The sequence below is a fragment of the Sycon ciliatum genome, chromosome 10 (assembly GCF_964019385.1).
Source record: "Sycon ciliatum chromosome 10, ocSycCili1.1, whole genome shotgun sequence".
Lineage (NCBI taxonomy): Eukaryota > Metazoa > Porifera > Calcarea > Leucosolenida > Sycettidae > Sycon > Sycon ciliatum.
In genome coordinates this window covers 2,570,152-2,639,731 of record NC_088652.1, presented here as the reverse complement: position 1 = coordinate 2,639,731, position 69,580 = coordinate 2,570,152, and the positions used below count along the sequence as shown (strand labels likewise).

At 48.5% G+C, this 69,580-nt stretch overlaps 5 protein-coding genes and 1 long non-coding RNA gene across 9 annotated transcripts in view; 3 read left to right on the top strand and 3 right to left on the bottom strand.

Annotated features, from left to right (window-relative positions):
- Positions 1-4,593, bottom strand: part of LOC135826425 (uncharacterized) — a 22,973-nt gene extending 18,380 nt beyond the window's left edge. Inside the window, exons 1-3 of one of the 2 annotated variants that reach the window (XM_065339036.1) lie at positions 4,413-4,593; positions 4,011-4,325; positions 1-304 (exon numbers count right to left, since the gene is read on the bottom strand). The exon at positions 1-304 is cut by the window's left edge and continues 336 nt beyond it. In XM_065339036.1, coding sequence (XP_065195108.1) covers positions 1-263 — 263 coding nt within the window. In that variant the 5' untranslated portion in view covers positions 264-304; positions 4,011-4,325; positions 4,413-4,593. Of the gene's footprint in view, positions 305-4,010 lie in introns of both variants that reach the window. The other variant, XM_065339035.1, reaches the window with a different exon arrangement.
- Positions 4,594-5,195: 602 nt separating this feature from the next.
- LOC135826429 (chitobiosyldiphosphodolichol beta-mannosyltransferase-like) lies at positions 5,196-13,011 on the top strand. Its single transcript, XM_065339040.1, has 7 exons — positions 5,196-5,538; positions 6,993-7,216; positions 7,810-7,948; positions 8,795-8,908; positions 9,244-9,365; positions 10,446-10,650; positions 12,056-13,011. The coding sequence occupies exons 1-7, from the start codon at positions 5,245-5,247 to the stop codon at positions 12,305-12,307; spliced, it is 1,350 nt and encodes a 449-aa protein (XP_065195112.1). The 5' UTR covers positions 5,196-5,244; the 3' UTR covers positions 12,308-13,011.
- Positions 13,012-14,517: 1,506 nt separating this feature from the next.
- LOC135826426 (uncharacterized) lies at positions 14,518-23,716 on the bottom strand. Its single transcript, XM_065339037.1, has 6 exons — positions 23,322-23,716; positions 21,061-21,775; positions 19,642-19,931; positions 19,116-19,163; positions 16,753-16,937; positions 14,518-16,207 (listed from the first exon to the last, which is right to left on the bottom strand). The coding sequence occupies exons 1-6, from the start codon at positions 23,548-23,550 to the stop codon at positions 16,097-16,099; spliced, it is 1,578 nt and encodes a 525-aa protein (XP_065195109.1). The 5' UTR covers positions 23,551-23,716; the 3' UTR covers positions 14,518-16,096.
- A 164-nt stretch (positions 23,717-23,880) lies between these two features.
- On the top strand, positions 23,881-33,729 carry LOC135826430 (uncharacterized). 3 transcript variants are annotated; one of them, XR_010555293.1, is made up of 8 exons: positions 23,881-24,034; positions 25,367-25,578; positions 26,568-26,655; positions 27,033-27,253; positions 28,224-28,368; positions 30,690-30,853; positions 30,938-30,991; positions 31,073-33,729. XR_010555293.1 is itself a non-coding variant. In XM_065339043.1 (7 exons), the coding sequence occupies exons 1-6, from the start codon at positions 23,920-23,922 to the stop codon at positions 30,818-30,820; spliced, it is 912 nt and encodes a 303-aa protein (XP_065195115.1). In that variant the 5' UTR covers positions 23,881-23,919; the 3' UTR covers positions 30,821-30,853; positions 31,101-33,729. The 3 variants fall into 3 exon arrangements, 2 of the variants coding, with proteins under 2 accessions (XP_065195115.1, XP_065195113.1); XM_065339043.1 differs by lacking the exon at positions 30,938-30,991 and having other exon boundaries at positions 31,101-33,729; XM_065339041.1 differs by lacking the exon at positions 31,073-33,729 and having other exon boundaries at positions 30,938-31,069.
- A 2,509-nt stretch (positions 33,730-36,238) lies between these two features.
- On the bottom strand, positions 36,239-39,912 carry LOC135826431 (immediate early response 3-interacting protein 1-like). The gene is made up of 3 exons (XM_065339044.1): positions 39,754-39,912; positions 37,638-37,733; positions 36,239-36,853 (listed from the first exon to the last, which is right to left on the bottom strand). Exons 1-3 carry the CDS (start codon positions 39,842-39,844, stop codon positions 36,798-36,800), a joined length of 243 nt encoding a protein of 80 aa, XP_065195116.1. The 5' UTR covers positions 39,845-39,912; the 3' UTR covers positions 36,239-36,797.
- Positions 39,913-58,009: 18,097 nt separating this feature from the next.
- Positions 58,010-61,497, top strand: LOC135825801 (uncharacterized). Its single transcript, XR_010555143.1, has 2 exons — positions 58,010-58,567; positions 60,877-61,497. It is a non-coding gene; the product is annotated as an uncharacterized LOC135825801 (long non-coding RNA).
- Positions 61,498-69,580: the final 8,083 nt, after the last annotated feature.

The following is a 69,580-nucleotide window of genomic DNA, read 5'->3' as shown; positions in this document are numbered from 1 at the left end:
TTGCCAAGCTGCTGCATGGTGCTCTGCGTTAGCCTTCTCGCCGGTTTCTCCGCCGCCGTCGCCGTTGCCGCCGACGACTCGCGAATGGAGCCGAGTTCGTCGCCGCTGTTTGCTGCAAAGCTGTCGAACACGCTGTCGCGCTGCATGGACGTCGCCATGCCAACGTCGAAGCTGACGTTGTTTGAACCGCTCGGTGCGTCGTCATGGCTCTGGCCAAGGGGGCTAACTCGGTAACGGGATGACAGCTTGGGATGTCGAGACATGGCCGTCGATGAGCTGAGTCTGGTCGTCTTCAGTTAGTACTCTGATGAAAGAGATATTTGAGAATAGTCATGCAGACACCAAGACGTAAGATAAAACAAGGAACGTTCGCAGTCTCTCTCTCTCTCTCTCTCTCTCTCTCTCACTCTCTCTGTGCCTGTCTGTCTGTCTGTGTGTGTGTGTGTGGGGGGGGGGGGGGGTGGAGGATATATTATGTGTGTGTGTGTGTATGTGTGTGTGTATGTGTGTGTGTGTATGTGTATGTGTGTGTGTGTATGTGTGTGTGTGTATGTGTGTGTGTGTACGTGTGTGTGTGTCTGTGTGTACGTCTGTGTGTGTGTGTGTCTGTCTGTCTGTCTATCTCTCTCGCTCTCTCTCTGGCTTGATCTGGACAAAGCTTGTCAAATCAAACTTTTTGCTAAAACACGGGACTAACATTACGAGGAAGTTCCATATAATCATGTACATGTCTATGCTAGTAATAAGAATGGCGTAACACCTCTGTCGCCTTGTAATGATTTTCATTTCTACTGCCCACAGCCGCACAAAGTCCTTGGCTAAACAAAAATGAAAATCTCTCCAAATTTCTCCAAAACAAACTTCAAATTATTTTCCAAATTTTTGCCCAAGAAAGCATCTTCAGGGATATGGAAATTTGGAAAAGAATTTGAAGTGTGTTTTGGAGAGATTTGGAGAGATTTTTCATGTTTGTGTAGCCAAGGACTTTGTGCGGCTGTGGGCAGTAGAAATTAAAACATAAAATAGTACTGCAGAATAATCCAACCATGGCGGAATTCTGCCTCAGTAGCGCTGCATGTCTCTCATTAGAGATAGAGCATATTGATTTCACGGCTCACAATCTATGCCCCGCATATAAGCTGTACACTGATGTAGAACAAGATGTGGGGCACTCTCGAAAACACTCCCAACTACACTGACAGTGAATGCAGTGCTTGTACAGTCGACTCATGGCCAAAGAAATCCGACCTGTGGGTGAAAAGCAGCACCGCGTTTACATTTAAATCACATCATGCACGATCCCTAGATACACTCGCGTGTGGCAGAGGCCGAGTACGCCTTGGTGTTGCTTCGGTCTTACGAAGTGGATTTCTTTGTACATGCACTTGTAACGCGTGGCTTATGTTCTCTTGGTTGTACAGTAAAACCTGTCAAGGCGACCACTCGGATGAGGCGACCACCTGTCCTAGAAGACCACTGCAACCAGCACCAAGGGATGCTATTTCCAGTCAATTGACCCTGGATAAGGAGACCACCTGGTGACAGAGACCACATTTTGAAGGTCCCTTGAGCGGTCGTCTTAGACAAGTTTCACTGTACATTAATTGGTGCTCATTGCTCAATAAAATCCGACCGGGTGAGCCGAGCTTGCACACTGCACCCGTGCAAAAGCCCAGTCACAAGTCTGGCGCAGTACAGCACCCAGCGTTGTATTGACTCCCGCAGGATTGGATTTCATTGAGAAGCACTGACTCTGTACATGATATGAATACCAGGCGCGTAGCTCATGATAGTCACTGTATACCAGGGAGTGGTATAAATATACTACTCCCTGGTATAAATACACTACTCCCTGGTATACACTGTCTGTAGTGCGGTCACCACACCAGCAAACTGCCCACATAGGTACTACTGTCACGGACATGGACATCCAGTCGAATGACCGGGGCCGGCGCCCTCAGCGCCTACAGAACAGTGCACATGATGCGACCAGCGCGCTGCAGAGCGTAATAATGTCATGCATGTGTGTACTGCTTACCCATGGCTGCATGACCAGCGCCCTGCGGCCGCTAGACGTGCGACCGGATTTCCATGTCCACGACAGTACATACTGCAGTAGTCAAAATAGGCAAAATGTCGACTATGAGGTAATGATTGCCGGTGGTGCATGGCCACCACACCACGCACATCATACGGTTCTGTTGTAGACATAGAAATCCGGTCGCACGTCTAGTGGCCCCTGGGTGCTGGCCATGCAGCCATGGATAAGCAGTACACACATGCATTTAATAATTGTACTATCTTTATTAGGATGACCGAGAGGCTTGTCGCCTATCCAGGGGTTCACCCCTTTGAAGGATCTACATGTACGTGTACATCAGGGAGTCGTACTCAAACTAGGGAGGTGACACGGCACAGAAATTCGTGTCACAGGGGTTGACTCGCACCCGTGACCCCTCGTTGTTATTTTTGGAATAGTTCAGTCCAGTTCAGTCCGAAAGGTCATACTTGGATCGACTCGCCTTCTGTACTTCACCTCCAAGCGTGCAACGCGAGACCCGCAAAGTATGATTTTTCTGTGGGGAACGATTTTGCCATTGATCAAGTTTTTATTGGAGTGCTCAGGCATACTACGATTGCTGAGACGTCCCGAGCACGCTTGTTCAGGTTCTCTATCTTTGACGAGCCGGTCCTACAGCCCCCTACATTGTATCTAACGACGTAGGAGCTGACAATGTAAGAGGATTTCCCTGGAAATAATGATGATGGTGGTGTGACTGCTGCAGGAAAAATGCTGGCTGTTTATGACAGTATGACTAGATGTACAATGTAGCTCTCTTGTATGGTACTTAACCCCTGCTATAAATGTGTTGTTTAGGAAGACTGGTGTATTGTGCAAGTCATAAAGAAGAAATGGGGCAGATACACGACTTACAATTTTCAAAAACCAGCTTCGTGTTATGTCTAATTTGTGTCAAAATTGTAGTATTTAGACATGACAATATCATTGGCTGTACTTCTCTAATATGGTACATAACCCCTGCTATAAATGTGTTATTTAGGCAGACTGGACCATTGTGCAAGTCATAAAGAAGAAATGGGGCAGATACACGACTTACATTTTTCAAAACCTGGCTTCGTGTTATGTGTAATTTGTGTCAAAATTGTAGTATTTCAACATGACAATATCACTGGCTGTACTTCTCTTATATGGTACTTAACCCCTGCTAGAAATGTGTTGTTTAGGAAGACTGGTGTATTGTGCATGTCATAAAGAAGAAATGGGGCAGATACACGACTTACAATTTTCAAAAACCAGCTTCGTGCTATGTGCAATTTGAGTCAATTTTTAGTATTCGGATTAACCTAGGATACGACTCAGAACAGTTCTGAACGGTTACCGTAACACTACACGCCGTCTCATAACTGCTGCTGTTGCCATCACTGCTATCAATTAGTTCGGACATGGCAGGAGGTAAACAAATTGCTGGTAGTCTTTCAAAGAATACTGGCGAGTGATGGGCTGTAAACGAAATGTGCTGCCTCAATAATTTCAAAAACTAGACACCCATGCGGCACGCTTGGAGGTGAAGTACAGAAGGCGAGTCGATCCGAGTATGACCTTTCGGACTGGACTGGACTGAACTATTCCAAAAATAACAACGAGGGGTCACGGGTGCGAGTCAACCCCTGTGACACGAATTTCTGTGCCGTGTCACCTCCCTAGTTTGAGTACGACTCCCTGGTGTACATGTATGAGCTAAAGTGAAAGTAGTGTGCTATATGCGCTGCAGCGCGCTGGTCGCATCGGATCAACATGACATTGCACTGCACGCAGCGTTCTGTACGCGCTGAGGGTGCCGGCCCCGGTCAATTGACTGGATTTCCATGTCCACGACAATAGGTACTCAAGTACATGGCCATGACCATCGATGTGCTAGGTATGCCCCTGAATGCTGTGCTTGCAGGTACGTTTTTGCTGCAAATGTGTAGCAGCTGTAGATACTTACAAATACAAGTATGTGAAGTAGTTAGTTCACTGGCAGAGCAGGACCTGATCTGCTCTCATCCCGACCACGCTGAGTCCATCCCAGTGCCTGGACAAGTCGACTACTAGGGCCAGTCCTGCCCGTCGCTTGGCCCGCAGACACCACAGGGATGAGCCACTTCAGACTGGTTCAGGCTAGCGTGCTCGAAAGTCCTGCAATCAATCAGCAGCAACGGTCGATAGCCTAGCTACGATTCTCCAACACGACGGCGGTATGGTGAGATTGGTGGCTCGAGACTGAGCTGGAAGCCTAGCGAAACATGCACTGCAGGTCAAGCTGCAAGACGACCAAAGTTTAGGAGGTTACATTGTCTATCACCTTCTGTCCAGGTTTCTGAATAGCAATCGAATGGTTCTTCCTGACCTGTATTTGGTCACCTCGCTGCGCAGCGTGGACGATAGTGCGTATCGTCGGACGCAGGTGGAGAGAACGCTGCGCTTTCTCAGCCTAGTGCGGTGTATTGTACGTCCTTCTTCACTTCCAAACACGGCCCCAGCTGCTCATAGAGTCCAAATAACAGACTAGTCGACAGCCGATATCAACTGAAGCTCCTCGATAACTTGCCTGGTCAGTGGTTTCCTATTTCAAGAAAATTTAATGAAATTCTCCGACAGCATGCACTTCGACCCGACTCCTACTGACAGTACTGTCCTAGTGACTCGGGCCCGAGTCAGGGCCTAGTACAGCTAGTCTCTACATTACCGTGACTACAGTACAGACTCTGTACAGACTCAGTGCAGGCGATCGCGAGACTATCAAAAATAATTCAAAAGATGGGTAGGTCAGAATACTCAGATGTCTGGTCTTGCCTCTTGCCGGCCTGGGAGGGCAACGTTTCCATGGAGTGGTTGCGAGTCTTGCGACGCAACCATGGTTACATCACGGGATTGTTATGTAGAAAAAATGGCGATCCAAAATCGCCGAAACGAAAAATGCGACTCTTTCCAAAAAAAATGTTTTTGACTTCTCTTTTTCTCGTTGCCCACGTGCACGCCAACGGTACCATATACTAGTACCAGCACAATCTTGACTTGACTGCATGCTGTGACATGGGCCACGTCCGGACGTGGGCGTCACGTAGTAGGCAGATCTAGAGTTTTGAATTCAATAATAATTGGTCAACTGGAATTCAAGTCTTTTCCAAATAATTGCCTGTGATGTAGACTGCCAGTGCAGTGAGGGTTGGAGAGGGAAAATGCTTTTTGAAGCTTGCATCTTGCTGCCTGTGCTGGCTTTGCTGTGGAAGCGCTTTCGTCCTAGATCTAAGCGGGCATGCGTCCTGGTGCTGGGCGATTTTGGACGAAGTCCGCGAATGCAGTATCACTGTTGGTCGTTGAGTCGCGCTGGTTTTGACGTAGACGTCGTGGCCTATGGTGGCTCAGAGCCTCACGGTAGTGTTCGTGATGACCCGAAGATCAAGGTGGCGCTCCTGCGTTCGCTGCCCGCGGCCATCAATAACCTCCCACGTGTGGCAGTGTACTTCGTGAAGGTGAGACTCTGACCTACTTCTCGTTTTGTAGTCCTCAACCTTTCTGCTTTTAAAACCATGCAAACTTTACATACTTCTATTTTCATTATTTATAGAAAAGAAAAAAGAACCAAGGAACTACAAGTTACCCTATAATGTCCACTAGCACCACCAGTTGGTCCTTTTTTTTTCTTTTCTATAAATTTATCCTGGGCTCTCCATCCGAGTCCATTTCCATTATTCTATTTCTTTGGAGAGATTCCCATGATAGGTATCCATTTACACAGACAAAGGAGTGAAGTGTTGATTTCTAACACACATGCAATGTCACAGGCCTATAAATTTATTTGTGGGAGGCTGTCGATATTCACAAAGAAAACCAAACCTAGTACCTATGCAAGCAGTAACAGAACACATCCATGCTCAAACCCCTACACAGGATAGTCATCCACACATGTTTTACCATGTTTTCCGTAGTATTAGCCGCACTGCAGGATATGCCACATCCCCATTTTTTTGCCATGAAATAATCACCTATCCTATTTCTCACCAATAATTTGTTCATCGGAATATGAGCCGCATCCTCCTTTGGGGGGGGGGATTTTGAGTGTTCAAAGTGCGGCTTATACTCCGGAAAATACGGTATTTCAGTTCATTTGTTGCCTGTGTACATGCCACGGTGATCGCACAGCTTCATGCGACCACCGCTAGTACATCACTTAAGGATTTAGTATTTCCTATGTGTTTCACAATTAGCACTTTACTACAGTCAGACCTCTCATAACCACACACATCCGTTTTCCACAAACATATCCGGATAGGCGAGGGAACCGGATAATCGAACACACATGCTGTATGTATACATGGCATATGCTGTAAATCGGTAACCGACGATTTTCTTCCGGATGGCGAGTGACCCGGATAAGCGAGGTCTGACTGTATTTACACATGGAATACCTCACTGAAGAGCTACGATGCTCTCTTGTCAGTGTTTTCTTTCTCGCTAATCCATCTACTGCTGCTTTCTCCTCAGGTGGATACGTTAATCAAAAGTTATTGTACTGGCTAGTTTCTTCTTCTACCCGTATCCACCTGAAGAGAAAGCAAGGAAAATTCTAGTCGAAACTTCAGAATGGTGTTTGTAAAGAGCCTGGAGCTGGGGGGGGGGGGGGGGGGGGTTTCCTGAGGATGTTACCTCAGAAGTGTTAAACTGTCCGTTAGTGGTACTGTGCCGTGGGTGCTGACACGAATCTGATGGTTTTGTATTCATCAAGTGTGTGATGTGTCTTTTTTGTTGTACTGGTTGTGTATGTGTGTGGTGTGGTGTGTGTGTGTGTCTCTCTCTCTCTCTCTCTCTCTCTCTCTCTCTCTCTCTCTCTCTCTCTCTCTCTCTCTCTCTCTCTCTCTCTCTCTCCCTCTCTCTCTCTCTCTCTCTTCGTGCGCACGTGTGTCGGTGGGTATATGTCTGTGCACAGGTGTTGCTGCAGTCTCTTCAGCTCTTCTGCACGCTGTACCTGTGGCTGCCGCGCGCCTCGCACCTGCTGCTGCAGAACCCGCCGGCCATCCCTACCATGGCGGTGGCGTGGCTGGTGTGTCGGCTGCGCGGAACGGAGTTTGTCGTCGACTGGCACAACTACGGCCACACCATCCTGAGCATGGCGTTGCCCAGGAAGCACCCACTCGTGCGCTTTGCAGTCTGGTAAGTGTGCACGCATAACATGCGCTCACACGCGTACGGGGCACGTTAACCCCTTTCCAGCCGTCGAATTTACACGATTTCGATTCCTGGGCAGCCACCGTGTCCATTCTGTCCATAACTTTTTCCCTGGCTGAATTTTCGTAATCGGGGCCTTCTTAGACTCATTGCTTGTGTAAATGCGCCTGAACAGACCTTAAAGTTGTGTTTGTGTAAGGGAAAGTAGATCGATATGAACTTTCAACGCACAGAGCCGCACCAAGTCCTTGGCTACACAAAAGAAAGAAAGAAAATCTCTCCTAATCCTTCAAATGCTTTCCAAATCTTCGTTTTCGTATCATGACGAAGCTACAGAGGAGTTCTGCCCTTCTCATTGAAAGTAGATCTGTTCTCTATTTCTGTTATCAACTTGTGCACCGTTTTGCATGCCCGGCATTGGGCCGGCAATCATTTTTGCTCTCGGTTTCAGACAAACATGACGACTCCGCTTTGTCTCCTAATCGTAACCATCCATTCTCAGGGTATTTGCATATACATGTACGCTCGTTTCATCCTTCATTCTTGTGTGCCCACGGCTTGTTCTGCATTGCGTGCAGGTACGAGCGGTTCTTCGGTCGCATGGCCGACAATGCGGTGTGTGTGACCAATGCTATGCGTGAGGACCTGGCGCGTAACTGGGACGTAACCGCGGTGACCATGCATGATCGGCCGCCGGCGCTGTTCCGTCCATTGCCAGTAAGTACTGGGAGGTAACTGTGTACGTGTAGCAAGAAGGAGCCACGGGTGTCTGTCTCTGAGTGGGTGCGTGTGTGGGTGCGTGTGTGTGCGTGTGTGTGTGGGGGGGGGGGGGGGTATGTGTGTGGGTGCGTGTGTGTGTGTGTGTGAGTGGGTGTGTGGGTGAGCGTGTGGGTGTGTGTGAGTGTGTGTGTGAGTGTGCGTGCGTGTGTGTGTGGTGGGGGGTGTGATCACTGGTAGCCTAATCGGTAGGGCGCAGTGTCCCGGAAAGACGGGGGTGCTTGGTTTGAATCCCGTTCGCGAATCCTTCTTTTGCAACATACGTTGTGTGTCACATGCCTGTTGCCCGAGTCAATCGGGTGCGGTGAAGGCTTTGCGCAAGCCCACGAGTACAGTTGCGCTTGGTGAAATCCGACCCAAAGTGCAAAGCTGGCACCCTGGACCAGTTCCGATTACATCACTGTATGTGTACATGTGTGGGTGCAGTCGCATTCGTGCCACTGCCAGGGTGTCAAGGGTCGTGCAAATTCAGGGCGCCAACTGTGCACTCTGGGTCGGATTTCACCGAGGGCAGCTAGAGATCGAAAGTGCATAAGCCCCAAGAGTGTGCTGCGTAACCTTTTGAACCGCGCCACGTGATGTGAAACTCTGCCGTCGCAACACTGGATAGAGGTTGCACCGACAGTTGCATACTTTGTGGATAATGTGTTTCTTGGTGCAGGTCACAGGAATGTATGTACTGTACTGGGGAGAGTCCCGCTTACACCCAGGTGACCCTGGACCTGTCTATGTCGACTGATAGTTGATTTCTCGTTCCTGGTGCACTGTTCTCCTGTGTCCCTGTAGCTTGATGAGCGACATCATCTGTTCATGCAGCTCAAACAGCAGTATTCCGTGTTTGCCGACCCGGATGGTGATGCGAATCGGACGGTTTTCACCCAGCTGGACACATCCGGCATGGTAAGTAACTCACACAAGAGTAGAACTCTACCTGCATGTGGCCATGTCCTTGTTTCATGCATGCATCTGTGATTATTGTACCGTTGTGCGTGCACTGCTTGTTGGAAAGCTGTGCTGTGCTAAGTGACTCGAATTGTCTACTGAGGAGCAGCTTGAAATTTGTAAACCCTTTTCCTGAGTGTGTATGTGTGGGTGGATATGGGGGCAACCTCTCTATCGCGTTCAACAGTCACAGGTTTTCTCGGTTGTGTGTGTGTGTGGGTGGGTGGGTGTGTGTATGTGTGTGTGTGTGCGTGCGTATGTGTGTGTGTACATGTATGCTGTTCTGACACTAGCCGGAGTATCGCAGCGGTAGACCAGCACTACTCGTCAGCAGTACCAGCTGGACGGAAGATGAAGACTTTGGTGTTCTTCTGGACGCTCTCAAAATCTATGAGGAACGCTCCCTGACTGACCTGTAAGCTGACTGTACTGTTTTAGTTCATATAGTATGCCTGCTTTGCTGGTTGAGGATTTTTTCTATATACTGTAGAACCTACTCAATCCGTGGACAGAACTGTTTCGTCCTTTGTGGACTCATCAGCGCAGCACAGAGGAAATGAGGCCGAACCTGACAGCAATGAAAACTAAATTTTCCAAAGCCAGATTTAAACCAGGCCCGAACGTACCTTGCCAGAGTGCTCAAACTGACAAGTCAGTGAGCTCTGCGTAACGCAAACAGCAAAGGCACTACCCCACACGAGAGTGCTCAACTGCTACAAAGCAGGAGCAAAAGTAGTAGAACCTATAAATTCGTTCCTTCGTTGTTTGGAATTGTTGGTGTGTGCAATGGCTACCGAAGGTAGCAACGTGTCAGGTGAGAGTGTATGGAGGAGAAGAGGAGGAGAGATTGTAACAGTAAAACCTGCACATAAAAAATAAAGGATACAGAGCGTCTCTGCTGTAACTCTGAGTTTCACGGCTTTAGCAATCATCAGACAGCAACTGACTGCAATGTTCTATGGACAACGTTCTATGGACAATGTTCTCCCTGAGTGTACAGTAGAACCTGTCAGGGCGACCACCTGTCCCAGAAGACCATCTGTCCCAGAAGACCACCTGTCCCAGAAGACCACCTATCCCAGAAGACCACAACAACAAGGACCAAAGGATGTTACTTCCGGTCAACTGCCCCTGGATAAGAAAACCACCTGTACACAGGATCCACATTTTGGAGGTCGCTAGAGCAGGGTTGGCTTGAGCAGATTTCACCATAGTTTTTGTTTGAATAGCGAATTGGTTCTTTATTGGACGGAGATATATTCTCATTGTACGTCTCATCAATATTCCCCCGGAACTGGAAAGCTGTGTAAATTGACACGGATGTGCTCGATCACATTTTAACTGTGGTCTGTCTGTCTCTGTCTCTCTCTTTCTCTTTCTCTCTGTCTCTCTCTCTCTCTCTGTTCTGTATGTGTGTGTGTGTGTGTGTGTGTGTGTGTGTGTGTGTGTGTGTGTGTGTGTGTGTGTGTGTGTGTGTGTGTGTGTGTGTGTTCAGCTCTCTTCCACCACTTGTCTGTGTAATCACTGGCAAGGGACCGCAAAAACAGTTCTACCTGGACAAGGTGAAAGAGTTGAAGTTCACTAGAATCAGTGTTGAGACACCTTGGCTGGAAGCGGCTGATTATCCCAGATTACTAGGCAGTGCTGATCTAGGTGTGTCTCTGCATACCTCATCATCCGGCCTGGATCTGCCCATGAAGGTAGGCTACTTGATGTGTGTGTGTGTGTGTGTGTGTGTGTGTGTGTGTGTGTGTGTGTGTGTGTGTGTGTGTGTGTGTGTGTGTGTGTATGTGTGTGTGTGTGTGTGTGTGTGTGTGTGTTACCAACAGCCAGTGCATGCCGGAGTATGCGGTGTGATGTGTGTGCGGGAAAAAATAAAAAAGACCAAAAAGTAGGGATTCACTGGCCAGAAAAAGCCACTTCATAGCTGTGTGGTGTAGACCAGGCTGAATAGTGGCGGTCAATTCTTCAGCCTTGCAAGCTGTTGAATGGTGCAATCCCAGCACAAGTTGCTATGGCTTCTGCTGTAGCATCGCTTCTGGCGATGTGCGTCCAATGGTCCAATGATGTGGCTAAAAATTAGTGGCAGTCAATTCATCAGCCTTGCAAGCTGTTGAATGGTGTAATCCCAGCACAAGTTGCTATGTCTAACATAGCTGTTCACTATCATCGCTTCCGCGATGGGCATGTCTGAGGTGTGTGTGTGTGTGTGTGTGCATACGTGTCACAAGTGCACTGAAGAGCGTCGCAAACCCGTAGCAGACCAGGCTGGCAGCAGGCAATGCACCGCATGTCTTCGCTGGTTTCGCAGCCCTGGCGGACTGGCCGTCCACAAATGCCTGGATATGCCACCATCTGCTACTCCAGTGCACAACCAAACCACCGCTTCTGGACCATCGTGTGACACCCGCCAGCGGCTCGCCCTACCTTGCTGCAGAGCCCACTGCAGCAAATGCGATCGTTGTTGCAAGTCAACCCGAGGATTCCAGCTACACAACTGCAACAAATGGATCAATGAAATGGCTAGGAAATCTTGCTAGGTCGTTGATGCGGCACAGCGCCTCAACCCAACTCTCCATGTCTGTCGGCCCCTCACACGAGGGGACATGTAACCGGAAACGGCAATGTTCAGGACAGACAGACAGACATACGTGTGTATGTATGTGTTTTTCCAAGATTCCTTTTGAATCTCTCCCCTCTCCCGGGGAGACCCACGTGACCAGTTTTGGCTGTGAGCAAGTACAAGTCCGTGTGTGTACGTTTGCGAATGGGTGTGTGGGTGTGCGTGTTCGTAAGTATCTATGCGTGTTTATGTGTTTGGGTGTGTGTATGTCCTTTCCGGAAATTATTGCTTTTAGCAAAGATCTGCATTAGATAATTTATGTCTCATGAATGGCAAAATTTCCAAGATCAGCATCCAGCATTGTTAGGTTGTGTCTGTGTTTGGTGTCCGTTAGGTGGTTGTGTATAGCTTTTGTGTGACAGATGGACGCATATCTTTCTCCTCTCTCTCTCTCTCTCTCTCTCTCTCTCTCTCTCTCTCTCTCTCTCTCTCTCTCTCTCTCTCTCTCTCTCTCTCTCCCTCCCTTGCCTTGCCCTGCTCAGGTGGTGGATATGTTTGGCTGCGGCTTGCCAGTTCTAGCTCACGACTTCAAGTGTCTGGGTGAACTAGTACGACACAAACACAACGGCATGGTATTCGCAAGTAGTGCCGAACTTGCGGAGCAGCTGTGGCAGTTACTCGGCGACCCGGATCAGTCGCTGCTGCTCGACTTCCGCGAAAATCTGGTAGAGTTCCGACTGAACCGCTGGGAGCAGCACTGGACGGCGAATGTTGCACCGCTGTTTCAGGACTGAACTCAGTGCTCAAAGAACTTTACTTTGTAACTTGAAACAGCTCTCCCCCCACCCACCCCAACAAGCCTGGACTTGCAAGGAGTCACACACGCAGAAGCTGGGAGTTTCCGCGGCTCCTCTCCGTGTCCACCGCCATCGTCAAGTTGGCTTGCCGTGGGCGTCTTAGTGTGGCCTTTTGAATCTGGACTTCTCCTCGGTCTCCCTGACAGATAATGCTAACAGGACGTAATTGGTCTGTCCTGGTCCACCATTTCCTTGCGCGTCTTATTCTGAGTTTTACATGTTTCGGCGCCCTTGTGTGGCTCAAAAGGAGAACTCTTTACTCACATGATGTATATGTCTTGAGATCCTTTCCTTTTCGATTTTTATCTATTTCTTATATTTTGGATTCTTACTCCCGACCGTCCCGAGCCATGATCTTCACGCGCATACATGCTACTATTGCGCGTGCACACACACACACACACACACACACACACACACACACACACACACACACATGCGCGTACACACACAATGTACGCACTGCTGGGCAGTGTGTGCATCATGTGCGGCAGGCTTGATCCGCAAGCCACCACCCGCGCTACCTAGTTAGACAGGCACCTATCCAACGTAGACTTCATCCTAGAGATAATCATGTTACTAACAGTTTCTTCCTCTTACCATGCAAGTAATATTAATAATACACAGTATACCTTCTTGTATGATGTTTTGTGAATAACCGTTCCTTGTGAAGTGTGCAGTGTGTAGACATGAACATGGCGTGGTAAAGTCTCTGGATTGGTCGGTGTTACTGTACACTGTGCTGCTCAATGAGATCCAATTAAAAGTGAGTGAATGCCACACTGGGTACCGGATATACCGGGTGCAGCCATAGACCTGAAACTTTTAAAACAGTTACATGATCGTACTGTAAAACACTCAATCTGCGGACAGCATGCTGTGTGTGTGTGTGTGTGTACTGTAAAACATGACATTGTAATTTTAGGTGCATTAAAATTTCGGTGCCAGGGGCCTGCCAGGTTTCAGCAAGAGTAGGGTTATGTACTCTTGGTTTCAGATGTAATCTAGAATTAGGTGACCAGTGTTCCCTTCACATACAGTGCGTACTCTAGTGCCTTTTAGGTGTAATTTAAATTAATTTTAGGTGCCTGGTTTCTCTACTACTACTGTTGGCTCATGGAAACGGATGGTCCAGAGTGTCCACTTTGTACTTTTGGTCGGATGTTCTATAGTAGATAGTGCTCAGCCCACAGTCGTTCACCGATACTTGTTGTATTGTTGAACAGTTCATATCTACACTTCAGTCTGTACCTGAGACTAACAGTAACTTGACTTACAACAGCTGCAGGCAGATGTGCATACCGTAAAGTCTTGTATAAAAGCCGCGGCTTCTATGACTTTCTTGGTGAAATTTTGCAGGCTTCTATATGAGACAGGCTAGATATACATGTACAAGACAGGTATTTCTATGTATGTCAACACTAAAACCAGGCTTATGTGTGATTTGATGGGCCCAAAATTGCGGCTTCTATTCAAGTGCGGCTTTTATACAAGACTTTACGGTACTTGTATCTGTATGTTGGAGCCAGGGAGTGCTAAACATTGTATTTTTTAGCACTCCATCCCTTGCTGATAGAAGCTATATCCACACGAAAGTGCTCCGTGAACAGATACTTATACCGATAATCAGGGTTCTAGCCAGGGGGGGGGGGGGGGGGGGGCTACTCATTTCCGACATTCGTGTTTCTCATGCAATTCAACGCAAAATGCAGTCGGAGTCAATATTAGATGGTTCATAAAGGCACATTTGTCCGGGGCGAAGTCAGGGATTCGCCCCATATGCTGCATTTAGCGTGGCAAGACAATATTGGAAGGTGGAAAAATGGTATACGGGGTAACTGTTTCCCATGCCCCCACCCCCATGCACTATTTTGACCTGGCTATAACCCTGTGTATAATCACTCAGTGGCTGCCCGACCCTGCTTCAAGCAACACATCGGCTTCTAAGTCTTGGAAACATGGTGGCCCGCCACCAGTTTCTTCATCAGCTGAAAGAATAAGACTGCGAGATGATGATGATAATAATAAGGAGAAAATATGTGTAAAATAGTCAAAATGTGTTTAAAAAAATCAATACAGTGTGAGCAAATTCAGCACTCAGAGGAAAACCGACCGGAAGAGGCGGCTTTGCAAAAGCACCGGGGCAAGGGATACGTCCTGCTCGTGATTCCTACGAGTACGTTCCAGCTTCATGGGAACGAAAATCAAGAGTCCAACATATACAGACTTTGAGCTAAGCTACCACAGAAGTGCGTAAATTCTAAATAGGGCGTTGTAGAGCGGACACTCCAAGAAATCCACTACTGACAACCGGGCTTCGAGATAAACAGGACATAATTAAAATTTCTAGAAACTTGCTGCTAGGTGTGCGATGGCAGCATGGAGATGCTGAAGGTTAAAATGACGATCGAAGACGGATGATTTGAAAAGGACTGGTTAGAAAGTCATCGGTGAATACTGCAAGAAGTAGCATATAAGCTGTCGCCGCAAGCAATGAATAGTAATTCGCCTTCAAGAACACAGCAGCATGCTGTTTGGGCTGCAGGCTCGCAGCCACAACGTACGAGGCCAGCAGGTGATGATGTCATACAATGACATCGTGCTTCACGGACATGACAGAGTGGGTTATGCAGAGTGAGAAAGTGAGGCCAGCTACCAATGTTATCTGTGATCCAACAATGTCGCGTATTTCGGCCATGATAGGGCAGGAGAGCTGGCTCCCCGTCATGGCCGAGGAAAGTTAGTTACTCAAGATTGCGATTGGGGTGAGTATAAAGACCCAGAGTGTAAGAGACTAACCAAACAGACTAGCCCTGAATCGGGATGACACATGCGTGTATGGAGGAGTACACAGTCTGCTCAAGTGCACCGTGCCAAACACGGGAGGGCAGGGTGCAGGGACATTCACCAGAGATGCAGCGGAGTCGACAGTAAAACACCCAAACGCAAACAGCGGCCGTACACCAGACTAACCTGACATCAACACACCACTGGAGATTGCAGATAAGTTAGCCACTGGCTACTGGTGTATGGTTATGTCAGAGTAAGCGCAAACAACAGCTCCCAGTGTCCGCCACGTCGGTAGCCTGCACTCGGGTACTACACTCGCCCACGGGTACCGGCCACATGCAAACACTGGATCCTGCATGGTATGTATGGCTGGCAGCCATGACCTGACCAGCTGACATACTGTACTAGGCAGTGGTGTAGGCTGTGTGGCGAGGGTGCGGCGAGTCAGCAGAACGCAACGTCCATACAGTGCTTATGCTTGCCTCTCAGTGTGGTGCGCCTGCCATTTGAAGATGCCGAGACCTGTGGTTGGTTGAGCATGGCAAGCCCCACCATCAGCACCATCTCACCCCATGCTAGCCCCATGTGCCTGCCGCGTTGGTGAGTTGTGTATCTTGTAAAAAAAGGAGAAAAAAAGTCAAGACTCCCTCAAGATCACCGGTTGTTTGTGTGGTGCGTGCTAGCTGTTCAAGACCACCGGTTGATGGTGTAATGGGGCGGGTTTAGCTGTTCAAGACCACCGGTTGGTGGTGTTGTGTGAGGTGTGGTTCAGCTGATGCAGATCGACGATTGATGTTGAGGCATGTGTGAGCTGATCCAGATCACCGGTTCATGATGGGGCGTGTGTGCTAGCTGTTCAAGACCGCCGGTTGACGGTAGGGTGAGATACGTTTGAGCTGATCTGGATCACTGATTGCTGGTGTGGCAAGGTGTGTGTTAGCTGACATGGAGACAAGCTGCTGGAGTACTAATCAGGGCACTGTACAGACACTGCTCTGTCTCACCGATCACCTTCAGCTTCTCATCAACATCACATTCAAACACCACCTGCCAGCACAGAAACACAATGTCATTCAGCCACATGCACAGTACACACGCACACACACATGCACGCATGCAAGCCCACGTGCACACACACACACACACACACACACACACACACACACACACACACACACACACAGTGTCCACTGTACAGGCAAAATAACACCCAGGGTTCACTGTCCGAGGAGCAATTGTCCCACAGTCCTAGGGTACATCGCCCCAGGGTTTATAGTCCTTTGTCCATTGCCCCAGGGTCCATTATCCCAGGGTCGGATAGTCCTTTGTCCATTGCGCCAGGGAGATCCTCCTGGACCATGGGGCTACCATGGAGAAGTCGTGGAAGAAGCTGATCAGGAACCAGAAGGAAAGTTATCCATGGCTGAAAGACCTGGTGAAGACCTATTACAGGCAAATAGTCACTTCTACCCCCCCCCCCCCCCCACACACACACTCTCCCTCCCTCAAACACACCATGTACCATGTACACACACACACATGCACACGCACGCACATACATGTACACACACATAAAACAGGACATTACTCACCTGAACTGTACGTGGATTGCCAGACGGGCACGGACGTCCGTTGGACATACGCAACACGGCGTATCCTTGAGTTCTATCACTTGCCCGCAGCAGGCCGGTCGCATCGGCTGGCATAACTATAGTAGGTAGGGATCTCAGGGTTTGCCACTCGCCACCAGTACCAATGCTAACATCAGAACCTTGCTCTGAACAACAGCAGCAGCAACAGCAACACCAGCAGCAGCAGCAGCAGCAGCAGCAGCAACAGCACAATAACGACGCCAACAACAAAGATTTGAAAGATTTGAAACAACAACAACAACAACAACAACAACAACAACAACAACAACAACAACAACAACAACAACAACAACAACAACAACAACAACAACAACAACAACAACAACAGCAGCGGCAACCATCGTGAGAATAAAGATTAAAATAGCGCCACTAAGCTGTGAATTCTAAATAGAGATTTTTTTAAAGTGCTGCAGAAGTTCCCGAGCTGCAGAGAGTGTTCAATGTCATAGACCATAGCTTAGAACCAAGCAGCGTCTGGGTTGTCTGATGAATGCCTTGTGGGATGAAATTCTGAGTTACAAGCAACAAGACCGACTGCACTTTGCCGAGTCTGCTAGAAAACTTGGTACAGGTCTACTCTCCATATAACGTAATCTCTGGGACCGCGCAAACATTATGTTATATCGAGAGGTATGTTATGTAGAAAACTGTGTGTAAAATACAAGATGCACCTCAAAATGAAGGGTATTACAAGGCAGGTTCAACCGTGCAAACATATACACACTGTACCACCATCGACATCAGATACCTTCAATGCTGCAGAATATACGTGAATCTACGTTGTATCGAGAGTGTACACGTTGGGGACTGAGCCGTAGGGTGCGTTATGCCGAGGTTTACGTTATGTAGGACTAAACTGGCCTAAACTGCCTAGCTACAGCTACCGCTTGATCATACCATGCACGTGAATTTATGTTGTATCGAGAGTGCGCACGTCGGGGACCGCCGTAGCGTGTGTTATGTCGAGGTTTATGTTATGTAGGATTATGTTGTGTAGAACAAATTTTGTATGGGAGTGATGCTGTTTCGGCGCGGGATTTGATTTTTTTATGTACTAACGAGGTTTATGTACAAGTAAGAGTTGTTATATCGAGAGCAGACCTGTACATGTCACCGTCACTTTTTATTAACGAGTCACATTCTAAGGATCTGACGCCTGATCATGGGGTGGTGGCGTCCCACGGAAGCGGAAAGGTGGTTCTTGACCAGGGAGTTGTACGACTCCTTGTTCTTGACCTGCCCGGTACGCGAACCCGTAGAATTTTTTTTCTTTTTCTTTCTTTCTAAGGATCAGTCGGGGAAGTAAACTGCCTGAAAAGGGAAAAAAAAATGCAAACCCCACCAGGTGGGACTTATCCATTGAGTTTGAAGCTCTCCCAATCGTTTCACAAATGAGTCACATTCGACCCCTGATTAAAATAATGCTGGGCGTGACACGTCCAGTCGCGACACGAACAGCCCTCGGTGAGCTCAAGCGTGCACACACAAAATAAAATTCATGGTTCGCTTGAGACTCAGCTAGACTGAGTTTTCAGCATCCGTAGCAACGCCACCACCCTGCAAAGATCATCTAAGGCGCAGATGCAGCTCCTAAAGCGGTTGGAGGTGAGTAGATCAGCCCACCAGCAAAGTGGTCAAAGACCGAATATCCCTTTCACTGCATCCGCAGCACACCACTACCTTTATCCATGAGGACGGATATGGTTGGCAGGCACTCTTCATACGACTGCCCCCCCCCCCCAACACACACACACACACACACAGACGTACACACACACAGACGCACACACACAGACGCACACACACACACACACACACACACACACACACAGACGCACACACACACACAGACGCACAGAGAAACATGCCTAACACACAAAGCACAGAAGCCATAATTATAGTTTCGACTGGTCCTTTCGCACCATTAATACTGAGGCAGTAAATAGAAGAAATCACATGATGGTCAATGGTCCTACCATAACCTTGAACCTTCAAAGCTGGAAGGCTATTGGTTTGCGCACTGGAGATGTGTTAGAGCTAGGTCCCAGGTCGTTGAATGCCTCAGTAACATGTCAGTTTTGTGCCCTGTTATCGCACTATCTGACTCCCTATTATCTTGTTACAGTCGTGGATAGTTGCTTCATAACTCGTTTCCGTGTGATTTCTTCTAATCTAACAGCGGTGATTGAAGGCGCGAACAAAGGCCTAGTCGAAACTATTATGGCTTCTGTGCTTTGCTTTCCTCCAACCAAGAACCTATAGAAACACGTGTGTATGCAAGCGCACACCGCATGGACACTTACTGGATTGGCGAGCCAGGTGGAACGGACAAACTTCGTACTTGTATTCCCCTACAAGAGACGGGAATCACACAAACGTGCCATGTACACGCAAGGACCATGTACATGCACACACACACACGCATACACACACACAAACAAACACACGCACACACACACACACACGCATACACACGCACACACACACACGCACACACACACACACACACATACACACACACACACATACACACACACACACATACACACACACACACACACACACACACATACACATACACACACACACGCGCACACACACACACACACACACACACACACACACACACATACACACACGCAAGGACAATATCATCACACAGTTCCATGTTGTAGAGAAGTCAATAAAAACCTACTCCGTATCTGAGATAGATATCTAGACAGGTATTCGATACCTACACAAACATGTGCATACAAGGTGCATGCAGGGAATTATCGGAGTTCAGTGCAAACATGTCAACCAGCTACATGTACTCATGACAGAACTAACCTTGTATTTTGCTATAGCAGCGCTTGCTGAGCGGCCAGAAGGCGCTGTCCTGGCCGAAATTACCACCAGCGGGTGCCTGCTGGCGACCCTGCGACACGTACTCGTCGCGAAGGCCCGCAGCGCGCTCGCGTCTGGCTCGCACCTCCCTCGTACGCTTCTCAAGGTCGTCGCACGAGGACGTTTCGCGGCATGCGTGCGATTGCGGCTCGTCCGACCCGTCGCAGCAGTCGCACCGACCATCGTCGACTCGAGACGAAAAGATGTGCTTTCTCTCCACAGGGCAGAAGAACCTAACCAGTCAGCGGTAACACAGAAATTACATGTACATGAAAAGGTACATTTAGCAAATAGCATTATCAGTTACCGTAAAGTCTTGTATAAAAGCCGCGGCTTCTATGACTTTCTTGGTGAAATGTTGCAGGCTTCTATATGAGACAGGCTTCTATAAAAGACAGGTATTTCTATGTATGCCAACACTAAAACCAGGCTTATGTGTGATTTGATGGGCCCAAAATTGCGGCTTCTATTCAAGTGCGGCTTTATACAAGACTTTACGGTATCTGTGATTGCCTACGGGCCACAATAGGAGTGGCCTCTAGCCGAGTCGGACGCGAACCGCGATTTTTTTAAATACGTCCGTATGGATGAATACACTTGTGCTCTGGTAAACCAGTTTAAAGCCTTATCAGAATACATACAGTGCTGCTCACTGAAATCCAGTCGTGTCACTCAAGTTTGCGCCCTGCACCAGTCCTTATTCGATAAACGTCACAATCACGTGAACCGGGGTCCCGGGAACCCGGGGAGTGGCAAGAGGCCTGCACTCAGTGCACAGTGGACTCTGCACGCGTACATGGGAGTAGAAAAATATCGGTATTTTACTACTCCCATGTACGCACTGGGCCTTTCTTGCCACTCGTTTCTTGTGGGAGTGTCCTAGCTTACGACAAATCCCTGGAGGCGAGTCCAAAAATCACGTTATCGAATAAGGTCTATACTTATCATGCATGTTTGCGGAGTACTGTACAAGCAGACATACTCGTCAGGATTTTAATTCGTCATTTTGGTCAAAGAATTTTCTGACTTTTTTTCTAGCTTTTCCATACACTTTAACGCCCATGGACGACAAGTTCAGCCAGACAAACTGCCCTTCTTTGGACTTGGGGCAAAGTTATTCACCTACTTAATCTTTCCCTATTACAGTATCAAGTACAAAGTTTCGTTTGGAATTAACTTTCGCTATATTCGCTAGGGGCACAAAATAACTAAAGTTGGTACCAAACAAAAAAATCTGAACGTTCGGGGTGACAGACCTCGACCAAAAACGAAATTTAGAACGTACCGAACCTGCTGGTGGAGTGATCTAACGAAAGATTTGGTAAACAAAAATGTGTACTTATCCAGTAGAGTACTACTGACCTGCCATTCCGACATGCCGATGTTCCAGGTTCATCACTACCATCGGCACAATCACAGAACTCGTCATTGATGGCGCTGGCGGAAATCCCCTCGCCGTCTCCGTTCAGGCAGTGGAACTGCTTGCCGTCCGCGAGATCGTACCGGAGTCGCTGGGATGGCTCGACACCGCGGAGTCGTGGTGCGCGGTGCCCGTTTTTATGTGCGACGGGAATTTTCTTCGGGTCTGCGAGCTTGCCAGCTGGTTGATGCGCAACGGCTTGCGGTAGACGGTGGTCGCTAACTGAGTGCGGTAGTTTCGCCGCCTTCTTCTGCACGGGCCGGGGCACAATGATATCCGGACGGTGTCGCTGGAAGCTCTCGGGTTTCTGCATCCGTTCAACGCGGTCCGTAGTTGTAATGAGTCCCAGCTGCTGCCGCTTCTTACGCTCCGCAACGCGTGCCTTCGCCAGCTTCATGATGTTCTTGTCGATACGTGCACCTCCCCGCCGGCCATTGCGGGCACTCATTGACTTGGATTCAGCCGATGGCATGGCTCCGTCCTCAACGTCCCTGGCACGACCAGGGCCTGGGGCGAGCGGTCTTCTCCGTTTCACCCGACGTATGGCCGACAGCAGGCCGCTGCGCGAGCCGAACATTTTGACGAGCTTCGACGAGCGTTTAGTGCCCGGTCCCGACTGGGATCCTAGTGATCTGAGCGCTCCGTCAGCATGCTCACCTGTGTACATAATGAACATGTAAGCAGACAGATGTAGAAATAGAGTCAAGTTAGATCACGGTTTTAACCAACTTCTGGCGCGATGTTACGAGTAAAACGGTCCACCAATGTAGCCCAATATCAAGAGTACATAACCCCCAGAGTGTGCAACGCCTGATCCAGCTCTGCATAGGGTCTTGGTCGAGCGTAATCGGATCTTTGCGTTATAATACCGTACACATCTGAGAGGAAACCGGGGAGTCGCGGGAACGCTCGGATCAAAAACAACGGTGCCCTGCCTCGAGACCGGCCTTGCGCTGGTGTGGAGTGTACACATGACATCAGAAGATCCGATTACACTCGACCAAGACCCTATGCAAAGCTGGATCAGGCGTTGCACACTCTGGGGGTTATGTGCTCTTGCCGATATTATACGAGCACAGTTAGGTAGTCTGTCCCTCCAGGAAATCGCGATTCCAACGATGCAACAGATTTCGCGATTTTCGCCCAAACCCGCGATTTTCAGCAAAATCCGCGATTTCCCGCGTTTTTTGTTGTTTTCTGCACTATATCTCACTTTTTTATGCACTTTTCACGCAGAGCTTTCCATGATCCTGTAGGTTATGTGCACAGTACGACTCGGACTACTCCCGAGTAGATATACGATGCAACAAATTTCGTAATTTGGCCCAAATCCGCAATTTTCTGTAAATAATTCCGCGAATTCTTGGCAAGTTCTGCATCATTCCGCACTTTTCGTCGCATTTTTTGTTGTTTTCTGCCGCAATTTCTTGCGCAAGTTTTCGAGAGTTTTTTCCGCAAATTCCCGCAGGGACAGGATTGTGTGACAACAAGGCACAACATTGACCGTCTCACTACCCCCTATCAATGTGGTGTTGAGTAAGGGTGCGTTTTATAGGTCGGATCCGGAACAGGATCGTTTAGAACAGGGGTGTTTGATTGGTCTGATACATATTGATAATTATAATATTATAATTGATTGATATTACCAAGAGTAGATAAATAAGAGTGTGCAACTCCGGATCTCTTCTGCACAATCTGTAGATACCCCTGCCCGCGGCGGAAATTTTTGTTGACGTCATCTTTTTTTTCTTCAGAAAAACGCGCATTTTGCCCAAGAACAGTGTGAGAGCACGTGCTGGGCACCGCCCTTGTAATGTAAAGCCCGGCCAAGTGCACGAGGCAAGACTTTCCAAAAGACTCGCAGCGCGTGCGTCTTAGAAAAGATTACGTCAACAGCAAATTCCGCCGCGAGACAACCCATCCCGGAGTTGCACACTCTTGTTTATCTACTCTTGATATTACTCAATCTGCGGACAGAACTGTTTCGTCCTCATCGATTGATTGATATTACCGGTATTTTTCAAGGATTCTCCAGAGGCAAACGGATGCCAATCAAAGGGAGTCTCCTGGGAAAGGCTGCACTGGTTTTGGAGTGACCTGATATTATACAGTCAGAGAGTGTGACAACAAGGCACGATACTGACTCAGTCACTACCTCAGTACCGCTGTCAGTGTTGTGTGGAGTTTTTGAAGAATCTTTTACCTTTTTCACGCTGCTCTTCGGGCTGGTCAATGTGAGCATGAAGGTTGATACCGGAGGTAACCTTCTTCATCGCCTCCAGCACTTCCTTGTTCAGGTCATATTCCTCCTGTGGACCCATCACAGTCCAGGCCAGTACCTGAAACGTTATAAACGTCACGACCAGTAGGCAACAGCAGCTTCCCAGGTATGTTTTCCAGGAACGCTTGCGCGTGCTGATGAATGGCCACATTTTGTGAAATCGGCAGAAGGACTAAAGCGACGCGCTCCTGCTTGATACTGCGAAGAAATGTTTCTTTTCTTCATGCTCCATGGCATTCGAAAGAGTGCAGGCAGTGGTGACAGGCCAGCAAACAAAGAAGAAAATGAAAAGCAATTCAAATGTATCAATGTGCAACATCTGACAGCTGCTGAAACTCATAATTATTTTCGTGAGAACGAGAAACACGTGTACGTCGTGTACAAAATGTGGACTTTGGACCTGGATGGGCGAGGGTAGAAGTCTACCCGGGTTTTACGGCCATGTGGCAGGTGGAAAAACATGATCAGCTACGATTTCGTATTCGGGTTCAATTCATTGGTGAAAATAATTGTTAGCATCATGCTGTTTTGTAGCTGTGGGCCTCGTTTTCTGTCCTCTGGTTCTCTCGCACTACCACGCTGCTACTTCAGCTACTACTCAAGCCGCCTGGCCAGGCAAGGAGCGTTTCGAGAAGGTAGGACCTTTAGTTGGCATTACACCCGGCCAAGGGCCACCACTGCGTCACATCCAGTTTCTGAAAACCTTTCTGTCCGCCATCCGCATTCTTTGCAAGAAACATAGCAGAAACCTCTAATTTCTTCTTACCACACCTGTTCAAATTTGCCTGTGATGTTGGCTTCTCCCTGCCCGCTACCGTTCACGTGCATGTACGTGCTGGGAAGGGAAGCACTCACTAGGGAAAAAGGCCGGTTGACATTCCAATTGCGAGGCGAATGTGATGTTGAATTTCTTGTTATAGCCGCTGCTGTCCTAGAAAAGAAATGAAAGAAGTAAAAATTTAAAATAAAAACATGTACGTACGTACCAACATACTGTATCGGGGCTCACTGGCACGGGTCTCTAGGGCTGCGTTTACATGAGAAATTTCAACCCGGGTCAAGCGCAATGCGTCATGTAAACGCGCCATTCGTTTTGTGTGCATGGCGGGTTAAAATCTGACCCGGGTTGAAACGCCTCATGTAAACACAGCCTAGCTCATATTTCAGTTTGTCATTCTGGTGTGACTGTCATACGTCGTCTCAAGCATCGAATCTAGGAAAACCGAAAACCGATCGATTATGTGCCACATGTAGTATAGTTCTTACTAGTGCAGTGCAGTAGTAGTGAATAGCAGTACCTAGCGCCTACTGTTCAGATTCCGTAATAGTTTGTGCGAAAGCACTACCCACTCATAGCGATGCAGTATGGTTTGCGAGATCTCCAGAACGTACGGTACATTGGCAAAGAATAACAATCTGAACAGATTACTCTGAGTACCAAACGGCAACCAAACAACATCAGCAGTAGCACATGAAAGCCATCACCGCGCAGGTTCCGCCAAAGCGGATCCGCAAAAGAGGAGGTTCTGCTCGCATTTTTTTGACGTAGAGAAATCCAAACTTTCCGCCAAAGCGTAACTTACGCTTTGGCGGTGCCGCCAAAAAAAGTTCATGTGTGACCGCGGCCTAATCAGCCAACTGTTGTTACTGGTTCTACACTCATGGGCCATAGCATTAGGCTAAACTTCCTATGGCCAGTCCGCACAGCTTCGACAAGGTGATTGTCTAGCCTGCCCCTGGACTATCAGTCTGGCTCATCCTGTGTGCTTTAATGTGTACATGTGTGTCTGTTCCGCGCGCTTGTGTGCGCTTTTTTCTGTTCCATGTGTGCATGCGTCCCGTGTATCTGTTCCGTGTGTACATGTGCGCGTGTGTGTGTCCGTTCTGTGTGTGTGTCTGTGCATGCATGTGTGTCTGTTTCGTGTGTGTGCGTGAACACGCGCCTGTGTTTCACCTACGGTGCGCAGAACCTCTAACCCAGACCCCAGCGGCCAAGGACGGGAAGCCGCGCGGCCGCACAGCTCCGGCCATGGCACGGTTCTCATCGTCGGCGGCGTCCACTCCGGCATCACTGGCATCCATGGCAACATCATCATCATCGGCACCGCCGCCGCCAGTACTTGGTGTGGTGTTTGACATGGACGGCACACTGACTGAACCCACCATGAATTGGAATCAGGTACTCAGTACATCGACTGTAAAGCAATAAAACTTTCACGGCGTGCACATTTTGTAGGGCTGTAGCGGGTAGGGGTTTGGTCAGGTAACGGGTTCGGGTATTTTATCCGGGTAGCACGGGTGCCCTATCGGGTATTTTTATCCGGGTAGCACGGGTGCCCCCTATCGGGTATTTTCTAACATGGTTTGTACAATGAGTGTGCACTTGCTCTGCATAGAACGTTTACAATAAGCACATAGCCGTGCTGTTTACATGCACCGTTGCAAGAACACCGTACTCAACTACCCTATCTGGTTCTGAGGAGCAAATTGCTACCCGGGTACCCGATCTAATTACGGGTAGCATGGGTAGCCTACTGTCCGGTGACACGCCTAAAATTTTGCGTTTTCATGAATTTCACTGGTTCCCGATGAGAAACTTTTGCGTTTTATCTCTTCAGTTAGAATCTTGTACAGTCTACGATCAATGTGCAGACTTGGAGCAGTTTGTGACGGTTCATGTTCACAGATGTGTGATGATCGCGGAAATAACGATATTTAATCCCTAGCGATAGTTTCTCACTTTGCTGTACAGCGAATTTCTCTTAGCAGACACCCCACGCCATTCAACTACAGTGCGTTTCGAAAATACAGACGCGTGATTTAAAAAAAACGTTAGTTCAGGATCTATACCACATGAAATTTGTGATCACTTTGTGCATAAATTTTTTCGAAATTGGGCGTTTGCTATCCGATCGCTTAAACATCTATTTGAGAGTATTTGCGGGAAGGACGTGAGAAATATTCCGAAACAATTCTCGAAAAGCTCCAGCCAAATTTGAACTATTTCATTTTTTAAATGGACTAAGACTGATGTCACTGTGTGCAGCATGACCAGAAAAGGGTGTTGGACACGACCGATTGTTTTTTTAATTTAATTTTTATATAACAAAGACTACACGCACAACATGAATCGTGGCAGTGCTGGTGTCTTTGCTTGGATTCTCACAGGTACGTAGCAACCTTGGCATTCCCAAAGGTTCCGACATTCTCCTGTATATCCAGAGTTTGCCCTCTGGCTCGGACAAGCAGGCTAAAGGTGCGGAAAGTTGTGTGTGCGTGTGTGCGCACGGGCGCGAGTGTTTGTATGTGCGTGTGTGCGTCTGTTTGGGTGTACATGCATGTGTTCGGGTGTGCGTGTACGTGCGTGTGTATACGCGCACGTGTGGGTATGTGGGTGCATGTATACTTCCTCCGGGAAAAAATCTCCATGACAATTTTTATCCATATTCCAACGGGTTTATACTGTGCACAAGAAATTTGGTTCAGTGGACCAAGAACACTTGAGGACAACGAGTGGATGTTTGTACGCTAGTGCAGGGGAGAAATTTGGACTTTGAGTCTCGCTCGGAGTGCTAAGACATCGTAGTGTGTTAAAGTAGTGACTGTTGCTTGTTGTATCCCGTTGGCCTGCAGCGCTTCGGACGGTTCGCGAAGAGGAGGAGCGTGCGTTGCGAGTACTTGCCTTGCGCGAGTCTTGTGTGGAAACACTGCGAGAACTGAAGAAACGTGGTGTTCGCCTGGGCCTTTTGACGAGAAATTGCACGCGTGGTGTGGACGCTGTGATGAAGGAGATCAACAAGCAGGAGCATGGGGAACAGGGAGGAGGAGGAGGACAGCAGTCGTTCTTCTCACAGGTCAGCTGTACTGTAGCTGTCGTGTGTAAAGTGTGTGCGTGGGGGTATACTGTGAGCATATGGGTTGTCGTGTGTGTGTGTGTGTGTGTGTGTGTGTGTGTGTGTGTGTGCGTGTGCGTGTGTGTGTTCGATACCGGAACGGTTTGACAGCAAAATTGTGTAGACCCAAACCGATCATCAACGTGGATCGTTCGCTCGAAATATGTTTGTGGGAGGAAGCTGGCATGTTGAAGTTTACTTTGAGGCCAGAGCGGATCGATCTGAGCCCCTCCTTTGTGTTGGCCCGGTGCCTCCAAGTTGCCCTCATTTTTGCACAGAGGTGGCTCCTAACCAGAAAGGTGTTGGAGTGCACGTCAAGTTCACTCTGGGTTCTGAAATCACATAATTGCTGTCGCTCCACGACGGCCAGTACAGAGCACCAATAAGCCTTGTGTGTGCTTCCATTAGTTTTCATTGGTATTCGGTGCTTTATTGGCGAGAGGTGAGCCGCTGTTTACCTGCGACAAGAAGTTGATTTTTCGAAAGACGTAAAACTCAAGTCGCAGTGGGAAGCAACACGTCAAAAACTCACCTGCTTGGTATGGCGCTTCTGGTCATCGCAGAGAGAATTTTGGCTCTGAGTAAAACACAACGTAGTCTCACTGTGACATACGTTTTCTAATCAAAATACCAAGGAAGTGAATATTGAGCCCGTTCCGGTTTGCAACCTATTTCCTATTTGAAACCGTCTCCTCTACCCTATTTGCCAGAGAATACTGGGAATTTTAGATGCGCAAACTCAGGTTCAAAATGCTCATGTCCGTGACGTCCGTATGTGTCTGTGGGCACGTGTATGTATCTGTGTGTGTGTGTGTGTGTGTGTGTGTGTGTGTCTGTGTCTGTGTGTGTGTCTGTCTGTCTGTGTGTGTCTGTGTGTGTGTGCGTGTGTGCATGTGTATTGGCGTGTGCACGTGCGTGCTTGTGCACATAGATTGTAACAAGAGATTTCCGGCCGACCAAACCAGCCCCGGATGGATTATTACACATCTGCGAGCAATGGAAGTTTCAACCAAACCAAGTTGTCATGGTCGGAGACTCACGGGATGATCTTGAGTGTGGACGTGATGCAGGCGCAAGTAGGTAGTCGGATATCTGATTTTCATAGCGACCTTTGAGCATTGTCAATTCAGCAGTGTACTCTCTCTCTCTCTCTCTCTCTCTCTCTCTCTCTCTCTCTCCCTCTCTCACTCTCTCTCTCTCTCTCTCTCTCTCTCTCTCTCTCTCTCTCATGCACACACAGACACCTTTTGACCTTTGGAAAGCCCATCGCCGAAGGCGATGATAGCTATTAGGCGAGGCAGTAGTTCTTGTGTCGGGATAAATCATTCGGACGGTGAAAGTCGCAGCCGCAGACACAGACGAACACTCTTGGTTGGGGCTGGCTTGGTGGCTTCCGACGGCTACGCTCGCGCCAGTCCCTCCGGTCCTGAGCAAGGTGGCACCATTGCGCCTCCGGGATACCGGTCGCACGCAGGTCTAAAGCTGCCACATCTCTCCAACGACGCTTGGGTCCATGGCGGGGCCGCGTGTTAGTGCCCTCCGCAAACAGGATCTGCTTTGGCAACCTGGTGTCGTCCATCCTTGCGAGATGACCAAGCCATCGCAGGCGATTCGCACGAATGGCCTCCTGCAGCGAGGCTGGCATGCCGCTGCGCTTCGCCAGGTCTTCACTTGACAGGTGTTCCTGCCACTGCTGGTCTCGGGTAACACTCAGGATCGTGCGAACACACTGTCGATGGAACGTGTCCAACCTGCGCAGGAGGGGTGCCTTCAGCGTCCATGTCTCAGAACCATACAGCAGCACTGTAAGAACCACGGCATGGTAGACCTGACGTCGGATTCCAAGCGATAGACCCGAGTTGCGGAAAATTGGTTGAAGGAGGCTACCAAACGCCCTCGATGCCTTGGCGAGACGAGTTGTGACTTCGGCATCCAGCTCTCCATCGTCGCTGATCGTACTGCCGAGGTAGGTAAAATCGCTGACCACGCCGATCACGTCACCAGCACTCCCAGGCGCCACAATGTCAGCACGGATGACACTCGGACCGACCGCCAAGAACTTCGTCTTCGGCACACTAACAGTCAGGCCCCAGCCTGACTACGCCAGGGTTGCACCCTGGCTCCGATGTTGTTCAACCTCTACTTCTCTGCGGTCCTTGCACACTGGCGCTCAACATCCACAGTGCCTAGTTTCCCGATGAAACATCGTATCGGCCGCAAGTTGGTTGGCGACCGTACTGCCAAGCACAGACTCGCAGACTTATCCGTGTCGGAGTCGCTATTTGCGGATGATGCTGCCTGTATACCACTTCGTATGAGCACATGGAGACGATGGTGAAGGAGTTTACGCACACAGACACACAGGCATACACACGCACATGTGCACACACACACACACACACACACACACACACACACACACACACACACACACACACATACACACACACCCTCCCCCTTCATTTTCTCTCTCTCTCTCTCTCTCTCTCTCTCTTGGTGTTTCTTAGTCTTTGTTGCTACTCCAGTACATGCCTCCGTACTTCAACGTGGCTCACCTATTATAGTAAAGTACAGAGAAACCTATCTATTTAAAGACGACCGCTCAAGGGACTTTTAAAACGTGCTCTCCTTATCCGAGTGGTCGCCTTGATAGGCTTCACAGTACTACAGGGATGAATTTATCCGGTATTGCATCGCAGTTTGCTATGCAAAGTCGATCTACTGCTACTCAAAAATCACCGCGACTAGCAGAAAACTGCGATACATACAGGCTATCCACGCCTAGCTTGCGCCGTCAACTAACAAAAACTGCTATGCAAAAAAATAACAGTAAATTCATCCCTGTACTGGCAATGAAACTGCTGTGCGGCTGCTTATTGTCTAGGTGTTAGGTGTATACATGTACTGCTGGAGACATGATTGAAATCCGTTGAGAAGTCAAGCGGCCACGGGGCGCTGGTCGTGCAGCCGCGAGCACCGCTTGACCGTTTTTACAGTGTGTAAAAGTAAAATCAGTAGCTAGTAGGGGTGCCGGCCCCGGTCGTCCCATCAGATTTCAATGTCCACGACAGTACACCTGCATACTGTGTGCATGCCGCAGATGTGTTCATGGAGATGTGTTTGTTTGTATGTGCGTTGATGTGCCTGCATGCGCTCTGTGTGTGTGCGTGTGTGTGTGTGTGTGTGCATACATGTGTGTGTGTACATGTGGGTGCACGTGTGTGCACGTATGTGGGTGTACATGTGTGTGTGTGTGTGTGTGTGTGTGTGTGTGTGGGTGTGTGTGTGTGTGTGTGTGCACGTGTGTGTGGGTGTGTGGGTGTGTGCATGTGTGTACACATGTGTGTGGGTGTGGGTGTACATGTGTATGTGCGTGTGTGTTGCTGTATTCTTGCAGCAACTGTCGTAATCAGAACGGACTACAACTCGCTGATCGCTGACAAGGCCGACCACGCCATACTGCGCCTGATAGACTTGTTCACCGCGCTGAGCGGCAGACTGCCTGCAAGTAGCAGCAGTCAGCGGTGATTGTCACACAACTCCGGCATGACCAGGCAGCACCTGTGTATGTGTTCACGTGCCCATGTTGTAGCAACGGCCACCCTGCTTGTGATCATGTTGTTAGTGTCGTGTTGGAGGCGGCACCTGCGTGTGTGCACGTGCCCATGTTGTAGCAACGGCCACCCTGCTTGTGATCATGTTGTAGTGTCGTGTTGGAGGCGGCACCTGCGTGTGTGCACATGCCCATGTTGTAGCAACACACACCCTGCTTGTGATCAGGTTGTTAGTGTTGTGTTGGAGGCAGCACCTGCGTGTGTGCACGTGCCCATGTTGTAGCAACACACACCCTGCTTGTGATCATGTTGTTAGTGTCGTGTTGGAGGCGGCACCTGCGTGTGTTCACGTGCCCATGTTGTAGCAACGGCCACCCTGCTTGTGATCAGGTTGTTAGTGTCGTGTTGGAGGCAGCACCTGCGTGTGTGCACGTGGTCATGTTGTAGCAACGGCCACCCTGCTTGTGATCATGTTGTTAGTGTCGTGTTGGAGGCGGCACCTGCGTGTGTGCACGTGGCCATGTTGTAGCAACGGCCACCCTGCTTGTGATCATGTTGTTAGTGTTGTGTTGGAGGCGGCACCTGCGTGTGTGCACGTGGCCATGTTGTAGCAACGGCCACCCTGCTTGTGATCATGTTGTTAGTGTTGTGTTGGAGGCGGCACCTGCGTGTGTGCACGTGGCCATGTTGTAGCAACGGCCACCCTGCTTGTGATCATGTTGTTAGTGTTGTGTTGGAGGCGGCACCTGCGTGTGTGCACGTGGCCATGTTGTAGCAACGGCCACCCTGCTTGTGATCATGTTGTTAGTGTCGTGTTGGAGGCGGCACCTGCGTGTGTGCACGTGCCCATGTTGTAGCAACGGCCACCCTGCTTGTGATCATGTTGTTAGTGTTGAGTTGGAGGCGGCACCTGCGTGTGTGCACGTGGCCATGTTGTAGGAACGGCCACCCTGCTTGTGATCAGGTTGTTAGTGTTGAGTTGGAGGGGGCACCTGCGTGTGTGCACGTGCCCATGTTGTAGCAACGGCCACCCTGCTTGTGATCAGGTTGTTAGTGTTGTGTTGGAGGCGGCACCTGCGTGTGTGCACGTGGCCATGTTGTAGCAACGGCCACCCTGCTTGTGATCATGTTGTTAGTGTTGTGTTGGAGGCGGCACCTGCGTGTGTGCACGTGGCCATGTTGTAGCAACGGCCACCCTGCTTGTGATCATGTTGTTAGTGTCGTGTTGGAGGCGGCACCTGCGTGTGTGCACGTGGCCATGTTGTAGCAACGGCCACCCTGCTTGTGATCATGTTGTTAGTGTTGTGTTGGAGGCGGCACCTGCGTGTGTGCACGTGGCCATGTTGTAGCAACGGCCACCCTGCTTGTGATCATGTTGTTAGTGTTGTGTTGGAGGCGGCACCTGCGTGTGTGCACGTGGCCATGTTGTAGCAACGGCCACCCTGCTTGTGATCATGTTGTTAGTGTTGTGTTGGAGGCGGCACCTGCGTGTGTGCACGTGGCCATGTTGTAGCAACGGCCACCCTGCTTGTGATCAGGTTGTTAGTGTTGAGTTGGAGGGGGCACCTGCGTGTGTGCACGTGCCCATGTTGTAGCAACGGCCACCCTGCTTGTGATCATGTTGTTAGTGTCGTGTTGGAGGCGGCACCTGCGTGTGTGCACGTGCCCATGTTGTAGCAACACACACCCTGCTTGTGATCATGTTGTTAGTGTTGTGTTGGAGGCGGTACCTGTCTGTGTGCACGTGGCCATGTTGTGGCAGTACACTGACCCTACTGGTGACCCGGTTGTTATGTCGTCTAGGCTGAACTCACCTCTGGCCCAGCAAGGGTGTGTGTGCTCGTGATACGGCTGTACAGGCCTAGCCAGCCTGACTGAGTACAGGGAATATGCCTAATGGTGTTCTACTGCTGACGTCTTGCTCCGGTGTGGGTACTGCACAGCCTAGCCCCCTGCCAAGTGTCAGCATGGTACCGTGTATGTATGGCTGGTCTTGCCAGGGCACGGAGACCTAAGCTCCTGCCCTGGACGCCTGAACATCGTATTCAACGTTTCCGAATATCAGCCTGCTAGTCACACCGCTGTAACAAACTGATTCCACGCTGTCCCTATCTGCCATCGGTCCAGAAAACGGTCATGTTTTGACCGGGCTCGGTTTCACCAATGGCTGCACTTGTCTTAGTGAACGTAGATGATCCGTCCCCTTGTCATAAGGTTCTAAACTGCAAGACTACGAGCTGCTCTCCATTTCCAGTGCGCTACTGGCGATTTCCGTTGACCAAACCCTTGACCGAACTTGATGATTTGTGTCCTAGTGTATTGTAGTCCTCTAAGAGATCACGTGCACAAACACATTTTCTAGAGGACCTGACTCCTTTTAGAAGCTCATGCACGTCTGGTATGTTACAGATCTAAAGCCATGCAGCACTCAATCCATCCCCATCACTTGGTTGCCAGCATGCTGTACAGTACACACTTGATCAACGCGTTGTATAAACAGAATAGTGACTGCTTTCATTCCGTTCCGTAATAGTTACTGCTGTCGTTCCGAACAGAATCACGCCCATACGTTCATGGTGGTCGATGTTGCGCTACAGTCGTTCGACCAGCATTCTTCCACAGCAGGTCTTGGGCTCACTGTTCATTTCCCGGTGTCAACTGGCTTTCTTATCATAGCAATCAAGAGTACAAGGTTTTCTTTTTCTTTTGTTTTGCCTAGTCGATACTGCGTGGATTACAGTAGACTTGGTTTCCTCTGCATTTTAGTTTTTTTCCCGTTGTGAGTTGTGGTCTTTGTCACATGCGCTGTTGACAGTTTTAAAACCGGTTTTGCCGGAGACACATTATGATCTAAAGACGGTACTGACTATTGGCTCTCTATTACAGTCGTCCCTCTTTAATCCGGCACTTTATAAACCAGCACCCTTGATATAAACCGGCACAATTTTCAGTAGCCAAAATGTCCTCTTCATGCACATTCTAGCAGAAAATGAGATTTGTTAATCCAGCACCCTCCCTAATCCAGCAGATTTTCCCTGGCACAAATGGTGCCGGATTATAGAGGGCCCACTGCACTCATCCAGTGACGGTGTATATGATTCATGTACGCGGCAGACTCGTCCACACAGTTTACTACACTGTTGCACGGTGTCAGGGGCGTAGCGGCCGGACCACTTTTCCACCCTGATAAGTGCCCAGAATGCAGGATTTTGCACCCTAATTTGAAAACTTTCACAGGGTCCCCCGGCCGGACCACTTTTTCACCCTGAGAAGTGCCCAGAATGCAGGATTTTGCACCCTATTTGAAAATTTTCACAGGGTCCCCCGGCCGGACCACTTTTTCACCCTGAGAAGTGCCCAGAATGCAGGATTTTGCACCCTAATTATTTTCATGGGCCGGGGACCACCTCCAACGGCGGTGCTACGCACCTGGGTGTGGTGTATGTGTTGGCCGGGGTGCATGCGGCACGTGGTGCTGTGCTGTGGAGCAGGCATACTAAAAGAAACGTGTTTGGGTGCTCCCTGGTGTGGAGCGTACGTCTTCGTCTTTAGTCTCTCCAGTCGAGCTGTGTTTCAGTTTTCTTCTTGGTGAGAATGCCCCCGTTTCAACGTAGGCCTGTTGTCTGCCGGAGGGTGGCGATGGCACCGGGCGGGAAATAGTGCTGCATGGGCAAAGAAATCCAACCTCATGAATGAAATAGCGCCGGGCGCTACCCAGCCCTAGCAGTAGCACTGCACATACTGGTCTGTGAACTCACGTCGCTACTTTATTCATGGGGTTGCCGGGATTTCTCTGGCCAGAACTGTATAGTATGTTGCGGGCAATTACAAAGGGCAACCATGCACACCCTAGTTGCCATACGTGTCGAGCTAGGGTCTGCTAGCACCAGGAAGTGCCGCAGCTGCTTCTGTTTGGGTATAGCGAGATTTTAAATCCCCAGGGGATTATGAACTCTTGCCTATACATGTAGTGCTGGAGTGTACCTTTGGTACACGTAAACCAGTCGATTTGGGGAAATCGTTAATATGTTATGCACCTCGTTAGAATAATGGCTTTTACAGTAGTATGAAGGGTATAATACTCTTGATAGTATGCATACAGCACAAACTCTCTGTCATACCCTCTCTCTCTCTCTCTCCCTCTCCCTCTCTCTCTCTCTCTCTCTCTCTCTCTCTCTCTCTCTCTCTCTCCCTCCCTCCCTCCCTCCCTCCCTCCCTCCCTCCCTCCCTCCCTCCCTCTCTCTCTCTCTCTCTCTCTCTCTCTCTCTCTCTCTCTCTCTCTCTCTCTCTCTCTCTCTCTCTCTCTCTCTCTCTCTCTCTCTCTCTCTCTCTCTCTCTCTCTCTCTCTCTCTCTCTCTCTCTCTCTCTCTCTCTCTCTCTCTCTCTCTCTCATGCCCCTCCGGGTCCCACATGACCCATGTGGCAGTGGAGACACTATAGCCAAAACAATCGAACTTAAAGGGGAAGTTAAGGCAAAAATTAAAATTTCACCTGTTGTAGTCTTCGGGGTGCTGAGTCGAATGGTCTTGGTCCGAGAAAGCTGAGACGCTCCCTTCCTACTTGAATCCCAATCGAACTCGCGCACTTCCACCGAAACTGGGTGACTGCGCCCTACGAGATGGGGATTTGTATGCAAAATGTCACTAAAAGCGCCATTTCGTTCTTATAAAAGCACGGATGACCGCGATTGGCCCATATGTTGTAGTCTTTTGGACGCTGAGTCGACTGGTTTTGGTCCGAAAAGGCTGCGATGCAGCGTTCCTCCTTTACTCCCAATCGAACATGGTTGAAGAAGCGGTCACGTGCTCCTGGGTGCCAAAATCACCTGGTCACCACGCCAGCAGGCGACAACTTTCACACCAAGGTTCAACTCGAGTGACAGGACTGCACCCAAAAAAGGTCAAAACAGGCTGTAAGTTGTACCCTGCAGGCACGGTGACCAGGTGACTGGTGTACGCAGGAGCACGTGACCGCTTGTTCAACCATGTTCGATTGGGAATTAGGGGCGAACGCTGCATCGCAGCCTTTTCGGACCAAAACCAGTCGACTCACCGTCCAAAAGACTACAACATATGGGCCAATCGCGGTCATCCGTGCTTTTATAAGAACGAAATGGCGCTTTTAGTGACATTTTGCATACAAATCCCCATCTCGTAGGGCGCAGTCACCCAGTTTCGGTGGAAGTGCGCGAGTTCGATTGGGATTCAAGTAGGAAGGGAGCGCCTCAGCTTTCTCGGACCAAGACCATTCGACTCAGCACCCCGAAGACTACAACTGGTGAAATTTTAATTTTTGCCTTAACTTCCCCTTTAACGACGTCTCCGAGATCAACTCTCTCAACAGTCTTTGATCAAACTGTTGATAAAGTAGTAGCATTCAACCGCACCGTGAGTAGTAAACAGAGTGATAACCATTGCAAATACCCGCATGACAATCGCGCTACTATGAAACAGCTACTAGTATTTAAAAGATAAACAAAGCCGATCATGGTCAATGGGTACAGGTTGAGGGGAAAGCGTGCATAGCAACAGCACTGCAAAATGTGCACTATCAAAGCATTCACAGCAGCAACAATTGACACGGGTAAAATCATCAATACGAACACGCACGCACCCACCCACACAGACAGACACACACAGACACACACACAGTCAAAATATTAAAGCACCTATTAAAGTTGGAAATAGTTGGCGTGTCACAGAAACAACGGGTATGAATAAATACTGAAGTATTCTTTTTACAAACTTTGTACATAGTATTTACAAAAGATGTGAGGGCCACACTTTAGCAGCTAGGGAAAGAGAGAGAGAGAGAGAGAGAGACAGAGAGAGACAGAGAGAGACAGAGAGAGAGAAAGAGAGGGAGAGACGAGAGCGAGAGAGAGAAAGAGCGAGAGAGGGAGGGAGGGAGAGAGAGAGAGACGAGAGCGTTACCGCTGTAGAGTACACCGGTTACCCTAGCACTAATTCATACGCAATCACGACGACGTTGACGCCAATCAGTGGCACTGAGGAAACACACAAACAGCAGACAGACACAAACACAATTTGCGTGAGGTGGTAGAATAGCGACACCAGCAATGGTGCTAGTATTCAGAAAGAACCCCTACACAAACTTTGCAACGACAAAAAAATCTGCCCATCCAGTCTTTGTCAAAGACCCCAAAAAACCACTTGAAACCACTTGGCCCAACGCCAACACTGTAGTCATGAGCACGTCCATGTTCTTTCGTAACCTGGACATCCTGGTAAGCATTTCGTTGAGTAGGGAGTTTGATTAATCTAGAGGCGAAACAATAATTATCAGCTTTCGTCTATCGGCTAAACTATCCATGTCAAAAACACCCATGTAGCAATTCAAATATCGAATAATATATCAAATTAAAAAAGAGAAGACGTTTTCAAGTCTCTAAAACAAAAAGGATGCTGGCTACACAATACCTCGTACATCTGATACTGCTACCCCACGGGCTGTGTGACAGTTGAACACAACTTTACAGTCATGCATAGTAGATTTACAGCGTGCATGGTAAGTCCATATGTTGTTGGTCCAATGTGCCGACCAAGGTGGCTGCTGTTGCCATTTCTTGGTTTAAAAGTGGCAAAAATGACGTGCTGCTTGTATGGTGTGAGTACAGTTCCGTTATAAAGAACTCCGGCTATAAAGATGTGATCGTCCTGCACAATAGTGTTCGTTTTATCAGGAGTTCACTCGTATATCTGTACAATGGTCCTCAACGGGTCGATACCAGAACCCGGGTGAAAAGAGGCAGGTCTGAGCAGCTCACTCACCTCTCAGTAGCGTCCGTACAGAGTTTATAAGCGTGATGATCTTGGACTTGACGGTGGGTTCGCCGAAGGTTTGTGCCGCATCGCTGCCCCATCCCACTGCACGAAACAAACGCAGACAAGGACACATGCGATGAGAGAAGAGACATAATGAATGCGGCAAATACATGTACACAAGCACATCGCATCTCGACATCCTCGTACAATTATCTATCGTTGGGACTTGTGATGCGGTGCAGGCCACAGACGGGCAATATCTACCCTCAATCAACCCAGAATGGGAACCCATGTCAGAAATTGCGTTTTCGAACCAAGAGAGCTTGCGCTCTAAGGCCTTAAACAAAGCTCCGACACTCAGGGTCAACTGGATACTGTAGAACATGTGATCAAGTAGTGTGCTCCACTGCCTGAAGAGTGCTCAATACCCATATAGGGCAGAGCCTTGTACACAAGAGAGAGAGAGAGAGAGAGAGAGAGAGACAGAGAGAGAGAGAGAGAGAGAGAGAGAGAGAGAGAGAGAGAGAGAGAGAGATTGGAAGCTGTGTCGCAACTCTGAGTTTCACATATCACTACAATCATCAGGCAACTGATGGCTCCAAACCGGGCAGCCTCAACATAGTTGCCTGATGTTGCATGGTGCCTGAAGTTGCCTGATGATCGTCGTAATACGTGAAACTCAGAGTAGCGACACAGCTTCCAATCTCTCTCTTGTGTACTGTATTACATGTAACTTTAGGTGTTGTTAAAATTCGGTGTCAGAGACCTGCCAGGTTTCAGGTGTAATATAGAATTAGGGCCCGGTCACACATACACTCGAAAGTAGTGTATACGCTGAAGCGAGGTCGCAGGAGCGAAAAATGGCATGGCAAGGGCGAAAAGCGGAACTTCCGCTTCAGCGGAAAACACCACGGTCTGCTGTATATGGACTTGCTACGAGAAGTTTGTATGCGTATGATGTCCATGCAACAAAAATGCGTGCAAGATAGTCATTGGCCTCGTCTATTCTCCGTACCGTATGCACCACAGTCCACTCATTTTCCACCAAAGTAGGAGTTTGCCGTGTTTTTATGTGTGACCATACACACATGGTTTCGCTGGAGGGGCACCAGGCACGCTGTCGCAGAAACTCGCCGCCGAAGCGAACCCCAGTGCATGTGTGACCGGGCCCTTAGGTGACCTACCCTTCACATACTGTGTGTACTCTAGCAAAATTACCGAAATAAAAATTACACCGAAAATAACGTCTTTATGTAAGTACTCACTACGCGGCGTGAGGGTAACATCAAGAGTGCATAAACAAGAGTATGCAACTGTGGTTATGGGACAGTGCGCGGCGCGCTGCCTTCATTACGTAACTTGCCTTCATCATGCTCTGAAAGCATGCACTCAAACTCAACATTTCTAGTACGAGTCCATTCGTTTTGGCTGGAATCGTTCCAGTACCTACGAAATCTCTACGTTTTGGCGCGTGAACTCCAGTTCCGTACGAAAGTTCATTTCAAACCAGACGGACAGTGCGGTGTTTGCTTTTCCGCAGTGCGCGGACTGCAGCTGAATGACGTAATAACGGCAGTGCGCCGCGCATCTGGCCCATAGAAAAGAGATCACAGTTGCACACTCTTGTTTACGGACTCTTGGTAACATGGATGCAGGTGAAGTAAAAAATGACAAGGCGACGACAATGGAGCTTCAAAGTTCTAAAACAACATGATGCGGATGTGCGGACTTTACTTCTTCTTTTTCTAAACAACTCCTGTACATGTACTGTGTTCATGCCTGCGTGCACGCAGAGGAATTATACGACTGACTCAGTACACATGCCCTGGGACTTCGCCTTTAGAGTTCACAGGTCGAAAATTACTCACTATGCAATCGCGAGGTTTAAAAGTGTATTGCAAATCGAACGCTAACCCTCCCAAGATTGAGTTTGTCTTTGGAGAACATTGATCCAGAGCTCGACATTACCGTTACAGAGAGAATACTAGCAGCGAGTGGGCTGTGACTTAGACACCAAGTCACTATAATTCAAACAGTCCACAAACCGAATCGAATCACATTGAAACGAACTCATGGAAACACTCCACACACGTATGGTGGACGCCTGTCGCACTTCGCCTACCTTTTGCCAAGAATCTCTGCTCGTGTAGAATGGCTATGGCGTTGACCATCAATAAGATAGCTTGCAGCAAAGATCCCAGAGTCAAAGCCATTGTTCACGTCTTTCCAGAAAAGAAACAAAGGAAGTCAAAAAAGCAGCACGAAAAACGGCCCATGATCAGCGTCAAGACGTCACCATGGTCACTTCTTGCAAGTAAGCTCATTATTAAATTTTTATGATCATCCAAACAAATGCCGATTTTTATTTTTTTCGCGGGAAAGGCCGATATCAGACGAAAATTTGTCATGGGGGCCATGCCATGCCGGGGCTCCATGGCGCATGGCATGGATCCATGGATCCAGTACATGTCAAGAGTACAATAGTCATGTACTTTATTGTACTCTTGCATCTTGCCTCTTGGTACATGTGCATGATTAATATTAATAATAATTGAGCCTCAAGATCATACCATGACATTGCTGTACCGCAGCAGATCACTCTGTAAAAAACCTAGCTCCAAAATCTTTATCTTTCACAGAGTTATGGGTGTTTCAAAAGTGAATTATACATCGCTTGATACGGAAAACTCAACTTTCAAATGCCTTTTTCTGAATATTGCGCAAAACGACATAAGCCCCCTTTTCGGATCTAGAGGCTCAATCATTAATTAAATTATGAGCTCAGCGGTTGCCATGCATATATGCGCATAACAAAGTCTTTTTTATGCGGTGTATTATTATGATCGCATGATGCGATCATTATATGCACGAGTTATCTGTCATTAATTAAATTAGTTTGTCTGCGGCAAAGAGCTGGAGTGCTGCCGCCCAATACTAGCGGACTGAAACCTACCGTGTACTACATATACTAACAGTAGTAGCAGGATGAAAAGAGCACAAATGAAACCAATACAGACAAAACCAGACGCAAATGGTATCAAAATATGAATGCCTGCCTCAGCAACCGCCAAAGTGCCGGGGAGGTGAGTCCAACTGCACCGCCGGGCCGAATATTCCGGGATCCTCGCAAACACATCCATCACGCTGGACCGGAGTAGGGCAAAAATCAATTTGCAGCGAACCCAAGACATGGCACAGCTGTATGCTTCTCCAGTCTTGGCTGCTTGAAGAGAAGCTATCCGCTTGTAGAGCGACTCCGCGTGTTTGCCCAAACCACCCGTGGTAGAAAAATATGGACGGAACAAACGACGAATGCTCTATGTCGCGGACACGTTGCTCGTAGCAGCGCCGCTTCTCCTTCTCGTGCTTGGTGTAGCAGGAAGCAATGGAGGTGGCACGGTTTGAGGAGGCATGAAGATTGAAAACCCTCACGTTGACTGATGAAGGTGCGCTCAAACCGGCCACCCCAAATACCACTTGCCGCAACGTCGAGACGGGCCTGCTCAGTCTGGTAGCGGTGCAATACCGGAACTGCTCCCCAGTGACCGGCTGCAGGTGGGTCGCTCCACGGATACATTAATTGTGAGCGACTCGCTTCAGCATAATATGCCCCCCCCCCCCCGGGCAGTGAGGTCACACACCTCGTTGTGCCGCATCGACGGAAACCCACCGGTTGGGCAAAACAAAGCGTGAGCAACTGAAAATGTGGCTCCAGAGCTGCAAGATGATGGCAGTCGCTGTGGAAGCCAGCCGTATCTCAGATGAATTCCATCGTGGAACTCACCCTTGGTGAGGGTCAAGCCATGCCGCTTCAAGGGACGACAGGTGAGCCACTGAGGAAGAAGCCCCCGTCTCCGACGCTAGAGCACTGATACGCTGAAACCTAGCATCCACAGATGAAGACTGAAGCACAGCATCAGCATCAGAGACGTCATCTGGGATTTTGATCCTCAAATCGGACTTTCAAAAGCCAGCGGGACAGTTTCCGATGACTGGACTGTAGGACGGACCTGGCTGGATTTGGGAAGTAACCATATTGGGGGGGGGGGGGGGGGGGGCACTCTTCAGCTTGCCACCGGATCTGGCATCATCTGCATACCATGCCTGTACTGCTCCTTCTGTTGTTGCAACAGCCTTCATAACAACTTTTTCTTTCCACTACTTTCACTTTAGCTCATACATGTTGTTGTTGTTGTTGTTGTTGTTGTTGTTGTTGTTGTTGTGGTTGTGGTTGTTGTTGTTGTTGTTGTTGTTGTTGTTGTTGTTGTTGTTGCTGCTGTTGCTGTTGCTGTTGCTGTTGCTGTTGCTGTTGCTGTTGCTGTTGTTGTTGTTGTTGTTGTTGTTGTTGCTGTTGCTGTTGCTGTTGCTGTTGCTGTTGCTGTTGCTGTTGCTGTTGCTGTTGCTGTTGCTGTTGCTGTTGCTGTTGCTGTTGCTGTTGCTGTTGTTGTTGTTGTTGTTGTTGTTGTTGTTGTTGTTGTTGTTGTTGTTGTTGTTGTTGTTGTTGTTGTTGTTGTTGTTGTTGTTGTTGTTGTTGTTGTTGTTGTTGTTGTTGTTGTTGTTGTTGTTGTGTTTATTTTAATTCGCAAACCAAACGGGCAGATCTGCCCAATGAAAAGGTGGCGAATGCAGATAGAAAGCAGTAATTCATGAAATTGGGGACTGATGTAATAAGGATAGAGGTGGAGAAAAACTAAGCCAGCTGATCATCAAACAGGACGTTTGGTACTCTAGGTACTAAGGGTGTGCGGGATCATGCTGGCGCGGAACTGGCGGAGCGTGAAGATGGCACGTACATGTATATCGCTGGGTAAGGTGTTGCACAGCTGGGCGCCCCGGAACGCGAGGCAACCCTTGCCGAACCTGGTGGAAACTGGCGGTTGGCGCAGACCCATGGTGGAGTGCAACCTACCGGTAGTTGGGCCAGCTGACGAAGGAACTAGGAGGGCTTGCAGATCAGAACGTGCGTGCCCATTCCGAGACCTCCTGTCCAGACAAGAACGATGAACTTCTTCCTGAATATCTCGGATACTCTGTAGGTGTCCAATTTCCGCAGGAGGGTACGCGCGGAGGTGTGATGCGAGAATCCGAATACCGCCCTTGCCGCCCGATTCTGCATGACTTGTAGCCGATCCAATTGGTTGGCAGTAAGAAGTGGGGAAAACGCATTGGACCCGTACATCAGGTCAGACATGATGATCGCTTTAAAGTAGAGAACTCGGCTCTGATGAGTCAAGCAGCGACTCAACCTCCATAGTGCTCCGATCCTCTGGGCCAGTCGAGCGGTGCAGCAATCAACATGGTTACATGGGGCGTCCATGACAGATCCGAGTCGAGGAGCACTCCAAGATACCTGGCCGCAGTAACGACAGGAATCGGCGTTTCATGACAGTTTACATTGATCGTGTGCTGGGGCTGCTGAGGCTGCCTGTTGGGGTATACAGGGATCACGTGGCTCTTGGCTGCATTCAAAATGAGACCACGGGTCTGCAACCAGTCAGCAAGTGCAGAAACCGAGGCCGATAGCGTAGCAGACACCGTGTCCAGGGATGTGCTGCTGCTGATCAGCGCGATGTTTTTCTTTTCTTTTTTTTCTTTCTACAAAATCCACATATCTCCAGACACTGGGGTGAATGATGGAGTGTGGTGGTGGGGCCCATTAAGCTCTGCCGACCATAGGTCTCGGCTTCATAGCTCCATGGACACACCAAAGGGATATTGGGTAGGGAGGATTAAATTGAAAAAGAAAACAGAAGAAAGAAAATGGAAAGATTGTATTGCTCAGTGAGCAAAAGAATAAGTTGAGTATTGATGTGAACACTGTTAGACTTTTAAATTCAAGAGGAGACTGTCTGTGATGAGAGATTACATGTATGTCCAAGCAGGGTAGGACACTGCACCCTCTTACTCGCGTATGCTATGAGTGGCCCAGTGCCAGTTCGTTCTGAGGAGATGGTGATAAGCTGCTGTCTTGAACCTTTGGATGTTCTTTGGGTGAAATGGGTGGGGAATGATAGAGGTAGGCAGCTGGTTCCAAATTGGGATGACGGAGTGGGGAAAGGCTCGGCTCACATTGTTCCGGGAATTGGCAGGAAGAACATTCTGTAACTGATGGGGATGCGCGGTGGACAGTCGTACAGCCTGGCGGGTGAGGCTTGTGGTCCTGGGTTGGTGTGTTGGGGGTGGAGCCATTCTCGAGAGAAGTGCGGGAGAATTATCGCAAAGGGCTTTATACAGGAGGCAGAGGGCAGCGATAGTGCGGCGAATTATGAGGCTAGGAAGCCAGCATTGCGGATGTATTGCCTTGATGGCTCGCTCCTGCACCCAGTCCAGCCGATTCAAGTGGGAAGGAGCTGCCCCCATCCAGACGATTGGGCAGTACTCCATAACCGGTCGGACAAAGGCTTTGTAGGCTCGAAGCCGGGCAGGAATATTCAGCAAGTGAAATGCCTTGCGCAAGGCTCCAAGTCTCTGCGTTGCTCGGACTACAACAGTTCGGATATGCTGGCTGAATTTTAGCTGATGGTCAAACGTGACGCCGAGTATTTTGATGGAGGGCTGCTCCTCGACAGGAGTTTCATTGAAGACAATGGGGGTATTGGCCAGTCCCGACGATGGTGGGAAATTGTAAGGGCCTGAGATTTGGCTGGCTCGAACTGCACTTTCCAATCCGAGCCCCAACTGGATACTAGGTCGACAGCAGCCTGGAGTACTCTAGCGTTGTCATGAACAGCAGCGAGCGTTGCAATTTCGGCGTATAGGGTTGTGTCGTCGGCGAATGAGGCAAGGTTCGAGCCGATTGGGAGGTGGTCTTCAAGGTCGTTGACGTAGACCAAGAATAAGGTGGGGCCCAGGATACTGCCCTGTGGCACCCCAGCCTTAACTGGGCGTCTGGCTGATGTCTGGCCGGAGATGAGGACTTGAAGTGTGCGGTTGCAGAGGTAGGCTTGGAGCCACCGATGCAGGTCTCCCGAGATGCCATACACTCTAGCCTTGTGCAACACACCAGTGTAAGACACTCGGTCAAATGCTCCAGCAATGTCGATGGCCAGCACTCGAGAAGCTCCTTTATCTCCGGCGGTGTGCACCCACTGGTGGTGGAGAGCAGTCAGCAGGTCTGCTGCACTGTGGCCGCGACGGAAGCCAAATTGCCGTTCTGACAGGACGTGATTCGTCTCCATGAAGTTGCTCATTGCCCTGTTGACTATGGTCTCCATGACCTTGGAGAGGATGCTCAGTAACGACACTGGTCGATAGTTTGATGGCGACGATTTAGACTTGCGCTTGTGGACTGGAACTACGTTTGCAACCTTCCACTGTTGTGGCTGGATGCCGGAGCGAAGACAGCATGTAAATAGTTTTGAAAGCGGCCGTGCCAATTCTGCAGAGCAAGCATGTCATCGGCAAATTGAACCGATGAAGACTGGTTAGCTATGGTTGGAACTTCGCGGGTGTAGATACTGAAAAAGGATCGGTCCTAGAACAGAACCTTGTGGCACGGATGGTGCAGAAATGGCACTCTGATCCCGTCTAATACAGATACGCTGAGTACGGCCCGACAGATAGGCGGAAAACCACTTTAGGGCTGTCCTTGTTATGCCGATATCGAATAGGTCCTGGAGTAGCCGTTCATGACGAACCTTGTCGAATGCCTTTGACATATCTAGAAGGCATATGCCAGTACACAAACGCTTGTAATGTGCAATAAGAATACGATTTAGCATAAGTACCAGGGCATCCTCCGTTGAGTGGCCTGCGCGGAATGCAAACTGAGTCGTGGGGAGGGTACCAGATATGTCCAGAAACTGGGCTAGCTTCTTTTGTACGACTTTCTCCAAGAGTTTTGACAATATGGGAAGTAGGGACACTGGACGGAAGTTAGTGGGAATAGACGGGTCCCCAGCTTTGAACAGCGGGATAACATGTGCGAGTTTGAAGGCTGCGGGGACAGTGCCATTGACAAGCGAGGCATTAAACAACGTGGCCACGGACGCAGCTAGGATATCGGCACAGCACTTCAGAAGGCGACCAGGTATCCCGTCGCTTCCTGTTGCTTTGGAAGGATTGATTTGTCGGAGAAGCCGTTCTACTTCGCCAAAAGACACTTGCGGCAATTCTGACATTGCAATCTGAGGCTGTGGACCTTGCGGTAGCGGGATGTTGTGAGGACGGGCATTGTCTGCTACTACTGCCTGGAAGACTGACGAAACTTCTTCAATGGGGCAAGTAGGCTCCACACGTACTCTCTTCCCGTTCGTAACGGAGTTTATGACGTTCCAGAGCTTACGCGGGTTCTGACTGGACGCGGCACATTGCGCTCGGAAGAAATCGTTGCGCTTTCGGCGATAGGCATTTCTGGCGCTTGAGCGTGCTTGCTTGAACTGTACGTGAAGATTCTGGTTTCCCTTATCGCGTAGCCACCGTCGGTGTAGCTGGTTTTTACGTTGGTTGAGCTTGTGGAGCTCTCTGTCGGACCAGGGCGGTGGGATTTGCGATTGGAGGATACATAGCGGATGGGTGCATGCTTGTCCATGACAGCCAAGAACTTGGTGTGCCACGACGCCCACATGGTGTCCACATCCCGCGTGTTAGTAAAATCATCCAGCCCTGCGGAGCTGACATCCCGACGGAATTCGCAGAGGTTCACCGACCGAGTATTTCTCTGAGCTCGGACCCGCTCTACTGCCTGAGGTGACACGCTGCGAGAAACCTGAACGTGCAAGTTAGCCTCAATCCCAAAGTGGTCGCTAATGGTCAAAGGCAGGACGTGGCACTCACTGATGTCTTGACTAGCTGAAAGAATGAGATCGATAGTTGTACCAGACGGGCACGCCGGTGAGATACGAGTCGGAGCATGAACGTGATTATGATAGGCCGTAGCAGTTGCAAAGTTCGAGAAATTTCCGGGCGATAGGACAAGGCGGGTAGGGGGTTGAAACATGTACATGTACACCATTCAAAGCGGTGAACCCCTTGATAGGCGACAAGCCTCTGGGTCATCCTAATAAAGATATGATTATAAGGTGGTACATGGTAACAAAGTGCAGAGCTGAGGGAAAGTGCAAAAAGTGGGACTTGCTGTGTAATTTAATCTATACAAAAGAGAAAGGACCAAGAAACTACAAGTTACGCTACTAGTACTAGAATACTGTCCACTAACACCACCAGTTACTAAACAATCAGCTCATGCGATACCATTGCACGGCACTGACCGACGGTACTGACGTTCTACAACTAACTGGCTAACAGCTCTAGCACATCTTGAGCTGATTGTTTAGTAACTGGTGGTGTTAGTGGACAGTATAGTGTAACTTGTAGTTCCTTGGTCCTTTCTCGTTTGTGGTTGCATGGTTACTTTCTACATTGTAGTGGTGAAGTTATCTCATCTGTTGTCACCTGATATCGTTGATCGATGTAATGTTTCTTTCAACTCTCATTTCTCGCGCTAGATTTTATTGCGTTAATAGAGAGGTTCTGCAAAACGAAAATGTGTACGAACTTTCGCTCACGTCACGAAGTGAGAAACTTCTCACGAACTTTCGCAACTTTGGACGCGAAACTTGCAGGGAACGCGAAATGAACTTTCGTAGGAAGTTTCGTGAGATTGGGTCATGTCGTACGTGCACTTGGCGCGTGCAAACTACGAAAATGTGCAGAACACAAAGTTCGTGCGAAAATTCGTACACATTTTCGCAAGGCCTGTCGCGAAACTTCGTTCGAATTTTCGTTGTGCAGAACCTCTCTAATTATAATTATTTGAAACTCGGGTATTGAGCCAATAATAAAAGTAGAAAGGAAAAGAACATATGGAAACGAGTTAAAACGGGCGGAGTTATCCACACAGCGAGCTAGAGGGTGCAAATCATTCCACAGCTTAGCACATTGGAAGGAAGCGCCATGACGAGCAAAGGCAGTTCTGAGCATGTGCAACATAAGAGTGCGTGATACAAGGCTGCGCGTTGCAAGGCCATTATTTAAACGCTCGAACATTTGACTTAATGTGACACTACAGCGGCCTTCCAAACAGCGCCACGTCAGATACAGTTATTTCTTGCAATACATGGATGCCAAATGATCTAGACCGAGAACAATTCGCGAATAACGACAGAATTTCCATTCCCAGAGCAAAGTCCCATCCAACTGTTGTACATGTACATATAATGGGACTTCGGGTATAAGGACACTTCGAGAATAAGGACACTTTTCTGATGCCCCGCCGAGTGTCGTTATAAGCGAAGTTGACTTTATTAAATATTATTAATCGCATTTCCGCGTCAATGTCAGAAATTTCTACATGATAAATGCCCACAGATTCGCGTACCATATGCTGAATGGATATGGGAAGGGGACAGCCAACAATAGACAACACGGCAAGGGTCAAGAAACACAGACCAATAGCTAGCACGAGGCGCAACATCAAGGCCCGAGAGGCAGAGTATTGCTACAAACGACAGTTTTAAACAGACAAAGCTCAGCCAGCCAGCTCGCAGTCGGTGTGGCCAAACGAGATTCGCCACCGCAGGAGCATTGCTGTGGAACAGTTTGCCTAGAGAGGTGCGCACCGTATCCAGATTGCAAGATTTTAAGCTAGCCTGCCTTCCTTATGTATGCCTGAAATAGGTTGTGTTTCGTCAGGTTTGACATGTTTCTTTCGTCTCAGTATTCTCGCTCGCATAGTACTCCACTTCTATGATAATATTGCCTATGCTGTTGCTCATTAGGATTTTGGCAAATTCTATCCTTCGCTTTCATATAACTGGGCCAGGAACCCGTTTGAACTTGCGAAGTAAAATAAAATCAATCAATCAATCAAACAAATGCAAGGGCGAAAGATTCTTGCACCATGTGCGGAAAAACGACAGAGTTCCCAGAACTAGTATGTGACCCCCGATATTACATGTAGCCGCGGACGGAGCGGCATAAGGCAGCCCACTGCTGGCAGTCCCGCGACAAGTCTTCTGAGGGAGTGCAGGCCAGACAAATCTGTGATGCCTTGCCTCCTTGCACCCCGCAGGTCCCGCCATAGGACAACCGGCAGTGTCGTGCGTGGTCGACCGGTCCGTCACGCCAAGGAGAAGCTTGCACATGGAAATAACTCTCCGTTGCCACACCACCTGGACATCCGTCTGGCAGACGTAGTACATGCCCGAACAGCCTCCACCATGCTGCTTTTATGATTTGGGCCATCTGGCTGATCGGGCGCGCTGCCCATCGCTTGTAGAGGGCGCTGTTATTGACTTTTTTGTGGCCAGCTGATTCCAAGGAGGTTTTGGAGCTGCCTGCGGTGGAACGAGTCCAACCGAGCTTCACTTGTGATTGTACCCCTGCAGTTGTAGAGCAGGATCGGCAGCACGAATGCGTTGTAGAGGCGGATCCTTAATTAAGTGTTCGGTGATGTCTCTACGCTTGCAAAGGCTAAACATGGATTGGAATGCTCTAGCAGCCAGCTGTTTTCGTCTTGTGACATCTTCATCGTCGCCGATGAGGGACCCCCAATCTCTTCGCCATTCTCCACAGCTCTGCCACACGATCGGTCTGGCGGTAGAGCTTCGTGATATCAGTCTCGTCTTCGTTGACAAACATATTTCAATCCTTTAGTACCTTCGCAGATATTGGCTCCAACAGGGTTAACCATTCAGAGGATGTACTGAAAAAGTCAGTGTCGTCAGCATAGGCAACATCGATAGGTAGGTACCTGTCCCCAGGGCAACGATGAGGGGAGGCAGCAATACCATCGCGTAACGCAGCGTCCAAGTACATGTAGATGATAAACAGCACGGGGAACAGTAAGTCCCCTTGCGGAGTGCCCACTGTCGTCTGAAACTTGTCAGTTTGACTGTCTCCCAGTCTCACCGACAGCATGGTGATAATATGTTGGACAGAAGTAGACGGATAAGCCACAAATCGTTGGGCAGCAGGAAAGTCTCCAACACCACCAGCAGCTTGTCACGCTGTATCGTGTCGAAGGCCTTTGACATATCAATGCCAAGGATTTCAATGAAGCAATGGTACTTCTGAACCGTCCCTGACAGCCATTTCTGGCACCATACTGCGTCGGCAGTTGATCGCCCTGAGCGGAATCCACTCTGGTTATCGCTAAGATAGTCATTGACTCTTCCTGAGATGAGTCTCAAGGTGAGCAGTAGGGTCCAGCGGATAATGCTCCGAAAATGTTCGTATAATGCTAACCATAATGCTCCAAAAACTGCCTTATAATGCTGATTATAATGCTTCAGCAAGGGATATACATGTAATTCTTTGTCTATTTTGCTCATGCACATCATCCACCACTGCACACACAACGAAATGCGGGGTGTGCAGGCTTACTGCACAAGATGTTCTTGCCAAAGAAAACATTTTGTGAAAAACTCGCAACAGCAACAGCATCAGACACTGGCTTCCGCAGCAACAAGCAAACAACAACCAGAAGCCGCATCCCTATGGACCAATAAGCAACTAGAACATGTGCAACAGCTAGCCAGAGTCAGCCACACCTGCAACAGCATACTGTTCGTAACAGCGGATACTGCCAGTGCATATGAAGAACAATCATATACACAGAGTCAGCAGCAGCAACATTTTTAGCAATGACGGTTTGACGTATAGTACCAATAGAACAGCAGGGTGGGTGGGTGGGCAACTTTCTGTCTGGCAAGAAGAAAAATAATGAACAGCACTCTGCGCCAGCATGCTTTTCCAGCGGCCGCTGTGCCCTCGCACCCATTGGTGACCACGTGCAAAAATCTACAAAGAACATTATTTCTCGTTTATTTCGCTGCGTTCAGCCAACGAGAAATGAACACTTCTTTGTCTATTTTGCTCATGCACATCATCCAACACTGCACACACAACGAAATGCGGGGTGTGCAGGTTTACTGCACAAGACAGACAAAGCATAGCCGTCGCTGTGACAACCTGGCATGATCTCTACCAGCTGGAGCGCTTAGGATACTGGCTCCCACTTTCTCAGCGTGACATCTGGTGTCTTCCATCATGCAGCCATGCCCACCACCTCGACACCAGCAGCAGCGATACGGCAACAGTTGCCTATCCCGGATCCTGGATCCCAACAACGCGGCACCCGGTACCACCTACAGCATGCACCACACAACACCAGAGCAACACGGCAGGAAATGTTCCTACATAAAGTGAGTATAGCAAACACCAACCGGTAGAGCCTTGTCTCGTACCATCGCAAGCCTGGCAGTCACTGCAATTAACTTTAAACGACTTTAATATTAAAATATTAATGATTATCTCACTAATGCACTCGACACCAACTAAGCACAGCTGCACAGTTGAAACGACTTTAACCCCCCCCCGTTTAACCCGCAACAACCAAGCGCTCGACCGCTCAGGGCACTGGAGCTGAAGCACAACGTGCTTATATAAACAGAAACAAATAAATAAGTAATGTAACTCTCTCACTGATTGCACTGGATGCCAAATAAGCTAAAGCAATTCTAACAACATGCGACCCCCCAGCCCACAGTCATGTCAATGTGGCATGGCTTGCTGACCTGGTTGGCCTGCGGTGTTAGCCCGCTGGGGACAGAACTTGACATAATGACCCGGCTGCCCACACCCGTGGCACACCCCCAAGCGGAAATTTCCCATCAGCGCATGCATAGCTAGAGGTGGGTGGCTAAGTGGCATCACAGCCCCCTGCATGGTATGGGTTGGGTTTGGCATGTTTGGGCCCCGCACCACCCCAGCTACCTTCTTCTTTGACCCTTCAGCCTGGATCGCAGCCTGCAGACGTTTCTGCTTTTTGGCTCCCCCAACTAGTGCCATCAGCTGATCGCCTTCCTGAAAGGATGTTGCCACCTGATGGCCATGCTTCTCCGCAATCCCAAGCCACTCTTGCCTCTCCTTCAGCAGCCTCTCACCTTTTTTCGCTGCCTTCCTTCTCCTCTTCTTGGATTTTGCCGTCCTCACATCGTGCAGCAGATCCAGGAGCTCGGCATTCAGCTCGATTTTTTTCGCGTAGCTTGTCGTCTTCCAGCTCGCGACGTCGCCGGCGGCAGACCTTGCTTTCCGCTTTGGCGACCTCGACCGGGATCGTGACGAATCCGAGGAGGGAGATCGTGCCGATGATGATGATGACGACCCTGACTCTGCTGAATCCCTTGGTCGTTTCCTTTTCAGGAACCTGCCACGGGCTGTCAGCTCACCGACACTCCTTTCGAGCATCCGGATTTTCATCCCCAGCAGCTCCCTCTCCGCCATGAGCTGGGAATGCGGCATTCTATTTATCGGTGACGCCGGATCCTGCGTCTCAGCTTCGCGGGGGACTTGCTCTTCTACTGCAGTCTCGTATTCCGACGAGGTGTTTCCAACTACGTCGGAGTTGGGAAACTCGAACACAGACAAGTCACTGGTACCTCTCCTCCTACCACTACCTCTGCCTCTGCCAGAGGCCACCTGCCCGGCGCTTGCAACACGGCCACGTCGACCCATTCTGTATCCGGAAAATATTACAACATAATCGAAATTCCTGGCCGAGACTGGCAACTTTCTGTCTGGCAAGAAGAAAAATAATGAACAGCACTCTGCGCCAGCACGCTTTTTTTTGATTTTTATTTCACGGATCCTCCAAAGGCAAATAGATGCCTATCGAAGGGAGTCTCCTAAGTAAGTATGGAAAATGAGAAAGTATGTCCGTAAGGGAGAAGAGGTAGAAGATACATTAGAATATAGAGTACAGAAGCTTTTCCAGCGGCCGCTGTGCCCTCGCACCCATCGGTGACCAAGTGCAAAAATCTACAAAGAACATTATTTCTCGTTTATTTCGCTGCGTTCAGCCAACGAGAAATGAACACTGCTCTTCGTTTAGGACAAAACTGGAAGAAAGTCTGCACATGATCGCTTCTCCATTGATTGCTCTCCATTCCAAGTTTGATGCAGGGTTGTGGCAGAATAGTCGGTGTATCAAATCTTTCCCCTAATTATCCATGTAGTGAGAGATGAAACCATTATTGCAGGTAGTCATTCATTGTTGGGATGAAGTTAATCTTGGCAAATAGTATTCCTGCCTGCAAACAAGCTGTCACTGCGTCCACTCTGTGAATAATGTCTTCATCTGAAACACCACACGTGAGGCCAGCTCCTGAGATCCGATCTCAGATCGAGAGCCCTCCCATTTGCGGAAATCCTGAAAACACTTGGTCAGAGGTTATTTTGCCACTCTACATCCTTTGCTTGTGCTCTCATCTTCTCCTTGAGATAGTGTGTAGACGTATGGCTTGCCACAATACTCCTCCTTTCTGATAGCATTTGACTGTAGGCCTGGCATTACTACCGTCAACAACTAACTGTACGTGCTTCATCAGGAAAGTAAGACAGGCGCTGGCTGCTGAGCAATCGACTTGGTACTGAGTCCATGAGAAATTCTAGTTCTTTTTGAGCCTCCTGAGCTGGACTCGGCAAAGGCAGTTCTTTTGGAACGAGCTTTTTCTGTTTATAGCCGCTCCATCATCCTGGTCCAAATTTAGCAATGAATCAGTGTCTACTTCAGTATCGCTAGAGATGCTATCGCCAGAGCTTCTGGCACAAATAGAAAACTCTTCTTCGTCTTGTGAAAAGAAGAAGGACAAAATGTTACGAGTTATGACTAACTGTCCACCAACGTAACCAGATCTTATACAGTCAGCGAGTGCGACAAAATGGCACAAAACTGACAAGGAGTAGTGAGACATTCGGCGACCTGACCTAGCTCCAACACTACTCCAAGGCGCAAACCAACAACCTTCCAACTTCTTTGTTGCCGTGATGCGTAGCTCATGCTCTTCTTCGTTGCGCTTTCCTTCCCCTCTTGGACCTTTCCGAACCCGAGCCTTCCAAGTTGGAAGGAGAGCTCTGTGCCAGAACTTTGCAGCCTAGAGAGCGTGTGTGGGCAGGCGTGTGTTTGCCGCCATATTGCCAGGTGTGTCTTTACCACCATATTTATCAACCATAAGTACAGCTGCAGTGGTGTCTTCAACTTCATTCTCCCGAGTCAAGCTACGTATGAAGACATCCAAGAAGAAGATTGCCTGATGAGTCCAGCGGGGACGAAACGTACGTCGCAATCGAGCTATGTCGTTGCTGTGTTATCATCTATGTGCCATGCACTACTTGATGTACCAGCCTGCTATGCCAGATACCGCCAGCCATGCATCGACCAGGCGCCAGGCGCGAACTGATGGTGGTGGTGGTGGTTAGAAGGAGAGCTCTGTGCCAGAACTTTGCAGCCTAGAGAGCGTGTGTGGGCAGGCGTGTGTTTACCGCCATATTGCCAGGTGTGTATTTACCACCATATTTATCAACCATAAGTACAGCTGCAGTGGTGTCTTCAACTTCATTATCCCGACTAGTATTCGCTGGTTCTTTAGCTTACGGAGCTGAAACTTCAGCTTGTGATTTTCAGCCGGCATGAAGCATTGAAGGTATGACTCAACTCAATACCAGGTGACTCGACTTGTCCAAGACATAGCGACAAAGAGGAACTGTGGGGAGCACGTGGGAATGGTGTTTTTCGACTTGGCTAAGGCATTCGACACCGTATGGCATCGTGGCTTACTTGCCAAGTTGGAGGTCACCTTCCGGGTGGAGGATGCTGCCTTGCGTTGGATATCATCGTATCTGTCTGCTCGTTCTCAGGCTGTTCACTTGTCCTATTTCTTGTCTGATCCCCTTCCTGTAACGTCTGGAGTGCCCCAAGGTTCCATTCTGGGTCCTTTGTTATTCTTGCTTTACGTTAATGACCTACCTTCAGTTGTCCCCGATGTTAGTTTGTATGCGGATGACACTGGCCTTATCTGTTCTGATTCCTCCCCTGCACAATTACTCCTTACCACACAGCATCGCATCAACAGCATTATCATGTGGATGCAAGCGTGGAAACTCCAGCCCAATTTAGACAAGACAGAAGCCATGTATATTTCTTCATCCCCTCCTGATCAACCATTATACTTCCCTGACTCGACTATGCCTATCCGTGTTGTTACTCAGCACAAACATCTCGGTGTGATGTTTGACTGCAAACTCTCTTGGGCTGCACATGTCAACTGTGTATGCAAGCGAACCAGTTCAGCATTAGGGGTACTACAACCGCATTGCACTCATTTGCCCATCCAGTGTAAACTATTATTTTATCAGTGCTACATTCTCCCTATATTCGACTATTGCGATACCGCTTGGTGTGGCCTTTCTGACGCAACTCTGAACCAATTAGAAGTCCACCATAGATTTATACTTAAAATTCTTTACAACAAGGATCGATGTTTTCCATCGGATGCCCTTTATCGACTTGCACACACTTCTCCTCTCTCCGTTCGTCATAAGCACCATCTCTGTACACTGGTTCATAAAATATCTCTTCATAAAACCCCTTCACACATGATGAAGTACAATTGGTTTTCGACAAGCTCAACCCGAAACGCGCTCGTCCTGCCTCTTGTTAAGTCAGCCCAGTATCTAAAGTCTCCCTTGTTTTCCGGTTACTCTCATTGGTTAGCATTACCATACGGTCTGAAAACTTGTTCTTCTATTGGTCAGCTTAAAGATCTACTATCGCAACTGAACTAGACGCAATAATTATTATCGAAGAACATTCTCGAATACCTGGGTGATGCACGAATTTTGATTGTGCTCACTTCCGTTAATCGTCTTTCTTTGTAATTTTCCATTCATTTTTTGCTTTAATTAATAATTGCTTTGTTTTCCTAACTGGTTTTGAGGGAAAGAGACAAACGGGAAAAGTCTGAAGAAAAAGTCGACTGTCACCACCAGGACTCGAACCAGGGACCCTCGCTTTTGTTTTCCTAGCTTACACTTGCCGTGGCTGGCTCAACGCCCTTGACTCAGGGGATTCTGTCCCTGCATTAGCTATGCTTGTCACATGCTATGAGATTGTGCCTAATAATAATAATACAAGCAAGACACGTATAGGGGTGGTGGTCGGGGACGTGGTGGACTCAGCTTGTGCGTTTCAGCTCCGTGCGCTTCTCATGAATGGGATTATCCTTGCTCCAGAGCAGGACCATGATGTTTCTCAGAGTAAGGCTCAAATGCGAGAAGCTGCAGCCTTAGCCTTAGGGCTTGTGGAGGTCTCTTTCCCTTGTGTGCTTTTCGCAGCGAGAAACAGGACCAAGTGCAAGGTCGGTTGGCGTTTCTGGTCTCCCTGCAGACGTCCAAGGCAGTAGTGAGCAAATAATTGCTCAGCTTGTGAGTTTCAGCTCCGTGCGCTTCTCATGAATGAGATTATCCTTGCTCCAGAGCAGGACCATGATGTGTCTCAGAGTAAGGCTCAAATGCGAGAAGCTGCAGCCTTAGCCTTATAATAATAATCTTTATTAAAGGATCTCCCAGAGGCGATGGCCTGTCGAGGGGATCTCCTGATGCAAATCATGCATTAGAAATAAACAGTGAGGAAAACTACAAGTGTTACAGTATATGCTACATAGTGAGCAATAAACACAGGGCTGGGTAGTTCAAAATAAAACAATTAATTAAAATGTCTAGGGATATACCACTACAGTCAAAATTAAAACTATTCACGTGCAAGCGATATTGCTGCTGAAATTTAGAAAGTGAATCTTGGGATGTCAGCCTTGGTGGAAGGCAGTTCCACAGCTTTCCGATTTTATGCAGAAAGAGAGAGGAAGAGATACGGCCATGAGAATTGAAAATCAGTTTGTTTGGTCGGCGTGCGCTAGAAGAGATATTGATGTCAAAGCGGGATAGATAATCTGGGTGCCAATGAATATACTTGAACAAAACGGTGATGGAAATGTAAGTGCGTCGGAAGTGAAGGGATTCCAAATTACACAGCCTATTTAAATTATTCTTCGATTCATAGCGATCAAAATCAATCTTCGCAGACCGCAGCAGGCATCTGCAGATCTTTGCTTGTAAAATGTCAAGCGATTCTAGCTGGCTAGCAGTAAATCTGAAGCACCAGACAGGGATAGCGTACTCTACTGTGGGTCGTACACTTGTAGAGTAAGGCAATATGTGCATGCGATAGATGACGGCCCATAAAGCATAACAAATTTACACGTTGGCGAAACTTTTTGAACACAGTAGTGAAATGGTCTTGGAATTTAAGATTAGTGCTGATCTCTACGCCTAGATGGATTACGGTACTTTTAACATTGAGTGGTACGTTGTCCGTTTGGACAGACGAAGAGGGTGGAGGAGCATAGTTGGAGAACATGGTGGTCTTGGCCGCAGAAAACTCCCCGTGAATGCCTCTAGCCCAGCGCTGGCAGCTTGTCCCCCTTAGGGCTTGTGGAGGTCTCCTTCCCTTGTGTGCTTTTCGCAGCGAGAAACAGGACCAAGTGCAAGGTCGGTTGGCGTTTCTGGTCTCCCTGCAGACGTCCAAGGCAGTAGTGAGCAAATAATTTGGGAGAAGGGAGACCAATAATTATAGTCAAACCTCTTTAGGACGAACATCAAGGGACCGATGATATTTGTTCGCGACAACGGGAGTTCTTCTTATAATAAATAATAATAATAATACCACAGCACGCGTACAAAGGCCAAAGAACAATGCATGAGAATACACTGAAAAATTAAGCCAAGTCCGCTTCTGTCTCCAGTCAACAAAAAACTCATCCATAAACAATGTCTCATTGTCTGATCTCCATTTCGAATTGTCTGCAGCAAATGCTCGTGCTCCTTCTAGGTCGCTGGCATTCTTCAAAGGGATGTCGTGCCCTGCCAGGTCCTTCATGATGGTGGTAGGGAGAGTAGCCGCGGGACGGCCCCTTCGTCCACGTGATCCCGCTTGAAAATAGCAGGACATAGCTTGTTGCCAAGGTGTCACGCAAAATTGGTGCTCTACGCCGTTCTTTTCGTCAACTGTCCCCGTGCGCTTGTCGCCTTTATGTGCTATGCGTAATTCAATCTGATCTAGAATTTGCATTTCAATCGTTCTTACCCTGCTTATCTGCAAAAGACCGTGGGCGCCTATTTGCTGTTCACCGTCGTGTGATCCGAGCTGCCTGTGGTGCCCATTACTGTGCTGACGTGGACCCCCTTTACCACTCTCTTAAGATATGTCCTCTGGACCACCGTTTCTTACAGTTGTTCATTAAATTTATCTTTCAGTGTAAAGTAGCTCACCCGGTTGCCAGTTTAGATTCTCTATTTTGTAGGCACAGTACACCTGCTTACACCACTCGCGGCTCTTCTGCAAATAATCTTTCGTTATGCCGATATAAGACTGCATGCGGGTATCGCTCATTGTCTAGTAGGATTGCTTTACTTCGGAATGCTCTGCCCTTCAAAATGAAGTCTTGCAATACGTCTTCTACATTTAACGCCCATCTTGCCTGCCTTCTTAAAGGGGCACTCCGGCTTCATTTTCGACGCCGAGTTTTCGATGCCAAGACGAAGGTTGGTGAAAGAGAAGACCCCTCGAACAAGAACGAGTCTCCAGAAGCGATCGAGTCGAGCAGGAAGGCGACTTTTGAATTTCGGCCGAGCGAGCGCTGATGACGTAATGAGGGATTAGCTTGCCAGTGGAAATGCATCTGCGCCCATACATTTCACACACTTTTTGGCCAATTTTCAATCGAAGAAGAGGTTGTTTGCTATGTTCTCCCAACGCCGTGAGCGATCCCGTCTTCTATACCCTTCCAGGTACCCTGAAGGTCCTCCAGAGGAGAATTCATCTCCATCAAAGCGTTGTTGATCCGCTAAATTCGTCTCGAGACATATTCACCCAGTGCAGTGCTGATAAATATAGAATGTTGAATCTGTGATAATTGTCGACGATGGAGAGAGAGGCTGATAGCCGCTGTCGCAGGGAGAGTGAAGCTGCTGGAAGTAACAACGGGGAGCCCGTTTGTATCACCTGAACAACCAGACTTCAAAGCAGCTTGACCAAATCGGAGGGTGCCTCGTTGCTTATCGTGAATATTACACCGACATGAATTACTACAAGTATACTGGTGAGTTTTTATCTTGTTTTGTTCGTATGCTAGTACCCTGGCCTGGAGTTCTCGTTAGCAAATTCCTATTCCCTGGCGTTGTCTAAACATTCCGTGTAGGACTGAATACGTGATCAAGTATTCCGATTTAGGTAGATGTGGAATTTGGACATGTATTTTATTAAAAAAATATTTTCCGAATAGAGCGTTTGTAGAGAAATGTTTGCCCAAATACAACAAAATTTATTCTGCAGTTCTACAACTTGTACTGAAATCCAGTCAAAGTAAAAATGACCAGTGCTCTGCGAAAACCGACCTTAGGTGCTATTTTGGCGAAATTGAGTTTGTGCTGGATTGTTGACCCAGGACCCTTTCTTCAACTTCTGGTGAAGTTATAGGTGGATTGCATACATATTCAGTTAGATACAATGACAATTTCTTTGCACTTTTCTTGCAATTTTTGGAGGAAAAATAGCAAAAATCCAGGATTTTATGCTACATTTTGGAACCAATGCAGCGAGAATTCAAGCAGGATGATTGCAACCAAACTTTGCAGAATAAATCTGTATGTCATAATGCTCAAAAGGAAAGGTTTATGATGGCATTGGATCTTCCTGTTGTGGAGATAGACACATTCTATCTCTGTTCTGTGGATGGTGTTGCTCACGAATCTGGTGGAAGAGGTATTTGGCTCTGTTTGAGGATATGCCAGCCGGAGTGATGCGTAGAGGCAGGTGCAAAGTAGTGAAGAAGCTAGGATCAATGCTGGATTAAAGGATATTGATAGTTTTATCTGGTACTGGAAGTTAGAACATCTAGTTATGTCTACATCAGCCGCACACATTGTTTCGTAATCGGTGATATCATGGCAGTCTCTTTTCCAAATCTTGTCAAACGTACTGTATGCAGCTTTGCCACCAGGCTTTGTGAACGCCTGGTGAACAAGCTTCTTCGTAGTGATACTGGGCAAATACATGTAGGTTGGTACTGGCTTGTTGTGTCCATGTCGAGCCGCAGGTTAAGGGAGGCCATGAACTATAGCATAATACTAGCATAGCATAATGCTCTATAAAATGCTTCAGCTCCACAACATCTTCCACAGGCAGTGCATTCCAGAGTTCTGTGTTGGGCTGATTGCACTTGCACTGACAGCAGCCTGTAGATTTCAGCACCCAGGGCTTGATCCTGGAGGCACACACAAAGACTTCCTGACATGCATGTACATGACTTCCACACCAGCCACTGACGCTGTACTTCAGTAGTTCAGAGTAGTATTGTTGAGCCCCATCTATCACATCTCCCAGCATGCTGGACGCGCTGGGTAGCCTCACCACGTCTCCTGAGCACGTCTAGCTTTCCGCCTACACACAAGCAGCGATCTGTCTTCATCAGGACCTGCGCTGTGTGTGCTGTAAGTGCAAGCAAGGTTTCAAGTGTCACGCTCTTGAAACAGCACCAGTGCGGAACACCTACAGCGCTTGTCAAACTTGTCACGCGCCTCCTGGATTGTAGACAGTACTTGAACCGATTTTTCTTGGTGTGCACTCTGTATATTGCCGGCATTGAGGGGCTGGGCTGGTGGCAGAACCGACGCCTGATCGAAATTCTCCTCCGCATCACCGTCCAGCTCGATCAGCGTTACGTGCTGCGATTCCACATCCGACTCTCCTCGGCACTGCTGTCATCAGAACTGCGATTGGACCAGGCCAAAAAAAAATGACTATTCATCGTGAAGGAGTTCGGCTAAAACCTCTGGGGAGAAGCCCGCAGCAATTTGAGCTAGCGACTGTCTTCTGCTTCGTTCCGCCATGACTCTCACCTTGTAATCTTCAAAAATCGACAGATCGTGACGTTTTGTTCTTTTTCTCGAAAAAATTACGAAGCACCTAAGGTCGGTTTTCGCAGAGCGCGGGTCAAATGATTCTTCATGACAGTTGGGGTCAATGGAATCTGATCCAGGCATAACGAATGGTGATGCCTGCCACCCGGGAACGAATGCCCATTTGGTGGGGGATACCAAAGTACTCGAAAGTAGTGCGTGTTTCAATGTGGCATGGACGTTTTATATGATCTCTGGTCAATGCAACATACGATAGCCATCATGAATTGCAGGCCTCGAACGCAACTCCGACCAGAATTGGCAGTTCCCTAAGTTAGATGCTTTATAATTCCATGGCCCCAGCTGTAGTTATAGAGGGTTTTTTGCACATTATTCTTATAGTCGATACAAGTAGGTTTATACTGATGGCCACAAACAATGGCAGTTTAAACTTCACTGATGTGTTCATGAGCTGAGAGATTTCTCTCCACTATTTCTGTTGTGCACACAGGTCTCTCCAATATGCATTGACCGTATTGGGTATGGACCTGCTCTGAGAAGGGAATCGCTGGAGCCACAGTCCAACTATACAGGCTTTCAAGAAACAGAGAGGAGCCATCTTTGCAAGCTGATACCTGATGTGTACCGACAGAATTCTCACGAGATACCTTACAGACTACGCCTGGTGTATACTTCATAGTACTCCTTCGACTACTGTCTAGAATCAAGTCGACTGAAACAAGTTCAAACAACTCTGGCTTCAAACGAGCCGTCGATTAGACAAACAAAACATTCTCTCATATACTAGAGCACTCTGACAACTCACGACCTATTCCTAACGATTGCCACCGCTTATAAATATGTAGAGTACTGATTGGAATGTGCTCACAATCTCAACAATTCAGTGCTATAATTATTTGAACTATGTGTTCCTTCCATAAATGTTGTATCCACATATAATCCACAGTGCTGCAAAGAGTTCTCAGGGTATCAAACAAAAATATTTCAAATACAGTGAAATTTTTCGTGGACATTACGGCATAACTTGTAGTTCCCTGGTCCTTTTCTTTGCTATAAATTAATCCTTTGCTCTCTAGCCGCCGGCGAGTCCAACAGTGAAATTGTTAGTTCATATATATATATATGTGGGGGGGGGGAGTTGAACATATTTCTATATGAGGGACCTGCAACTGTAATACCACAGTACAGTAGATAGCAAATATGTAGAAAACAGAAATGCATGTTCCCATCATTGTACATGGACGGGCGCAGCAGGCCGAAGCTATCAGCCAGAGCAGGATTTACAATCGCCTAGAGATACTTGAGCTATTCCAGTATTCTCCGTGAGCTGTCCCATTCCACAATGGTTCATGCCACCATTATTTCTGGTAGTATCCATGTGCATAATTCCACGACCGTCTCGGATTCTTCAGCAATTTGCGCCACGGCAAAAGACAACGCTTGACTCGGTCACTGGGGCTGTCAAACTTCCCATCACAAATGAACTTCAATTTCTCATCTGGTTCAAGTATATGTACTCCCATGACTTGACCATGCTTTATCCACAGCTGGGCGAAGATTGTGGCGTTGAATTCCATAGCGCACCCTCTTGCTGCAATGGAGGAGTATGTTGAGAGAAGTGAACATAAAAAAACAACAGCCCTGAAGAGGATAGCATTAGCAATAGCCTTGGGTGAATTTCCTGCAGGTACACGTTGTTGGTAGGTGTACTGGTCGGTCTCCATATCGTCAATTTCAGAAATCACCTGTACTACACATCTTGTAGAAGAGATCCTGATCAAAACAATTCTGATCATAAAGTTCACTAAACTGAGGGCGAGACAAATAGTCAGATTCCGTCTAGCTGCTTTGATCAAGTGATGCTAGCAAGCTCCCCGTTGTTACTCCCAGCAGCTTCACTTTCCCTGCGATAGCGGCTATCAACCTTTCTGTCCATCGTCGACAATTATCACAGATTCAACATTCTACATTTGTCAGCACTGCACTGGGTGAATATGTCTCGAGACGAATTTAGCGGATCAACAACGCTTTGATGGAGATAAATTCTCCTCTGGAGGACCTTCAGGGTACCTGGAAGGGTATAGAAGACGGGATCGCTCACGACGTTGAGAGAACATAGAAAACAACCTCATCTTCGATTGAAAATTGGCCAAAAAGTATGTGAAATGTATGTGCGCAGATTAACTAGTAAAATAAAAGTTGATAATAATAATAATAATAATAATAATAATAATAATGGGAGTGGTGCTTTCTTGCAGGTTTGCCGAGTCGAAGGTTCGATGGACTTCTCGTGTGCTCTGGATGGCAGTCGTGAGTCAGTCAAGTGTCAAGTAAAGTCGGCGGAATAGCGCGAGCTCCGGTGTGGGGAGCAAACCCTTTTCTTAATAATAATAATAATAATAATAATAATAATAATAATGCATTTCCACTGGCAAGCTAATCCCTCATTACGTCATCAGCGCTCGCTCGGCCGCAATTCAAAAGTCGTCTTCCTGCTCGACTCGATCGCTTCTGGAGACTCGTTCTTGTTCGAGGGGTCTTCTCTTTCACCAACCTTCGTCTTGGCATCGAAAACTCGGCGTCGAAAATGAAGCCGGAGTGCCCCTTTAATGACGGGCCACAATGTACCCGGTTAAAACAGCTCCTTTTTGAAAATGTTTTCGATGAGTGATGTGTCGCTTTGTTTTGCTCTAATTGGTGCTTTTCTCCAATGTCATGCAGTCGTATTTATTCAGCTTTTATTTCTTGTGTACTTGCATACTGGTATTAGTTTAGTCCCACAACCTGCGATAAAATGATCAGCTGTAGCACCTACTCCACTTTTATGTTTATGTATCTATGTCATTCGGATCTTCCCAAGTTGTACAATGTACTGTTGAGATACCGAATTCAAATAAATCAATACCAATACCATACCATCGCAAGGCAAGGGGGTGACTGCTCACTCATCCTCAGCACATGGCCAGTGAGGCTACGGCGTCGCTTGGCAACAAGCTCCGACAGTGGCTGCGAGCCACATCTGGAATACAGATCATCATTCGTAATTCTGTCTGGATATTGCACTCCCACCAGGTTTCTGAGCCGTCGGCGGTGAAAACAGTCCAGTCGCTGAAAGACTGCCTGCTTTCTTCTTATCCATATGTTTTACCCAGTGAATACACCGGGTTTTATCCAATACAGTTACGAATATTAGTTCTTCTTAGGCAAACATTTGTCTTATCAGTGTTCTTCCTAGTAAATGAAAATGGTAAATGAAATGGTAAATGCGCATGCGCGGCGATGCAGGGAAAGATGACGACGCTCATGGCAGTTGAGGGAGAATTATTATTTTGGTGTTTTGCTATTCCTTCAACTTCAAGGTCAAGGAGCAACTAATGGCACGTATTCACTGAAGGCGCACGTGACTAGCGCTGCGGGGAAACAAGTACTGTAGTAGTAGTAGGTGTTTTCATTTTGACCCGACGAGACCATACGACGCTTGCAGATCACAGCACGAACAGTTCACCAGCCACACTCCACGAAAGCAAGTAGTAGTACTCCTGACAAGTCTTGTTTCGTTCCATAGAGATAATAGCGGGGAACTCATCAGAGGAGAAGCAGTTGTTGAATGAAGGGGTTTAGCTGAATAATGCTATTATATAGAAAAGATATTGGCGCACTGAGGTGTAAACACTTAACTAACTCACATATGTGACATATCACATATAATATCAATTATCGAGGTTTGTGAAGTATTTGTCTTGTGCCGCTAGCAATCTTCAGATGTGACGTTAGACGTTCGTGACGATTTGTTGGCTTTCACTTGGCGTCTACTTTTCACCTATCTTTGTCACTACCTCAGTACCATTTGTGACGTGTAAACTAGCGCAACCTATTCCTGTGTACCTCTCCTTCTCATTGTGAATGATTTAGCACTTGTGATAGTTGTGTCTGGTAGGGTTCAGAACACCTCCATTCTACACTATTCCTTTTGTGTTGATATGTCACATATGTGAGTTAGTTGAGTGTTTACACCTCAGTGCGCCAATATCTTTTCTATATAATAGCATTATTCAGCTAAACCCCTTCATTCAACAACTGCTTCTCCTCTGATAAGTTCCCCGTTATTATCTCTATGGAACGAAACAAGACTTGTCAGGAGTACTACTACTTGCTTTCGTGGAGTGTGGCTGGTGAACTGTTCGTGCTGTGATCTGCAATCGTCGTATGGTCTCGTCGGGTCAAAATGAAAAACCTACTACTACTGTATTTGATGGACCTATTGAAGATGGCACAAAGAATTATTGAAACAAGTACTGTAAAACGACAAACTTACTTTCGCGGCGGCTAAACTTAGCGTTTTAGCAAACTGGACCAGTTAGGGGCGAATAATTTTAGCGATTTTTACCTTCCACCGAAAATCAAAGAATTATATTTTACGAAGCCTCGGCGTGCTGGGCGCGAGTGCATGAAGAATGAGAGAAGAAATCAAAGAATGAAAGAAGGAATCAAGGAATGTAAGAAGGAGTCAAGGCATCAAAGAGAACCATAAGGTAAGTACTAGTACTGGGAGAAAGGATGGCACGTTCGAAGAGGGATCATCGGAAGACTTTGTCTTCGAACTGCTGAGCCACTGCGATACTCATCGCGATACAATTCAGAAGACTTCTTCGAGCAGTACAACACTAAAAGCTACGAAACAGCAAGCTGGCCAAACGCTCCAAGAAGTTCAACAACACTCTCCACAACACTGAGACATTCTCCAGTCGATCGTTTTATTCTCTTCTGGTTCAAGTCGCCGTACTCCAACGACAACTAATGAGTAATGTTTCAACGGTTACTTGCAAGACTGGTGTTGGTACGTAACCATGGTAACCCGTCGTTGCAACAGCTGCGCGTTTTCGTTAGACATAGCCAGCCGTGCAAGCATCGACCAGCGCTGTGAATGTACAGTCAGTGCAGTGAGTGATGCAGGCGCATGTACCATGATGTACAGTTCTCTGTCCACCCTAGGCCCTGCACTCACTCGTTAACGTTGCGCACACATCCGCACACTCACTATGAAGTATGATCATACGTACGTAGGTAGGTAGGTACATTTTTATTTGAATTCGCAGAACCAAACGGGCGGTGTCGCCCAATAGATGACTTGCACAAAGATTGTCTGGGTTCGAGACGGGGCAAGTAGACCTTCTGACTCTGACTTCCCCAACTTTTGAGTTCGTGACTTTTGCTTTTTGCCTCACGAACACTCGGCTAGTTTTTTTGGCTAGAGAGTAGAGTTGTTTTGATTCGGCTTGTATCGTCAAGCCGAAGCGCTGCTGCGCTCCTGAATGCACTAGCAGACGAGAGATGGAACTGAGGCTCCCATTCCATACGTTCCTTTCCGAGCCGGCCGGCCGGGAGGCGGAATATTATTTTAGTATCATTGGTGTAGGCTGCAACAAGCACGTCGTGGTCCTGAAGTGTGACTACTTTCCCGCAGTGGAAGCGAAGTCAAGCACAACGAAAGTTTGTGGACGTCTGAGAAAGAACTTGATTCCCTTTGATTCGGCTGCACTAGTTCCAGAGCGACTCTCTCCTGAGGACAGACTGCGGAGAGGCCAGGAACCTGCCGAGTCACGAGTGGAAGCCCAAACCACGAAAATGAAGGGTGGAAGGACTGAGGGTGAGAGCCCGAGATGGCCTTTAGTAGAACTTCAAGTAGTATCTGAGTTGAAGGAGAGAACAAGTGTGCTGGAGAAACGCTGCGAAGTCCTCAGGCCTGATGTGTACTAGCTACTGTTGAAGTCTCACTTGTTCCGATATGAACATTTCATCAGCCCTGACTCTGAGCAGCTGTATCTAGACTTGGACTTAGGCCGGAGACATAGCATTGTAAACCTTACTGAAGCCATATGTACCCAATGGCTGGCTCTAGTGAGAAAGCAGTTTGGCGCAGGCTCGCAAACTATGATTGAATCAGGGAGTGGTGGAAAGTCACATTATACCTCTCCATGATTAGCTGGTCATGACGACGATGCGGCTCCAGCTGGGTCTCATAGGAAAGTAACTCAGTTGCATACCTGTTTAGTTGCAACGAGGCAACGGTACCCCATGTACTGAAGACATGATTGAACTACATTTTATCTCCTCCTGGGAGAAGGTGGAACAAATAATGCCAGAGTGTGTCTGATACACATCACAGTCTGCTAAGTGTGTTCATTATTGTGGACGTAACAGAACTGCGCTGCGAGGTACCTTCTGCGTTGGACCTACAGTTGAGCCACTACTCTTCTTACAAATTCCATACAACGGTGAAAGGATTTGTTGGAGCATCATCAAACAGTGCATTCACCTTCATCATACACTGGCTCCGTTGCCTACAGTAGTTCACATTTTGACGGGGCCCGCTGGGACGATACGGAAGGAGCGGCTGGAACCATTGGAGTGCTTATGATGCTGGTTAGCGGAGACGGATGTGAGTGTCAGGAACGGGAACGCAACCGCTCTACTGTACAGATCAGGAAGCGATGGAAGAGTTTTTTTTTTTTTTTTTTTTTTTTACGAGAAACCACGAACCTCGAGAACAGTATACTGCATGGTAGAGGTGGTTGCAGACGCAACTGTGGTGGTGAAAACTGGAGCATCTCCGCCGACCTGAGGTCTCGGCTTCAGCGACACTTCAGAGCACCAAAAACTGGGGAGGAGTAGGCACAGGGGGAGGGGAGGGGGGGGGGGGTACATTTATATAGAGGAAGGAAAAACGGAAAGATGATACCGGTACATGTGATAGAGGAAGAAAAAAAAATAATAATAATAATAATAAATAAAAAAATAAAAAAGGGGGAGCCAGGGTGCAAGCAGAGAGGGTGTTCAGGGAGTGTTCAGAGGGCATCTGTGGCTGAACGCCAGTCTCGGCTGCGGAGCGACTTGTAGGCGCCTTCCTTGAATGCCTGCATTCCCTTCTGCGTGGGAAGGTTGCGTAGCAGGGCAGATGGGAGACGATTCCAGTCTTGGATCGTGGCATGGGGGAATGATCGGAGAGCACTATTACGGGCTCCGGCGGGCAGTGTCGGTGCTAGTTGGTGCTGGTGCTGGTTCTTTTGCTGGTGGCGAGTGGAGCGCCGGTGCTGGTTTGCAACTGCCCTCGGTGGTGTCATGGTGGTCAGGATTGGAGGACCGTCGATCCAATGCAGCTTGTACAGGAATGTGAGTGCTGCGACTTGACGCCGAACAGTGAGGCTTGGGAGGTATGACCCTGGGCCGATGAGCTTTAGGGCTCGGTGCTGTACCCGGTCCAGCTGGTTCAGGGTAGACTGGGACGCACCCAACCATGAAAGCGGGCAGTACTCAAGTACTGGGCGGACGAAGCCGCGATACACTGCATACTTGGCCTTGCTGTCGAGAATGGGCAGGGCCTTCCTCATGAAGCCAAGACGTTGGTGACCACGGACTGCAACCTGTCGAATGTGGGAGCGAAAGGAGAGGCTCCGATCAAAGAGCACTCCGAGCAACTTCAGCTCCTCCACTTCCTCTATGGCCACCCCATTGAAAGTGGCTGGAGGAATCGGCCAGGGTTGACGGTGATGCGAAATTGTCAAGACTTGCGACTTTGTCGGCTCGAATGCGATCTTCCAGCTCTGGCCCCATTCAGCTAAGGCATCCACAGCAGTCTGGAGCTGCGCTAGGCCAACTGGGAGAGCGGTCAGGGATGGGATGCACTGATAAAGCGTGGTGTCATCTGCATATATGGCGAGCTGGGTTGTGGCTGGGAGGTGGTCCTCCATGTCATTGACATATAGGAGGAACAGAGTGGGGCCCAGTATGCTCCCTTGCGGCACACCTGAGCTGATTCGGAATTTAGGTGAGGTTTGTCCACTCACAACGGCCTGGATTCGTCTATCCGCCAGGTAGCTGTGGAGCCACTTGAGGAGGTTCCCGGACACTCCGTAAGCCTTTGCCTTGTGAAGGACACCTGCGTGGGAGACTTTATCGAAGGCCCCCGCAATGTCGACGGCAACAATACGTACAGCACCGCCAGCAGCTGCTATCTTGCTCCATTGGTGGTGTAGTCCTGTTAGGAGATCAGCAGGTCCTAACCCTCGACGAAAACCGAACTGGTGGTTTGAGAGTATATTATTTCGTTCGAGAAAGTTGGTGAGAGCACGGTTAACAACTGCTTCCATTGTCTTGGAGATGAGCGACAGGAGGGAAATGGGCCGATAGTTCGATGGGGCTGACTTTGACCGTTTCTTATGGACTGGGACGACACTTGCCACTTTCCAAGACTGTGGTTGTGTCCCCGACGTCATGCACTGGCGGAAGAGCAAGCATAGTGGCACTGCAAGGTGCTCAGCGTTGGCTTTGAGGACTCTGCCCGGAACTGCATCAGGGCCTGACGCTTTCGAAGGATCAAGGGCCCTCAGCAATTTACGGACCTCAGCAGGGCGGAAGCGAATACTTAGGAGACGGCTTTGGGAGCGAGGCTGGACAAAGGGGAATTCAGATTCCTCATTGAAGTCCTGTGGGTCGAGGCTGCACTTATCGGCGAAGTACTGACCAAGGCACTTGGCCTTCTCCTGACTGGTTGTGTACTCAGTTCCATCAGCAGATCGGAGTGTTGGTATATCAGCGCTGCGGCCCTTGCCACCCGCACGCTTGATAGTGGACCACCATTCCTTGTCCCGAAGGCTACCAGTGGTGAGTTTCTGCCGGAGCATGGTAATATGCCGTTCTCTGTTTCGCTGGATGGTACTGCGTGCAGAGGCTGCAGCTGTGCGGTAGTGTGCTTTCTTATCAGCACTGTCGGGATTTGAGCGCATCTGGTGCCACATCTGTCGCTTGGTGTTGACTGCAGCTGTACACTCCGGTGTCCACCAAGGTTCGTCGGAGGGGCGCGATGAGATAACTCTGTTGGGTATGAATTGTGCCATTCCTTCGAGGATCCTCTTGGTGATGTTGTCGCAGCTGAGATCCGGTTCAGGTCCGAGCATGCTCTCCCAGTCTGTTGTTCGGTAGAAGTGGGCAAGCCGCTTCCAGTCTGCGCGGTGGTATCGCCAGACTCTACGGGATGTCTTGGGCTCACGGGTGAGCTTCACAGGAAAGTCAACTTGGAGGACAGCATGATCAGAGAGTCCAATAGGCGGGTGTGCCTTAACAGTTGCTGGTGAAGGGAAATCAGACATCACCAGGTCCAGGGTGTTATCACCTCGGGTGGGTACGTCGACATGTTG

What these genes read in the sequence shown, in the direction of transcription:
- LOC135826429 (XM_065339040.1), top strand. Translation starts at nt 5,245, where the DNA reads ATGCTTTTTGAAGCTTGCATCTTGCTGCCTGTGCTGGCTTTGCTGTGG. An exon ending in TGGCAGTGTACTTCGTGAAG is followed by an intron (nt 5,539 to 6,992) that starts GTGAGACTCTGA and finishes GTCTGTGCACAG; the next exon opens with GTGTTGCTGCAGTCTCTTCA. An exon ending in GAACGCTCCCTGACTGACCT is followed by an intron (nt 9,366 to 10,445) that starts GTAAGCTGACTG and finishes GTGTGTGTTCAG; the next exon opens with CTCTCTTCCACCACTTGTCT.
- LOC135826426 (XM_065339037.1), bottom strand. Translation starts at nt 23,550, where the DNA reads ATGTGGCCATTCATCAGCACGCGCAAGCGTTCCTGGAAAACATACCTG. An exon ending in CGAAGAGCAGCGTGAAAAAG is followed by an intron (nt 21,776 to 23,321) that starts GTAAAAGATTCT and finishes TTATGTACACAG; the next exon opens with GTGAGCATGCTGACGGAGCG. An exon ending in CTGCTATAGCAAAATACAAG is followed by an intron (nt 19,164 to 19,641) that starts GTTAGTTCTGTC and finishes CGTCTCTTGTAG; the next exon opens with GGGAATACAAGTACGAAGTT.
- LOC135826430 (XM_065339043.1), top strand. Translation starts at nt 23,920, where the DNA reads ATGCTGTTTTGTAGCTGTGGGCCTCGTTTTCTGTCCTCTGGTTCTCTC. An exon ending in GCAAGGAGCGTTTCGAGAAG is followed by an intron (nt 24,035 to 25,366) that starts GTAGGACCTTTA and finishes TACGGTGCGCAG; the next exon opens with AACCTCTAACCCAGACCCCA. An exon ending in CCACCATGAATTGGAATCAG is followed by an intron (nt 25,579 to 26,567) that starts GTACTCAGTACA and finishes GGATTCTCACAG; the next exon opens with GTACGTAGCAACCTTGGCAT.
- LOC135826431 (XM_065339044.1), bottom strand. Translation starts at nt 39,844, where the DNA reads ATGGCTTTGACTCTGGGATCTTTGCTGCAAGCTATCTTATTGATGGTC. An exon ending in GCAGAGATTCTTGGCAAAAG is followed by an intron (nt 37,734 to 39,753) that starts GTAGGCGAAGTG and finishes TGTTTCGTGCAG; the next exon opens with TGGGATGGGGCAGCGATGCG. An exon ending in TGTACGGACGCTACTGAGAG is followed by an intron (nt 36,854 to 37,637) that starts GTGAGTGAGCTG and finishes GTGTTTCCTCAG; the next exon opens with TGCCACTGATTGGCGTCAAC.